The sequence below is a fragment of the Mytilus edulis genome, chromosome 4 (genome assembly GCF_963676685.1).
Source record: "Mytilus edulis chromosome 4, xbMytEdul2.2, whole genome shotgun sequence".
Lineage (NCBI taxonomy): Eukaryota > Metazoa > Mollusca > Bivalvia > Mytilida > Mytilidae > Mytilus > Mytilus edulis.
In genome coordinates, this window is record NC_092347.1 from 82513734 (window position 1) to 82572584 (window position 58851).

The 58851-nt window shown below is 32.2% G+C and overlaps 2 protein-coding genes across 2 annotated transcripts; both read left to right on the forward strand.

The window, feature by feature from the left end:
• Window positions 1-1585: 1585 nt before the first annotated feature.
• On the forward strand, window positions 1586-23206 carry LOC139520748 (neuronal acetylcholine receptor subunit beta-3-like). Its single transcript, XM_071313670.1, has 7 exons — window positions 1586-1763; window positions 3898-4034; window positions 12912-12956; window positions 13287-13396; window positions 16653-17182; window positions 20491-20684; window positions 22785-23206. The coding sequence occupies exons 1-7, from the start codon at window positions 1706-1708 to the stop codon at window positions 23091-23093; spliced, it is 1383 nt and encodes a 460-aa protein (XP_071169771.1). The 5' UTR covers window positions 1586-1705; the 3' UTR covers window positions 23094-23206.
• Window positions 23207-31050: 7844 nt separating this feature from the next.
• Window positions 31051-54695, forward strand: LOC139520749 (neuronal acetylcholine receptor subunit alpha-9-like). The gene is made up of 7 exons (XM_071313671.1): window positions 31051-31492; window positions 45217-45356; window positions 47861-47905; window positions 50163-50269; window positions 51172-51707; window positions 52442-52644; window positions 54133-54695. The coding sequence occupies exons 1-7, from the start codon at window positions 31450-31452 to the stop codon at window positions 54514-54516; spliced, it is 1458 nt and encodes a 485-aa protein (XP_071169772.1). The 5' UTR covers window positions 31051-31449; the 3' UTR covers window positions 54517-54695.
• The last annotated feature ends 4156 nt before the right edge of the window (window positions 54696-58851 follow it).

Sequence of the window (58851 nt, forward strand, 5' to 3'; positions counted from 1 at the left end):
TGATCATAGAGATTTTACTATTAAGTCAAAACATTATATAAGTTTACAATTCAAAAGCCTGCATTATGGCCTGGGTGCAATGCGCTTACTAGTATTCTTTGTTTCTTATTTTTTTGTCAATTCAGAATTTGATTATAGTTGTTAAGGTTCCATTGTGATTGTTTCGGTCTTTTATTTGCATTCTTGTCTACGCGCTGGACGATTTTCTTTAAATATAAAAAATAAATAAAAGAAAATTGTTGTCAAAGGTACCAGGATTATAATTTAATACGTCAGACGCGCGTTTCGTCTACATAAGACTCATTTGTGACGCTCAGATCAAAATAGTTGTAAAGCCAAACAGGTTCAAAGTTGAAGAGCATTGAGGACCCAAAATTCCAAAAAGTTGTGCCAAATAAGGCTAAGGTAATCTATTCCTGGGATAAGAGAATCCTTAGTTTTTCGAAAAATTGAATGTTTTGTAACAGAAAATTCATAAAAATGACCATATAATTGATATTCATGTCAACATCGAAGTGCTGACTACTGGGCAAAAAAATCTAAATATACACATTATAAATTTAATATTATAAGATTAAATAAATTAATCATATAATACATTGTTGTGATGGAAATCACAATTTTAGTCACAATATCATTTATTTTGTTTTATTGTAAATTTTGCCACCATATGTCCAATGAAAAACACGTAATGTCAGACACATATTTTTGAGGATACTATATGTTTTTACTATCTATTTTCATATAAAGTCAAACCATGAATCATGGCAATTTCTATCAATTATAAAATCATACCGTCTCAATAACAGCATAAAACAAAATTCAGCAAAACACTGGCTATACATATTTTATTCATTTATCAATGAAATGAGCATTATTTTTTCGAAGAATAGCAATTTTATAACTTCATTAGCTAAATATTTTTTTCATTATCCTGCTTTAGATTTTTAATAAAGACTGAGCAAAAGTTGGACTTAAGATACTAAAGGGAATTTATACGCTTTACTTGGAAATAAAGACATGGCTAAAATAGAAAGCAAATTAGACCAAACACGAAACAACATTAAACAAAACACAACATATAAAAATAAAGAATCAGCAGAAAAAACTAACGAATCTTCAACAAGAACCCCACAAAAAAATGTTCCAATATGTAGATTAGTATATTATAATCAAACAAATTTCAAATTCAATTCCTGATCAGAAATTCTGAACATCTCAGGAAACACATATTTTCCTTCCACCAATGCAACAGTTAATTGTGCGACCTAAAAGCTAAATACTAAATCTGATTACAATAAAGATCATGTATACAAGGTATATGCGTTATGTCAGTAAAGCTTAGAAATAGTATCTGTATTTAAAACAGATTGTGAAGATATTCTTACGGAAATCCAAAAGTCAATAATTCAAATTACATTACTATGAATAAGGTATCCGTTTGCACAGTGTATCATTGCCTTTTGATTTGAATGATTATTATGAATGTAAAATAATTGATAATTAATTATATAATACCAGTGCAATGTATTTACATGAACAAACCTTTATAAAATATAAATAAAGATAGTATTCAATTGATCACAGATCAAATCTATTCACTTTCAGGCCATTAGCTATTTAGGATTCCATGACGCTTTGATATAGATTGAAATGTAAATAAAATGATTGATTCACCAAAGTCTTAGTCCGCAGTCGTTTGATAATGATGGTTACGTATAAGGTGTTCCTGATGTTGGTTTTCCTGCTCCTACAATGTCAAGGTAAGGGAAACAATTATTTTATTCTTATAATTAATTGTTTATAGTTCAGTAAGTAAGATACGTATCATGAATATTCATATAATTCTTTATTTGCCATGACGGCAAGCAGGGTAAACCATACATCTTATATAATTATGGCTTTATATAACTACGCTTATATTTATTGATATAAACTCGGAATAAGAAATTAAAAAAAAACGTGATTAAAAAGAATCGGCGATGTCTCATTTTTAAATCTATCTTCATGATTTTGTGACTTTCTTATTATGCATGAAGTATGTCACTGCAATGTCGTCTAATTTTATGGGTTCAAAAATCATTGTCTTGCGATAGTTTTAGAAAGGTAGGAGATCTCCTTATTCTCCTGCTTTGCATGCATCACGCGCATTTACACTTATTCAAACTATTTCAATCGAAATTGGACACAGTCGGTAAAATTACAGATTAGGTAGAACTCCATAGTTAGTTAATAAAATTTTGATTTAGCCAAAAAAGTTTAATCATTTCCTTTTCTTGGTTTTCTTATATATTAAGCCGACTGTTTGTGTCTTGCATGTGTTTATGTATATAATCAATATCTTCCATAGATTTGATTTATAAAAATGTTCGAATGATGAAATATTTTATATTTATTTTGTATCTATGGCAACATTCTACACTTATAACATATAAAATATTGAAAGAAGGGGCATGCAAATGTCACATATTCTCCCAACATTTGGTTCAAACTAGAATTTCAATCGGCATAAGCCTGCTCTTTTTCGAAATCTACAAGGGTGTCTTTAACGTGCAAGAGATATGGCTCTCTCTTAACACGGGTCAGTCATTTATCGTCCCCTCCAGACGGTCTATCATCGTTTCCTCAAGACCATACTCGCAAATGGTGTCAAGGAAAACCGAAAATTCAGTTCCAGAAATGTTCATCCCGGAACCAACCAGGAACCTTTGTGTTAGTACGATACTTCTTATTGTGCTGCTTCATTTGTGACCCTTCAAATGTCGCTATGAAGAGTAGGAAAACATGATGTTGTATCATAATCGTTGTTTGCTTTACACCCAGCCATATTTGACGACGCACAAGATGACAATAAAACAACTTTGGTCCGTCTTAATACTAATTAATTACAAAATGTGCTCATGTTTCCGGAATGCAGTTGCAAATTTGATTCTAAAACATTTTAGTTCTTACAGACTTTTATTTTTTTCGGGTTTGGCTTTACTCTTTATACATTTTGGTTTATCATCTGTTAAAGGTTTGTACCATTTGGTTTTTTGTCTCGAGCTTCACTGGAGAGACAATAATTATCGTATGGGATGATTATACAATAAAAGGTCATTATGAACGATTTTATAACACCAGTCTCGTTGCCATGGGAAAACATCGGACAGTCAATAAACAGTCGTATATTTGTATCATGATTAATAATGCATTAATCTTATATATAAAAAAAAAGAGTTAATATTCAGTACTTGGTCTAAATGATATTAATTATTCCCACAGTAAATCTTATTAACGAGTAATTCTCTTGTATGAAATAAGCTTCTTTTTCCGAATAAAAAATATGCCTCTAGAGTCCAGAAACAACTTTTTAAATTTTAAACGTTTTCTTTAATCATCTATTGTTAGTTGTTGTTTCGTTTTTTGCAATCAAATACGACCCAACTTTCGACAATCTTACGACTTTCTATATAATAGTATTAAAAGTACTTTAAAGTAGAAATGATATGTAGCCCCCTTTTTATTAAAGAAACACGATGATGTTCAAACTTCTTTAGCCTTTACAACTATTTGATTTTAAAAGTATTTGCTATAATAATTGTACTTGTTTTTTTTTCCGTTTAATTTACATCTTTCTCTTTGCATTCTTACATCAAAGTTTTCAAAATCTGTCTATTCATAAGAGGTCTCTATTCTTAACAGTATCAGTCAAGTCTGAACTTTACTTATAAATGAACGAATCTTTAAATTTATTTCCTCCATGTATATGAAGATTTTGCATACAAAAAGAAAACAAGTAATTATTTACACAATAAACAAAATATCATACATTTTGAGATAAATACTAACAGTTCGAGTTTTGCATCGGGATACAGTATCAATCAAGTATGACCGTAACTTATGTATATTTCACAGGTTTAAAAAGCCACATGATTGATGACTTAGCAGACTCGTTGTTTATTGGTTACAAAGAGGCTGTTCGCCCACAGTGCCAAGCAAATGACACAACAACTGTTGATCTGTATATGTCCCTCAGACAAATCATAGACATTGTAAGTGACACAAATATCAATATAATAAAGTTCTGAATAATTCATCGGTCATATTAATTCAAATCAGGGGTTTGGTATGAAATGATTAATACGGAAAACAAACAGAAATTATGCCATTCACAATTACTTCATGACAATTAATTTATTTTCTCTTACGGATGTGCAAAGAGTAATGCACTTAAACAAAGCAAATCAAACATCAGCATGCATAGAGTCGAAGTGACAGTTATGGAAAATCTATTGCCTTGCGTCATATTGTACTTAACCCGCCTTAATGAATGGGTGTTTCCATGGATTAAACAATCCTAGTCAACATGTGCCTGTTTGAACTGTTTTAAGAAGTGCTATTTCAGGTGGGGAAATGAGATGTTTAACTTTATATTATTTTCAGATAATTTTACAAATTAGAAGATACTCTTTGTAGTAGTGCTCATATTAAGTCGGTGCCTATATTAGGCAGAAACGAAATGGAATATGTACCCCTGCTTTGCCAATTTTTGATATAGGGCGATAGTTCGAACCCCGACCGTTTAAAACTTAAGACTTTGAAATTGGGGTTTCCTACTTCTGCCTTTATCACGCAGCATAAGTTCTAGGAGCATTATGTTACATTGACTCCGAGCCGAACAGTCTCTGGGTAGGGTGACATGTCTTCCAGCGGACTGGTGCAAACTGGGACGTAAAAACCAGACTCAGCGACACGTTCTAATATAAAAAAAAAGGGTTAATTTTACATTAACATGTTTCGTCCTGAATATGCATTTAATTTGCCGCTAGATGTTAAGCAGCTATTCATTATCATCATCATCACCAATTTGAACATGTTTAACGTACCCACAGGGGGTTTAAAAAGTTCATAGAGGCAAAGTTTTTTAACCTTACATGCAAATGAAATGATCACAGTAGAAAACACAACGTAACCCGATATAACTTAAACTTTCATGTTAAACATGTTGAGTAAAGGGAGGGAGGGACTGTGGAAAGTCTGTCTAAACTTTGTAACTATTACACTTATAACCAAAGCTCATACGGACTAGCTTCAAAAGACATTTAGTAACTAACACACATGTGTTGGGACCATCCTCTGAGTGCAGAAATTTCTCGCTGTATTAAAGACCTATTGGTGGCCTTGTGCCGTTTTCTGCTTTTAGGAAGGGTTGTTGTCTCTTTGACATATTCCTCATTTCCTTCTCAATTTTATTATTTGGAAACAATCCACATAGTAGACTTTTACCACCTGCACATTTCAAATGAATGGGAATCAATAAATTGCGGCTACAAGATTACAACCAATTAAATGGTATATTAAAAGGATTTAGGAAAATAATCCAATAACCATGACATAGACCCATTTGATTAATGTTAATTCCAGATTGATGACTTGTTTCGACTTAATTCCCTAAATAACGAATGAAATATTCATGAAATTGTTGTAATATTATCAACCGACAAACACACCAGCAAATATTGCTTTGTTTTATGCATTAATTATTTACAAACCGTCAAGGAAAATACATAAATAATTGCTATTTTCTTTCACATTAAAACCTTTGAAGGTATAATATCACTATTATAAAGTCAATCTGTTCGAAAAATTATCCTTGTATGGTCGGTATAATATTCAACGCTAAACGAGTAATTAATCTAGTAATCAAACATTACAGTTACGATGAACTATTTATACAGATCGTATTAATAGACAAGACTAGTGTAAGATTAACTTTGTGACAAGCAAGGTGAACACTAATGCAACAGCACAAAAAGTAAACATGCAATATGAAAAAAAGCAAATGTGATATGATTGCCAGCGTGACAATATTCCAAGTTCAACGTGAATATACACAATTATACGCAACCGTACGGCCTTCAATAATGAGAAAACCAACACCACAATGTATATTGGGCTACAAATGGTCCTGACATGAAAAATGTGAACAATTCAAACGAGAAAACTAACATTCTAGTATATATAACAAAACAATTTACACAAACAAGACGACAGACAAGTACCAAAGACAACAACTAAACTTCAGGCACATGATTTGTGGTAGGTTCATAAAGAACGTAGCGGGGTATAACAATGATTGTGAGCTCAACCCTCTTCTAAAGGACAAGGTACGATAAGCACCAGAGAACGGCCCCCTAATTTCGTTCAAATTAAAAGTGACTTGCTATTAAATATAATACATTATTTTTAAAGTTTAAAACCTATATTTTTGTAAACATTAATAGATTTTTCAACTTCCGTTGATATTATTCATGCCCTGTTGCTGTAAAGACCTCAAGATTCTGGAAAAGGGCAGAAAAATGGCAGTTTCCAAACCTTTTTCTGCATTTTAAGCTATGAGCGTACCTACGACCCACGATCATATTTATACCAGGCATTCCTTGAACATAAATGTTGATGCAGTTCAAATATTTTAGTGGGTCGTAAGTACGCTCATAGTTAAAAATTCAAAAAAAGTGACAAAAAATCGTCGTTGTTTTCATTGAATCATCAAAATTTTTAACCGAACTGCGGACCGGAGATGAATTCCGGTTTTTACTAGATCCGACGACGGAAATGTATTCTTGCTACGCTATAATAATGGCTAGTTTCTTTAGGAAGAAAAATAAACATATTTGAAACAGGAAAACAGGATATTCCTTTACTCATTATTCTTGAATTTAAAGTTTTAGCAGACCGTCGAAATATGACCCAAAATTAGACGGAACTGTGATAAACTTCAGAGAAATACTGGGAACGTTATTGTGAATGAATATAATAACTGGTTCATACTCAAAAAGTGCATATACGTATTTTGTTTCATAATTGACAAAATCGTCGCCCTGGAATGTTTTCATCTCCGTTGACACTTTTGTGAAAAGTGCTTTCTTTCACGTCCGCATTTCTACCAAGTATGGCATGCCAAGTTAACATTTTAGACAATCATTTCATAAAAATACAGATGGCGAAAATAAACTACAGAACTGTGAATAATAACATACATTGTTATTCATATCACATAAGTAGACACCATGTGACAATTTTAATTAGTTAATTGTGTAAGTGTAACAATAATCAAGATTAAACAAAACTATCCAACACTTTTATGATCTAAATTATGTATCTTCAGTTAATATTTATTTGGTCATGGTGTTGAATTTATTGGACTTATTATTTGTAATTGTCACCTGCCTTCTCGTTGTTCTATCTTGACGACAACGCGTGCTACTTCGTATTTCTTCTAAAATAACAGCACTACATGTATAATGAATTTAAACATATTCAAAAGAATAAAAGCTTCTTTTATTTTTTAATCAGATATTTACACGTCAAAGAAAATAAAATAAGTATTGAATATGAAAGGAATAAAACGCATCATAATTAAAGATATCTTGCTTGTAAGACGTGTGTTTCGCATACAAAAGACTCATCAGTGACGGTCGAATAAAAAATGTCAAATGACCATATTAAAAAGGCTCAAAATTCCTTTTTTTTTTTTTTTTTTTTTTTTTTTTTTTTTTTGTGAATAAAGGTTTTTTATTCCTGAATATATTATCCGTAGTTTTTGCAAACACTATACAGTTTTGTTAACAGTTAATTCATAAAAGTTACTATTTCAATAATAATTCATGTTTACACAAAGTGCTAACTTTTGGACATCATGTTGCTGCATGGGTTGTTTGTTTCATTAATTGTTATTGTGCTATACCTTAAAAGGTTACAGTCCGTTGGAAGACATATTACCCTAACTTGACACTCCGATCCAACTACTTTTTGTTCTTACCCCTTAATGCAAATTGATTGACGGAAATCAGCAAATACCATTTTTTAAGTCTTAAGTTTGACCAGGCCGGTGTCAGAACCCACGATATCAGGCGTTTTAATTCATTTATTATATTTATTAAATTGTACAATGAATTAATAAAAGGGTGCATACTGTAAGAATCCATCTTATATGAATCCGCGCTTAAACATACACATCCACCCAAAAGAAATAACTTTTGCAACATAGAGTGGGAGGCCCATATTCGCCGGGGACACAATTTCGCCGTTTTATGATTTTGAGGTATAAACACTTCAAAGGATGGCTGAAATGGAAGAAAATATGCCGATAAATTATAATTTTACTAGAACACACCCGCGAAATCGCGGTCATTCAGAGCGTAGTTTAAAGTATGTAAAGTGTTGTTGGAAGAATTTTGTAAAATATTGAATGACTGGAGAATTTCAGCAAAAGTATCATAAGTCATAGGTCATTATTTCCAAAATTCGCAATTTTTGGTTTTCTATCAATTTCAATATGAACATACATTTAGTGTGTTATGAACATTTAAGTAAGGAGCCTGTAATTCAGTGGTTGTCGTTTGTTTATGTGTTACATATTCGTTTTTCGTTCATTTTTTTGTGCATAAATAAGGCCGCTAGTTTTCTGGTTTGAATTGTTTTACATTGCCAGTTCGGGGCCTTTTAAAGCTGAGTATGTGGTATGGGCTTTGCTCGTTGTTGAAGGTCGTACGGTGACCTATAGTTGTTAATTTCTGTGTCATAGTGGTCTCTTGTGAAGAGTTGTCTCAACATGGCAATCATACCACATCTTTTTTTTTGTAATGTTGTAATCAATGAATTTTGTAAAAGATTTAATGACTGGAGAATTTTAGAAAAGGTATCAAAAGTTCACATGAATATTTTTAGCGCTTATCTAGAGTTGTCTCAACATGGCAATCATACCACATCTTCTTTTTTTGTGTAATCAATGAATTTTGTAAAAGATTTAATGACTGGAGAATTTTAGAAAAGGTATCAAAAGTTCACATGAATATTTTTAGCGCTTATCTAGAGTTGTCTCAACATGGCAATCATACCACATCTTCTTTTTTTGTGTAATCAATGATTTTTGAAAAAGATTTAATGACTGGAGAATTTTAGAAAAGGTATCAAAAGTTCACATGAATATTTTTAGCGCTTATCTGTATAATATGAACACTCATTACAGTAACTATAAAAATATAGTGTATTTACTTTCAATTCTAAGTTTACTAATCGATTCATGGTGGTCATTGCCAATTTGGTATAGTATACACACGTGAGTATACAGACTCTCTCTATTTAATAAACTCTGTGACCGCCGTAGATAGTAAATTCTAAGTTTACTAATCGATCCATGGTGGTCATTGATATGGTATACATACTCTCTCTATTTAATAAACTCTGTGACCGCCGTTGATAGTAAACTTGAAAATGATAGCAGATAGAATTCTGAAAATACACTTTATTCTTTGTATATATATGTTCAAAGTATACAGAAAAACGCAAACCGGAAGTCTAATCTGACTTAAAATTTCGTCCAATGACGGGACAATATCCGGATGCCTTTTTTCTCGTTTTTCTCCCAAAATAACTCAATCTGAATAATCATATGAATGGATGACAAATGCGACTATGCACTGTACCTATAGGACACAGAGGCGTGTTGATTAATTTATTGTGGAAAGAAGAGAAGCGACACCCAAAATGAGGTCTTCTCGTTTAATAGTATAGATAACAAATATGATTATTTTTTAAACTTTAACAAAATTACGGCACTAACTGCAAAAGACCGAAAAACGGACAACAATTTTCGGTCAATTTCCTGAATGAAAAACAGGATTTTTTTCTTAGTAATTTTTTGACTGATTGGCCTAAATTTATGTTTTTTACACCTTTGAAATGTCTGCTGTTCATCTATAATGAAATTTATTTGATAAATATTATAAAAAGCTGCATTTATTTGGTTTTAAATAGATGTGTAAAAACGGCGAATATGTGCCCCCCATTGACAAAACTTCAGGAAATTTCAAGCACCCTTTAATCTAACTTTACAGATGATTATTTTCAAACAAACATGTTTTCAAGCTTAGGAATGTTTTGCATTTGAAGTTATCTTCATATAGAAATATCAGTATACTTCAAAAACATAACTATTCTTCTTCTTTTTTGGAATTTTATTCTCATACACACTTGTCCCGGTCTACACTTATTTAGTTTTTATACATTGACTTATGATATTTGGCATACAGTGTATAGCCATGACTCAAATATCATAACAGTCTAATTTTGTTTATTTTCTTTGGTTACATCTTCTGACATCAGACTCGGACTTCTCTTGAATTGAATTTTAAATGTACGTATTGTTATGCGTTTACTTTTCTACATTGGCTAGAGGTATAGGGGAAGGGTTGATATCTCATAAACATGTTTAACCCCGCCGCATTTTCGCGCCTGTCCCAAGTCAGGAGCCTCTGGTCTTTGTTAGTCTTGTATTATTTTAATTTTAGTTTCTTGTGTACAATTTGGAAATTAGGTATGGAGTCCATCATCACTGAACTAGTATATATTTGTTTAAGGGCCAGCTGAAGGACGACTCCGGGTGCGGGAATTTCTCGTTACATTGAAGACCTGTTGGTGACCTTCTGCTGTTGTTTTTTCTATGGTCGGGTTGTTGTCTCTTTGATACATTCCCCATTTCCATTCTCAATTTTAATATCATTATGACATTTACCGTTGATCTCAAGGTCCAATTAATTGACCTTTAACTTTCATGGTTAAATGATTGTCCAACCCTTAAACCATATATGTTCTTACAGGCTATGCCAGTTTCTTTACTGCACAATAGGCTTAATTTCTTAGGTCAATTAATGCCTCGTTAATAACTCCAAAAATGATGTATACACCCCCTTTTTTTGCCTTGATAAGTCGTTTCTAATTCACCATAGGTTTTGTACCCATGCAGAGGACACATTCCAACCCCTACATCATATTAAATCGTAATTGCCTGGATTAGACATTTTATTCCACACAATGTCTGTAAGTGGTACAAGTCACGTCTCTTTCGTTCCATTTACTGTTAAGTATCTTTAAAAGCTGTCCAAACTCATCTCAAATTATTAAATCCTATATATTCTTGTTTTCATGAAAAGACTTTCACATTGAAACAAAGATTTTGTAGTGGTCTACAATTTAAAAAAATGTTTGATGTTGCTTAGCAAGATGTGGGATTCTATACTCGATATAGGATTCGTCCAAAAAATAATGATAATCTAGATGTTTATATTATAGTGTAACACCGTATTAGGAAGTATATTCTTAAAAAATAACTAAGCTCATACTTATGAAAATATAAAGAACCTATTATTGCATGGTTGATATGCACTTGTTATGTAACTTAGTTGTTGATCAGCGTGTAGTGACCTACAATTGAACTAAGTTTTCATTTCTAACTAAACATGTTCACAAACAGACAATCTGCATTGCGTTCAATTTAATTTGTTCAATAAAATGACTTATTGATTTGTAGTTGGCTTTAATTCAAACATGTTTAGCTGTTGCTAAACAACACTTGTGTTGCTATGCTCATTACGGAATTTATAAAGAATAAAAAAAGATGTATATGAAAAAATATTGGAATGAAACACCAAATGGAAAGAAAAATCTTCAAACAACAGCTTAATTCATACTTTAGAGTGGCAAGAACCAATTTTTTAACCGTTGCTAGGCAACATTTCTGTTGCCAAGGTTGTTTTAAGCATATAATAAACAAAATCAAAGGGTATTTTCATTTGTGACTTCAAGTTCTTCTTGGACAAACAATATCATGTGCAAATATTTAAATTTTTACTGATAAAGCAATTAATATGTGATAATTTTCATTCTTAATAAAAACCGTTGCTAGGCAACCTTCCTTTCACCGGAACACAATAAAATCATTATTTTTTCAAGTGTCTACACTAAGACCATCATTGATATCAATTTAAACTTATTTGGAGAGGGGGCCAAAAATAGCCCTTATCATACCTTGTCAACACAAGAAATAACTATAAAACTCATTAGCATTTGATTTAGCTCAAAAGGTTTTTGTGAGACACAAAAACAATAATGTAAACAATAAAACAGTAGACACAAAGAACTGAAATAAGAGTACTCACAGTTACTGAGAAATAGTTCAAAGCCAAGTATAACTCATAAATAAACATGTTTTCCTAGACTAAAGAAGTTCATTCTTTAAGTATAATCGTTATGGATGTTTTAACCATCTATTTCTATTCAGAAGTAGAACCCTTATGCAAAGATCAGCCCATTTGCAATTACCGACTAAATTCACACTCATTCTTTTTACAAATAAAAAATAGCACCTGGGTACGGCATTCTTCTGTATCCTTAGTTGGGAAGAACATTTCCCTAGCAGTAGATCACCTACGGACTTATTGAAAGATTTAGTGTAACGGTTATTATAAGTGGAGATTGTGTTACATTATACATCGGATTTCTCCCTCTCCCTAATACAGACGTTACTGCGTATTTATATACATCCTGCACAATCTATCAATGCACCCAGTACTTGAAGGTCATATCATCTTGGTTTTTTCTCACTCTCTATAAATATAAGAAGATGTGCTATTAGTGCCAATGGGACAAATCTCCATGCAGTGTTAACTTTTTCACATCTGTATACTGCCTAACTAGTACATGTATTGTTATTAAACCGACACAAAGAACCAGTTTTATTCGGTATTCATCATTGCTTATAGACATACTTTTATTCCCCCTCCGCCCCACTTTTCATTATACATGTATTTCAATATGTCGGATTTCTATATAATCTAGACCACAAGATGTGGGTGGGATTAATGTTCTACAATGTTTTGTTACATGTGACTTTAATTGTACCACTGGGGTGTACAAATTAATAAAAAGCCAGTTATCAAGACCGAGTAAATGACAATATATTGTTTCAATATTTGCAACAGAAAAACAGGACTATAGTATTGGTAGCAAAGTCAACAGTTAGAATTGAGCATCAAATATTGACAAAAATAATGTATCAGTATTAAATACACCATTTATATATTTTTTAGGATGAACCTCAACAAATTATCAAACTGAACGTTTGGATACGAATGGTATGTACTTATATATTGTAATGATAGAAGCGGACAAAAACCACAACGAATATGTAAAAATAGAGGGTCCAAATAACTATGAATACTAGAATCACCTCATATATTGAAATAAACGAAATTAGCTTGTATCATATGATTCAGAAGTAACATCCATATCTCCTAAAATTATACTCTTCTTTCAAATACAAATGAACTAAATACATGCAAACATGTCAATTAAATTTTGAATACATATTTGACCACATTGTGTAATATTGTACTTATTGCGTATCAGACAAAAGTATAAGAAAAAAATAACTAAATACATAAATTGTTTTATTTTGTGTACAGAAATGGTCAGATTGTAGACTTGATTGGTATGCTCCTAACTTCGGGAATATAACTGGATTCGTGGTACCGTATAATACTGTATGGGTGCCCGACATTACCCTGTACGATAAGTGAGTATACAATTCCCTCTTATTTATGATATCCGTGCACTTGCATACACGCAATGCAGAGTTTGTGTACTGCTGAGGCATAAACACATACAAATCATAAATCATACATGTTGTTCATTAGTAAAACCCCTCTTTTATTTCAGAATTGAATGCTACTTTTATATTATATTGTTCGAACCACAGTTTTCTGTCTGTCTAACTGTCTTTGGCGCAAAAAAAATCTTATCTCTGTTCCCTTTTAATACACAATCCTGATAGGAAAGACTGGTGCAATTAAGTTGAGTCTGTTAAGTTAACTCTGTAGACTGTTTTAATTGGAGTATTTATTCGTGCAAACAAATTGAGTAGGATGAAACTTGATTACGTGATTGAAAATGCAATCTTATACTGAATCATTAATTACACCAGGGACACTAAGGTTATTTTATAAATTAAGTTTCTTTTATTTGTAAATGAAAAAAAAAAAATACTTCCTTATTCAGTGAATAAAAAATTCTTATCAAATTTATCATTACATTAAGTTATATTACTGATAACTGGCGTAGATTTTAGAATTACTATATATACCAAGGGAAATATTTGTTGTTATAATGTTTTTTGAGAAAATGTCGTATAACATTTACAAAATTACATTATCTCCGCTGAGTATAGATTCGACCAAAAAACTCAGCGTGAATGTATAAAAAAGGACATTAATTAAAATTATATCAGTCACGTTATGTCATTAAAACAGATAAAGTTACTGAGGTTGGACATTTTACACTTGTTTTATTTCCTGATTTTTTTCCAGAGTGTCAAATATGTTTTTTATTCAGATAAAACCTTAGATTTTTCACAAGTTTGTTATATAGGAAGTCTGTTCATTGCGAAAATTAATTATACTACAAAATATAAAACATTTCATCTATGTCTATAGAGATGCATCCTACATTAAAGATTATAAAAGTAATCGCTTTGATATAAACTTTATGCATCGTAATAAATCCGTTCCATAATTAACCCAGTTTGAGATGTTTTTCTTTTTTTTTTTTTAGATATAACTATTCGACTTTTGGAACAAATGCTTCCGATTTCTATGGCAAAATTTTGACATATAATTAGAATATTCACTTAAAATGGTTTCAAAATAATGCATCTGACATTCGTAATCAAAATGACGTTTACCAGCTTTTATGTACTCAAATATTTTCATAATTTTAGATATGGTACAGGTACTAAAGATTACAATGTACCGTAACCATTAGACCGCGCAAGTATATATACCGACCGTGCAAGGGCTGTATAGCCAGTCAAGGTCGTTTGAAAAAACTCCCATCGTCGACAGGACCAATGACATAGTACTTCCTCGTCATTTTACTCATCACATCACAAGTAAATTGCTACTAAATGTAGCAGTCCCGTTTTCCTTCCATAAAAATATCCTCGTTAAATGTCGCTTTCGCGCGTCAAAATTCGCGGAAATATCAAGGAATATTAATAAAAGAATTTTTATACATATTTTCGTATACTAATTCAATAAATTTCATAGTGGTATGCAGTATTTTGTATATAATTTTAAAGGTAAAATACATTTCTTGCATCTACAACAAATCATTTTGATTCTTCAAAACATTTTGGTTTATTATCGATCTGAACAGACTAATACTTGCGACATCGAAACAGAAACTACTGGTTTATCAGCAACATTTTTACACTTATGAAGTTTCGTAAAAGTCGTTTGATTTCACTTTTGGTATTTCCAACATTTAATATAATATCGCAATATACCTATTATCGAAATAATTATTATTGGTGCATTCTAAAAGATCGAAGGCTTTGCTTTTATTATATAATTGTTCTAGAAGAAATGCGTTGCTCATCTTATTGGAATCAAAATGGACAATGGACCGCTGATAATGGAAGTGATGAATATGTAAAATGCAGAGGTGTCAAATAATTTCATTTCAATGCAAATCCAAAATTTAGAAAAATCTATTAGAAATAGTTATGTAAAATAACCAAATGTATATACGTTATAAATGATGCACCAAGAAATATGATGAAAAACATGACTAGAACTATCAATTCCACAGAGAAGTAAAAGAATGGAAGTACACCCAAATGAAATACTGTCACAGATATCTATTATATTATAATGCATTGATGTTTAGTTTTTATTTCTGACCCCTTCATTTCTCTGTCGGTATTTGAAATAGAGAAATTGTTGAATAATTCCCAGATCTCTATAATTTTATTTTGTCTATTTCAAAATCTGATTCTCCTGTACATATGATAAATAAAATTGAGAATGTATATGTTTTCTTTTGTATTTGGCAGTGACGCATCAATTTTTAAAGTCAACGTAGGACACCGTTTAAGAGTCGAAATAGTTATTTTTCATTACAAAATTATAAAGCATCAATATTTTCTACTTAAACAAATATAAACGCATATTTATTGATTAAAAAAATTGTCGAAAAACGACAGACAATTTTGTGTATAACATCCGGCAAAAAGTGCTGAACTTTGAAAACGGAGATAAAATCAGATATTTAACAAAAGTTGCAATTTTATCTGAATTTATGGGTCAATCTATAGTAATTACCATTGACTTCAGATAAACGGATTGTAAAGATAAGGCTAATGTATGATAAAGCCATGGTGTTAATTCATTTAACTTTTTAAATACAAAACTGACCTTCATTTAAACTTACTTATACATTTACAGGACATTGATTAGTCTTTCAATTATTAAAATGTTTGTGACAAAGTTTAACTTGACTAGACAGATCGTACGCTGCTACTAACCATACGTGCATGACATGACGTATGGAACAGATTAATTTGAGGGAATGTTAAAAAAAATCTTATTTCGTGGTCAGTGTTTCAAAAAACTAGGTTAAAAGATAAACCTTTTTAATCCAACGAAATCCTCTGTCAAAATCTGGTTCAAACTCCCCAAAAGAGATAAATTTATCAATAATCACACATGTTCAGTAGCCCTGACAATTTATTTCTCGACCTATATCTTACCCACTTTCTTAACAAGCAAACAGTCATTTTATTTTTAGAGATTTTTCTCCCTACGAAGAGTAGAGATGTAATAATATGCAATTATTTCCATATAATGTTTCTGTAAAAACCTCAATTATTTACAGTTAATTCACGGGACTAAAAGTTTTGAAAGCCCCCCTCCCCAACACCATTTTTGTAAATACAAACAGAGCGGAAATGTATATTATATTCTTATGTTCATGTATATCTTGCTACATTTCAGCGCTGATCCAGTTTTATCCGGCCTAAAAGATTATAGAGCCAACTTGAACCAGGAAGGAGAACTTAAATACAATTTCCCATCTCTCATCACCAGTGTTTGTGCTTTAGATATCCGATATTTTCCATTTGATTTTCAAGTTTGTTCGTTAACACTTGGTTCATGGGCTTATAATGGCTGGGAAATTAACGTTACCCATTCGTCTGACAAAATAGAATTACAATCGTACATAGAAAATAGTGAATGGAGTCTTCTAGATGCGTTCATCACTCGCATCGAGCCACTTTACGACGGGGTACCTTTTCCGACTGTAAAGTTCCATCTAAAACTAAAGCGGAAACCCTTATTTTACATAGTGAATGTGGTTTTCCCTTGTTTGTTGATTACCTTTGTAGCAGTATTAGGGTTTCTACTGCCACCAGATTCTGGAGAGAAAATCAGTTTACAAGTGACTGTGCTATTGTCGCTTGCTGTCTTCCAATTAGTTATACTAGATATGATCCCAGCATCTGGAGATTCATTTCCATTCATAAGTAAGTAAAACAACAAAACCATTTATTTCGTTAAACAATGATTTATGATTTGATACGTTCTCCTTTTCTAAACTAAACATATCAAGTATATCTGTTCAGGTTTTGAGGCATATGTTGGAATCAGTCACATAATGTTTTATAATCAATAGTTTTTACCAGATCTTTTCATCAGTTACTGTAAACCATTTTTGATCTGAACTGCTCTTAATAGACTGAACAATACATTATTTAGTCACGTTTTTCGGTCAATGATCCGATTTTTCCTCTACGGCGAATGCCGTACTGTTCAGACTATTTGCCTGTTGGTAATTAAGATGTTTAAATATTACAGTAGTTATTATTTACCTATATAGAATTAATTGCATAACAGTGTGGTCGACAGTAAAACGTTTGTAGGTTGTAACTTGTTTGTCAACGGCTATGATTTTATGCTCACCCAGTCTGTCAGAGGCCTTCCAGTGGGGATTGAAATATTCACTTGTTACACATTCCGATACATAAAATGAAACTTTCTTTTTACAAAGCTTGAAAGGAATTTGTTTTAAATATTTATTATAATCATCACATGCAACCGTGTCATTTATAAGAATAATAATGTTCAGAGACGATATTATTTAATAATAATAAAAAAATAGGTTTATCCATTGTAAAAAAAACTATTAAGTTGATGGGGTTAATTCACAAAATATCTCATTGATTAAGAGCACAACTACTTCTACGGTGTGATCATTTAAGAATGGCCTACTATTTATTCAATGCGTATACATGTGGGTTTTGTTTGTGAAGAGTTCTGGATAATTAAAAAATCATTTGATTTCTTTGTTTAATACCATAAAACGATTCATTCTTTCAGATATTTGTCACTTTGCCTTATCTTCAAGTCCAACACAATTTCTCACGTTTCTTACAAAACTTATATTCTTGTGATGTATTCTTTTGAAAAAAAATGTATAGATATAGATAGATATAGGAAGATGTGGTATGAGTGCCAATGAGACAACTCTCCTCCCAAGTAATAATTCATAAAAGTAAACCATTATAGGTCAAGGTACGACCTGCAACACGGAGCCTTGGCCCACACCGAACAGCAAGTTATAGAGGGCCCAAAACTACTAGTGTAAAACCATTCAAACGGGAAAACCAACGAGAAACGAAAAACACATATGAACTACATAAGCAGACGACATCATGCATTGTAACTTTTAAAGCCAATTAAGTAAAAAAAATAATCTGAAAGAACGTGCGATATCATATTAGGAAAATTGATGGTCAAACCATAACAAAAAATCAAGTAAAGAATTTTAAGTATTCAACCTTTATAGCTTGCTGTTCGGTGTGAGCCAAGACTCCGTGTTGAAGGCCATTTTTATTTATTTTCAAATTACAAAGGTTATTCCTGATTAGTATTTTTAATTATTTTATTTAGGCGTTTAGAACCTTTGGTGACCTCACAGTTTAAATTTCTATGATAAGTACGTCGTGAGCAGTGGGCATTACAGACGAACGTTCACCTAATTTTCCCCAGTCAATGAATGGCCATAGCTACACTGTTATGAATTTCATTCTAGAATGGATGTCATAGTGTTGCATGAAAAGGTACTGAATAGTACTGAATTTACTGCAAGCAAAAATGTTCATAATTACTAATTGCTTCTCTTTTTTGGAAATACTAGACATTAGAAGCATCAAACATTTTAGAATCATCAAATTATTTCTTGAAGTTTGAATTAAATTACATAAAATAATTACCTTAAAGTAAAAAAAAACAAACCTTTTTATTTCTTAACACCGGCTTAATAAGGACATTCATTTTAATATGGCATCAACTTATAAACACAGTTACAATACAACAACTTGACCATCAAATTTGAGATTGAAAAAGTCTCCTTATTTTTTACTCTGGTTAATCATAGTTTTAAATACTCACTGTCCCTTTAATGTATAAGCCAGGCTTAACTAAAAAGCCATCAATTACCCCTAGATGACAATACCTGAATATATGAATGGCACATTTTGTAGTTGACAATTTGACTTATATATCTAATGCATTCTACTAGTATGTGATATCATCATGATTATTGCCACATGTAACCCCTATTATAAATTGAGTTCACAATATTTTTCGTGTTTCTCAATTTTTTTCTTCTTTGTATTGTTGTAAAATACTGTTTGTTGTATTTTGTTACTTCTAGTCTGAATCTTATAAAATTGAGAAGATGCGATATAATTGTTAATTTGACAACTATCCACCGGAGATAAATGATATGGTAGTAAGCAATTAAAGGGCATCGTACAGCCTTCAACCACGAATAAAACCCCATACCGTATAATCGATTTGAAAGATCCTACATTAAAAATTTTAAAAAATTAAACAAGAAAACTAATGACCTTATGTATAACAAACATAGCACCCATACTGATCTACAGGCTCTTGATTTTGGCCAGGTACATAAAGAATATGCTGAGCTAGAAGTATGTGTTTGTGTTTGCATATACCTTTCCTAATTCGTGACAGTGGTATACCAGCACAACATAAGAAAAAATTGTAAAAACCAGTTGCAATTGACCTATTTCAAAAATTAGTAGGAGGCACAAAACACAATTACACAGAAACAAAATTCACAAAAACACCGAAATAAGAATACTCGCAGTTTTTCAAATCTAGTTAAAAGCAGATAACGTTTAAATAATAAATCATATTTTCGGAGACTAAAATATCAATCAGTAAACATCTACCTGATTTAGCGTAACTTCGTCACAGACCGCGTAACACATAGCATGGTCTGATATTCCTTGACGTGATTTATTTATTGGCCAATTTGTGAAAACCGTAAGTCATGTAACTCATATAACAAAAAAATAAAAAGACGAATGAAATCTGTGTAGTTCGTAATATAAAAAACTGTGTTTGATTTTTCGGTTTAACAATGTTTGTATTTGATATCCAGAATACGATGGGAGACTTAACGACTATGTGGTTATTTACATTTGGGAAATACTTGCTTCTTTGTCAATATTTATCATGTACTCTAAACCTTTCCTTAATTGCAACACATTATGCACATAATACAAATTATCAATACCAAAAGGTAATTTTCACACATACAACAGCAGCAAAGTTATTCATTTGATCCTGAATACGTTGTTTGTCGAGTAACTTTTTGCTGGTCGACATTTATATCAGAATTCATTAAATTATTTTCCAGGTCACATATTAATTCGTATGAATAGTGTTTGCACTGTACAATGAACAACATTAAACAAGGGTAATGGTACATAACAATTTTACTCAATGATTTATTTTTCAGGTCTGTATTTTACATTTTCAATGCTGATTGTTGCCTTTTCCTGTTTATTGACGGTAGTTGTACTGAGAGTGCATTTTAAAGGCAAATATGGCGTCCATCTAAGTGAGCGTATCAGAAGATATTTTCTTATACCATTGACAAGGCTGACTTTCATTGACCTCAAGAAGTATTCCCTGCATCCAACGAATTCAATCGTAAGTTATTACCTGACTATGTTATTTTGTTTACAGATGCTTGTATGATAGAAACATAGGTGCTCTTTCGTACTAGTTAAAAATAAGTATCATTAAATTCAGAATGACAACAGGAAATGTCTCAGAGACATAATTCCGACTAAATAACAGAAAGCATCACAGCCAATCACAATGGATCTCAACAAGAAAATGACACAACCGGAGTTGGACTTAAATTTTGCCTTAATAAAAATGTATACTTGTCCAACCCATCCACCCCACATACACACTTTTTATACCTCTCGCCAATATAATATAAACAAACACACAACAATACTCATAGTAAAGATTCAGTTTAAAAGAACTCAGAGTCAGGTGTTAGAATAGGTAAACGAAGAAACTAAGCAAAATAACAAATATAAACATACAGGTCTTATCAATAGATATAAAAAAGAGGCGAATCATACCATAGACACATTCTAACTAATTTACTCATAAGTTGAAAATAAACTGACAACATCATGACTAAAAACTAGGAAAAAAAGACAAACAGAGAAACAATAGTACTCAAAGCACAACATCGAAATCTAAAGACTGAGTAACACGAATCCCTCCAAAAACTAAGGGTGATCTCAGGTGCTCAAGTGATAAGTGTTAGCAGATCCTGCTCCACATTTGTCCTGTTGTTAGTACAAACCTGGTAATAAGTCTATTTTTGATGTACAAAATGGTCAATGTAACTCGATATCTATAGTACAAGCCAATATCTCCATGATGATTGATGTGTTAACATCAACTCACTAAATGGAATAAGCCGTCGACAAAATGGTAGACGTTGATTACAAGGGAACTAAAGTTTCGTGTTACGAATGGCAAACCAAGTACGATTCTGGATATTCATTTAGTTTGTGTTTTTCAAAAAATTAAACTAAACTTTATAAATTTAATGCATCGGAAAAACTGTTCTAGATTAACCTATATCAGGAGGTCAATATTTAAAAAAACCGATTAGACTTAAGGGGTTGTAGGTTTAATTGATTATAAAATGTATGCTCGTCTGGCGTATATACAAAATTTAGTCCTGGTATCTATGATGAGTTTATTTGCTTTCCAGATTACTAGAATTTGGGGTTTGTGATAATCTACCTTTGTATAATGTCTGTTATTTAATCTTAACTTATATGTGTAGTGTTTTGTTGACTTTTGCGTGTCTTTTTCTATCTTTCTGTTTAGTGTTTTTCAGACTATTGTTGTTTTGTGGACTGTTGAATGTCTTTTGTACCAATTCAGGAATAGGAAAGTTGCTATCCATTCGTTTGATGAGTTTCAGCTTTTTTGATTTTTAAGGGCTCTCCGTTTGAAATTTTACATGGGGTTTGGTAGTTTGTGTTATTTTACTTTGCTCCTATCATTCTGTGTAGTATTTTCTGGAATGTTGATTGTCTTTCCATATCCTTTCTTGATTTCTTTTTGAGACTTGTTGGTTTTCTTTCCATTACTTTCTGTGAAATGTTCTGTGGACTTTTCTTGTCGTTCCCGTTTTGTATACTGTTACTCTTCTCTTCTGTTTGTCAAGATGTTTCTGTCCTTCAATTTCCGTTCTGTTTCCTTCTTTGTATCATCACACTCAATTGTTTTTTTATTTTGTGGGTAAAATAATACGTGTATGGTCTTGTTGAAGTATTGTTAGTTGGAATATTTATCTTACAAACTGTAAAATGCTGACGATTTTGATTTTGATGTATTTGATAATGTTTGTATTGTGAATCTTTTTCTTAATCTTCTAAAGACAGTTCAATAGTTAATAGTACAACAGTAAGTAAAAGTGTCTATAATCAAATTCGATGCACCATGTATTGTATTCGTTATTTCTTACGTACACCCAAATTCAAAACTTGGAAAACAATAAACAAATAAAATAACCAATAGATGTCATTAAAAATTTGTAATTACCGATGTATAATAATATCTACAACACCGAAATAGATTGATGGTGTACAATGAATAATACAAGAGTTTAATAGTCATAATAATGAGAGTATTCAGGTACGAATTAATACGTCTGTTCTTAAATAGGTTGTCTTTAAATACCTACAGTGAATCAATATCCTATTATTCTAGGATACCAAAGATTATGTCAAGGACCAACTGTATCAGGAACGACATAACTCGGTCAGCTCAGACGAGCAACAGACAGAAGATTATAGTTTGTATCAAGATAAACAAGTGCTGGGCTATCTTGAGAGCATATTGAGCAACATAAAAAGAATAAATGAATTTGTTAATGGTAGTTATGAACAACATGAGGTTGAGAAATGGTGGAATGTCTTCTCGATGGCGTTTGATAGACTCTTCTTAGTCATTTACCTGTTGTGTACTATTGCAGTGGCTTTAATTCTTACGGCACCCTCAATGCATCAAGAAAACTAAATCTCAGAACCAATTTTTAAATGTTGAATGAAATAGATTTACATGAAGAGAATGTTCACTAATCGAACCTTGGACGATTTACTTTTATAAAATAAAAAAGCCATATTCACTTACTTTGTGTATATGTGTTTGTTGTAGTGTAATGTGGATGATAAGTGGAAAGTTTTTGCCGGCGTTTGAATATGTTATTCTACCTCAACTTAGTTTAAAAATCCCTCAGGCAAAATTGACATTTGATCAATTTGTCTTTTGTCATGCTGTTAACTTCCTATACTTTTGATTTAGAGCATGTTAAACGTAGTAAAGGGTATGATACCGAGACCCTTTACAGATACATGTTTTAACGGAAATAAAATTAACTTTTGGAATTTCCAGGCAGATCCAAACTAAAGAAACCTATTACACTTGCTAATGTAATTATTAAATGCTTAATGTTTTGCATTTTAGAATGAAAAGCTAGAAAAATCTTTTATGGTAGAAAACGCTTTTTTTTGGTCGTCTTTTCCCACCTTTCAAATGAGCATTGAAAGTATGAGATTTAGGTAATTAGACCTTTGGGTATGTGAAAGTGGCAACATTTTATAGTTATTTCTAAATGTTTATATTATTGATGAATGGATAGAGTGATTTAGTTGGATAGCTACAGGGACAACGAATACAAATGTGTGAATCAAAGGTGTCACCAAGAACATAAGTAACGTATTTGGCATGATAATAAATAATAAGATGTTGATTGATTGTGGTAAAACTGGCAATAGGACAACTATTCACTATAGACCAAAGGACATATGATGCAATGAACTACGAGTCAATGCACGACTTTTGATAATGAACAGAACTTATACTGAAATGTAAGCTATAAATGGCCATGGGACAAAACAACAGGTAACTATTGAAAAGTGAAACCGGGATGATTTATGCCAAAGAACAATAATACTTTATAAATTCTGCGCGTCCAAATTACTTTCTCGATTAACCGTAAACCGGAATGGTCGAAAGTAAAAAAATCAGAGTGAAGAACGTATACAAAAATTGAAACAAAGAACCACCCAAAATGATCAGAAACAAAAAGCTTGAGGGAGTTAAGTCGACCTCAGTTTCGTGTTGAAGCTACTACATATCTAAATCAACAGAAAATTTAAGAAATATATGCTATAAATCATCTCATTGGCAAAGCAGTGACTTCTTGTCAGAAATGATATCTACACAGTGCTAAAAAAAAAAAAATAGTACTTTCTAAAGGAATAGGTCCAGTAACAGCCCTTTTTGACCCCAAAATATAGCAGTTTTACAAAATTGTTAGAATGTAAATTTTAAGTTATTTATTGGAAAGTAGAAAGCTTCTGCTACATAAATATGGGCTGTTTTTGACAAAACAATGCACATAAATCGGGTACTAGCATCATTTAGTCATGCTAAATTACTGAAATCTTCACAATTTTAGCCTTTCAGTTAAATTTTAGACGGTTTCCGTCTTAAGGATGTCTGCTGCTCTAACTTAAAATAACAAGGATTTCATGTGGTTGCTTAAAATGAAAACAACTTTGATATTTAAACAAAATAAAGTAAGAAAATCATTAGTCTCGTGTGTAGTTTTCAAAATACGAGACATTTAGAAAATGGCGGGAAAAGGGTTTTCTTCAGACTTTACTATTTGTTAACATTGGAATTGTTTTTTACCCTTTAAACCAAGAAAAAATAACAAGGATTTCATGCCGCCGGATCACTAAATCTTAAATGATCTATTGAACAGATTTATGAAGACAAAAGTGGGGTGTCGTGTAAAAAAAAATTTAATACATTTGGATGGATAAAACCTGAGAAAATCGAAAATATGACAAGAATTCAAAAACATGACCAGCAGACATCCTTAAATGAAAGTGGCCGAATTTGTGTTCATTCTAAATATTGAAATGTAGGTTGTATTTGATGATAATACATAACATATATTAAGGTTTAGGATGAACACAGATGCGGCCACTTTCATTTGTGACAAAAGTGACATTTTTTGGCATATTTGATAGATTTTTCATATTTCAGCTTGAATCGGAGCGTTTTTAATGAGTAAACCAGTTAAAATCTTTCACATAAACTAATTGAATCAACTGAAATAGACACTTAAGTGTTTAAAAAGTGTCCAAAATCTTTTGTCAGATGAATCTGAAATTAGAGGTCAAAATCGGCCCTTATCCTTTGGTTCGGGACTCTCTTTTTTTTTTATTATCAGAAACACTATTAACTGGAAAATTGCCAAACGGATGTTGAAATACTTGAGGAGCTATATAACTACACAACATCTCAATAAAAAGGTAAAATAAGAAAGACAAAAAATATCAAGAAGACAGCCAAACAGAATAAGTTTAAGAAAGAAAACTATGACAAAAACACGATGAAAAGACTACAATTATAGACAAAACACCTAAAAATGACTAAAGACTGCACAACACATACCAAACTCATTGTCACTATCCTAAGTCCATGTGCATCTTCAAAAATGCACACTTCGCAACATTTTAGACTTCATGACAAGAACCCCGATTTTGTTGATTGTATTCCTGATCCTTTTTTTTCTGTTAACATTTCATTTCTATCAATGTTTAGTTTTTCTCTTAGAACACAACTAACATTAATAGGGATAAATAATTGATATTGTAGGACAATCACTCTTATAAAGGGTCACGAATTATGAAAATTTGACATAAGAAGAGCTGATGAAACTAAACAGGGCCATAAGTATAACCAAATCTAGACAAGGAATCAGAGTTTTGCGTGTAAAAGATACATTCCTTAACTTGAATATTTTAAAAATGTTATAACGGCAAATTTTGATATAGCAATATTCGTATTTTCATGCCTGTTCTCTTTTTGGAGTTCTCTTTGAAACAGTTAACCAGCAAAGTAATCAACACAATGGAAATAATAAAAGCAAAATTCTTCATTTGAGGGCAATTGCTCCTATCAGAATCATAGGACAGTTTTGACGAAAACGGACTGATGGAAATCTCAACAATATAAACATTTTTGCCCCGTCAGATTTTATCTCTTCGAACCTGTTTTCAAGATAATAGACCAAAAGAAGTTTTATCCTTATGTTCATATTTTAGTAATGTCGGCCATGCAAGCTGGTAAGAGGGCCTCTTACATATTTTTTAAGAAAAAACACCGATGATGAGTGTAGCCAATTATCACTTTTGTTAAAGTTTTAGTTAAAGCGGACTAGATTTGGTGACAATGTTTACATTTTTTCGTGGTCATTTGTGACACAGAAAGTTAAAAAACAATAATGATAAAAACGTTCAAGAGGATTGCCTTTATACTTACTATTAAAACTCCTGGTTCATTATTATAAAAAAAAACTGTAATAATAAGAATAAGATAACTCTTCACACGAGACCTTCTTTTTTAACATTAACATTCCATAAAACAAATCATGAAGGGATACACAAGCCCTTGAATATCATATAAGCTAAATAGAAAAAAATTAAGGTGGTACCTAACACTACAGGGAGATAACTCTGTAAAGTCAGCTAAACGTTTTAATTACGTTGTGTTGTAAAAGGAATATTAAACTTCTCAATGATCAAAATTGGTGTTTGTCAAATTGCTATATAACCAGTGTATTTTTTTCTGACAAAACGGTTGGTTCAAAAAAATTTTAATTTTTATATTTTAATAAAGTCTCAAAGTAAATACTTTGACAAAATTTTATGAAAATTAAACGAGCCAAATTAATCTTAGTGAAAGTGTTGGGTACCACCTTAATATCTTCCTTTAATTTGCATAAATTACCTAGATGTAAGTCAAAACATGAAACGTTTTGTTATTTAAGCAACAATAAATGGAACGAAGCCATTAACTAGGATTGATAACAGTTAAGGAATAGATATGATGCACAAGTAGCAAACTTGGGAAAAGTCGTATAGGAAAAATGAAATTTAGCATGATGGCAAAATTTTGCAAATATCCACCAAATTTCAAATAAATTGAAAATAAGCAACTACAGACAACCGCGATACCTTCAATAGTGAGATAACCCAGTACCGTACATTCTGCTTTAAAAGGCCCCGACATAAAATAAAATGAAATAATGTATTTCATTTAAGAAAACTAACAGCCTAATGTATAACATAACAATTTACGAAAAACAAATCTCACATACAGGAACCAACGACTATCACTGAATCACAAGCTCCTGACTTGAGACGCACGCAAAAAGAATATGGCGGGATAAAACATATTTGAAGGCAACAACCCACACCTTACATGGAGTTTTGTAATGGAAAAACATGAGAACATTCAATAAGAATCCGTTGAAAAGGACTTCACTCATAAGAGAATTAACACATACCTCACATCAAAAATGACACACAGTACAGATCTAGATTGTTTGCAGTTACTGACAGAAAGTTAAAAGTCAATAACAACTGACAGAGATACCATTCAGTACACATCCAACAGCCAACTGATTTAGTGAAAAGACGGATTGTAAATGTGTATAAGTGTATAACAATAATTTAAGTGTTGTTGTAATTTATTTCTGATCACAAAATTAATATTAATATCATAAAAAATAATATGCAAAGTTCTTTTTTTCACAATATTAAAATTTTACGGACGCCTTCACGAGTTGGCTGACCGTTATGGAATAACCGTTTCACAGATGATATCGGATATGTTTCTTATGTCGTTATTTCAATACCCTCCCCTTTTCACGAATGTGACCTACCGAATTAGGCTATTTGCCGGACTTGTGGTAATATAAACATACGACGGGTGCCACATGTGGAGCAGGATCTGCTTACCTTTCCGGAGCACCTGGTATCACCCCCGGTTTTTAGTGGGGTTTGTGTTGCTTAGTCTTTAGTTTTTTATGTTGTGTCTTCTGTACTATTATTTGTCTGTTTGTCTTTTTATTTTTAGCCATGGCGTTGTCAGTTTTTTGTCCAATCTATGTGGTCCTCTGGTATCTTTTGTCCCTTCTTGGTAAACTTTTAGAGTAATTTTATTCAAATAATTGTTTACCTGGATCTTATCGAAATTTTATAAAAGCTGAACTATTTTTTCAAATGATATATTTGATCAAGTTTATTTCGTTTTATCCTTGTTATAGTGCATCTTCTTATTTAAAGTTCTGGTATTGCCAACCCAGATTTATTAACAGTGATATAAACTTCCTAGATATTGGCAAATCATTTAAGTCTTCCTCGTCAAACTTGTGTTTCCACAAGACTAAATGATCGCTGCTTGCTCTTCGATTGGGTTGACATCGATTCGCTATCGAAAAAAAGACTAAATATGTTTTGTGCTGTTTTTATTATACAGATTTGTATTTGCCATTTGTAAAATATCCTTAATTGTACGACGTCAATTTTACCAGATCTATCATTGAGGTAAGTAGGATTAAGTGTGTATCGTTTTGTGTTAATTCCATCGATAAATCTGCGATAACAAAATAAAGGCAACAGAAGTATACCGCTGTTCAAAGTAATAAATCGATTGAGAGAAAACAAATCCGGGTTAAAAATTATAACCAAGGGAAACAAATCAACTATAAGAGGAAAACAACGAAACAACCGAAACACTAGAGTGCAACAAAAAACCAAAGACAATGCAACACACACATAAACGAACTATAAGATAACAACTGCCATTTCCCAACTTGATACAGGACATTTTAAGAAAAAAATGGTATGTTGAACCTGGTTTTGTGGATAGCCAAAACTCGCGCTTTTATAGCAATGTAAATATACCACTAAAATGACAACATTACATGACATGAATACGGTAAAAATAAATGCAAGAACATTCAGAACAGAGAAATACACAAAATAAACAAATGGTACATTTCGACATGCTTACCACAGAATAAAAACGAACACGTTAAACCACCCAGGACAGCACACAAGAACCACGAACTGTCCGTCACAATGAATATATCAACGCTACAAAAGTGACGTCACAGGTAAATTTCTAAAAATTAGATATATGTCAAGATTAGGTTTGAAATTATGTTATTTGATATATTTTTTAACAATTACAAGAATACTTACAGAGAATTGTGTCAGCAAAAACCAACATAATCCCATTAAATGTTCCTTTATTTCGTCATTTGTTACATATAGTTATATCTTAAAATGTTTCATTAAGGGAATTTGGTTTTAAGGGCAGATCGTTTGAAGATGTATGAAATTATTTAGAACTTTCTACGGTACATGTAGAAATATACCAATTTCATGAGAATAAAATTAAGCATTATACAACTGCAAAAATCTGTTGAAATTGAATAATGTATTTCCGTCTCGGGTAGATTTGTGTATTTTCCGCTGAAAACACAAGCATATTAAAATAATTAAAAAAATGAAAACATGATAAGAGGATATAACGGAACTGACTATCAATGAAATAAAGGTAAGTCTAGGGACTATAACAATTAATAAAACAATTCACAAACCAAGGAATTTTTCTCCAATGAAATGTATTAGAAAATAGTAGAAACACCCAAAAAGGAACTATACATAAAACCATTCAAAAAATATCTTGCAGTCACATTGTTTGCTGGTCCTGTTTCTAGGGTGTCCAAACTCGTCCCGACATTGATCATCATTTTTTTTTAAACTGACGAAAAGGAGCTTTTGAAGTATCTCCTCAACGCAAATAGATTACAACTGACACCTGAATAGTATTTGTTCGTTGCTATTCAATTACCGGATACATTGATTATCATTCGATAATGTCTTTTCTATGTCTTTTATTGTCCAAATAAATAAACCGTTCCATTAATTAAAAACAAATTTCACATCTGACACATTTAGATAGATATCAATCTTTTGGAATGATTTTTAATTATTATATCATAATTTCCCTCATACAGTCATAATCAGAGTTGTTATGGATTCATGTGAACAAAACCGTGTAGCTATGGCCATTCTCCATCATCAATAATATTATAAGTTAAACAAAAAATTAATCAAATTAAGTTTTAATTGAGAATATTAAATGATTATGGTAAAAAAAAACTATATGCAAATATTTAAGAATACTTCAAATGATTTTCAATTTTATCTATGAATAAATGACATATATTTATTTCGTTTATTATTCTATTTGCAAATAAAAGCAACATTAGAATACCGCTGTTCGAAATTCATAAATCGATTGAGAAAAAAAAAATCTGGGTTTCAAACTAAAACTTAAGCAACATTAGAATACCGCTGTTCGAAATTCATAAATCGATTGAGAAAAAAAACAAATCTGGGTTTCAAACTAAAACTTAAGGAAAAATGCATTAAATGTAATGTATTATACTGTAATTATATGTTATAGTTGAAAACATCAAATAAAAGAGAACTACGACACAACAGAAACACAATAAGAATTTTTGTTTAAAATATTAAAGAAAGTACCAAATCAAGGGAAGAAATTTTCAACAAAAATGCGAATGCATGATGTGAAAAAGCTAATTTAATTATTCTAATTTACGGGTTATATTTTAAGTCTTCCACACGAAATGCATTGGATATTTCAATGATGAAGAATTAGCTGTTGGATATACGTTAACCAAACTACAAACAAGCACCACAAATTAAACCCCCCAAATATTTAAAGGTCAACATACGTATGGCTTTCAATAAAAAAACTCGTGCATATCATTCATATTAATATATATATAAGTAAACTTTATGAAATAGGAATCAAAGATGGGGACCGTCTCCCTCATGCATTTCATTGTTATCATTAAATAAAATCACATTAAATATGTTTCAGAAATCAAAATCTTTAATAATTCTTGGGGGATATTGTAAACTTATTTTCCATTCTCATATATCACGCTAATGGGACACATTATGGTCTGATTAAATTATCAATAACAGTTAACGGCTATGATATACCACAACATCAGTTTAAATATTTGATAACTAATCTGGTTGGTTCTGTAAAATTCTGAAATCGACATTTTATTGGTGTTTACATTATCATTAATTAACAAGCGACTCTGTATTATCCTGTATAAACAACTGTAGAATAATAAGGAATCGGTTAATAACTTATTTTCGAAGCAATATTAAGTGTTTTTTTTTAAAGAAACAGACAAGATGTTCAATATTTGAACTGACATAAAAAAGTGCATTTGTATTGACTGGACGTGTATGTAACAATCTTATTATTGATAAGTATTTATATTATGTATACGGAATTAAATGGAATTTAAAGGAGGGTAATCGATAGAATTAACAAGACTAAGAGGATTTCCACTTGACAGCCATCCAAAGTATTTGTTGAGATTCATTTGTTAATTATTAACTTGATTAAACTGGAATCACTATTCCTGAGAATTTGATTAAAGAGAACACTGGAAATGAAATCATTAATACTCTACCATGTCTTACTATTGACCAAAGGTAAGTATCTTATTTATATATATATATATGCTTAACATAAATGCATGATTGTTGCAATTGTAAAAATAATACTATAACATACAATTACAGTAAAATACATTACATTTAATGCATATATAATAACAACCCTGAAACATCAAAGTGTTTAGAATCTCAAACGTGAAATATAATAATTTGGTATATGTTTTATACCCACACATATTTATTACTTGTACCACGACGGATTGAAACATATTACATGTGGAGCAGAATCTGCCTACCCTTCTGGAACACCTGACATAAACCCCAAATTTGGTTTTTCTCAATCTTTAGTTTTCTATGTTGTCTTTGTGCACAGTGTTTATCTGATGTACCTTTTTATTTTGATAGCCATTTATTTTCGATTTATGAGTTTGAATTTACATCTGGTATCTTTCGTCTTTCTGAAACTAGCTTCACATATTTAGATATACATGTATATGCACTGCTGTTCATGAAACACGTGCTTCAAAGTGACAAAATAATAAGCATATACCTTCATTCTTACATGTGTATTCTTGTGATTGTACATACACAAGAAATGAGTTTCATGGTGACTGGCCCTATTGCTTTTCTTAAATAAACAAAAAAAAATGATTGCAAGTTTTTATACAGCAACTGAGTGTATCAGATGTCACTGTCATAAATAACTAAAGTATAACAACAGGACATCGAATATGAAGTTTCATTAATGAATAGATATAGGAAGATGTGGTGTGAGTCCCAATGAGACAACTCTCGATCCAAATAACAATTTAAAAAAGTAAATCATTATAGGTCAATGTACGGCCTTTAACACGGAGCCTTGGCTCACACCGAACAACAAGCTATAAAGAGCCCCAACATTACTAATGTGAAACCATTCAAACAGGAAAACCAACGGTATAATCTATATAAAAAAAAAACGAGAAACACATATAAATAAAATAACATAAACAAACGACAACTACTGTACATCAGATTCCTGACTTAGGACATTTGCAAGTAAATAAATGCAAGTAAAAAAAATCCATCTTGCATAAATACCCACAAAGCTTTTTTAATTTGTGATCTTTACGTTTATATTTCTAACTATTTTGTATTATGAAAATGGGTCATACTCTTGATACAACCTTGAACTTCAATCGTTATTCAATTTTTCCATGAAAACATTCATTTTGTAGGTTTATGTATAATTTTGAAACAGGAAATTTAACATCTGTACTCTCATTTCATCTGATTTAAACTTTACGATACAATGTACAAATGCAAATTATACTTTTATAAATTTCATGCGTCCTTAGCACCTGGTACAGTAACATTGGAATCCTCATAGGTTATTGTCTTATCTGTAACTTCACAGTTGTATAATCATTATTGACGACAACGTTTACAGACATCTAACCAAAATATCCAATGGCATTGCTAACATTGACTGGTTGTTGCTTGCCTAATGTCCAGTGGCAATTATTTCATGAAAATGGAAAATAAGAAACTATCAAAAATCAATACATTAGGTACACTGTTTGTTCTGCAGGGGTAGACGTCAAGGATCAAGGGCGGAAAAGTTAACTGCCACTGGAAAACAATTATACTAGATAGGAACCGAAATTCGGACAATCGCAACAGCCCACTTTTGGACCTCTAAAAGAGTTGTTGCCAGGGTTATTAATCAGGCAGATAGTTACTTTTCCTTTCTGCAAGCAATATGATATAACGTTCCCTTCTGATCTGAAGTTATTGTGAACGTTTAAATCAAGTACACGCAAAGAGTTCCGAACTTTGGCAAGGGTTTTACTGCTGGTCTGAAGAGGACAATACGCGATTGCTTTGTTTTGAACAAGCCAATGTTTATTTGAATATTCTGTTACTATCATAACTTAAAAACCATTTTACGAAACATGACATTGTCTTTTCATACCTGTTATACAGAGGTGTTTGTCAAATTTACTTAATCGTATATATCAATTGAGCAACATTTTATCAAAACACGACAAATAATAATTACATATAGTTTTCTGGCCATGTTTCATCATGAGGTGTTTACACCTGTTTGTTTATAATATATTTAGTTTAACGTCTCCAATGAACAGATTTTGTGATAGTGGATCTATGATTTTTTTTATTGTTGTCATTGTATTGTTTTTTTCTTCTTTCATGATTCGTTGATTTCTTCTAACTTTGTGGACACCTTTTCGTTATCCGTTAAATCACATCAGCTTTTCTATAAACAAATCAAAATTGTATACTTTTCGACGAGTGTCATGGAAAGATAATACATATTCCGAATATAAAATAAAGCGTAAAGATATGTACCTGTAACGTGTTTTGTTTGCATGGATATGACAATGTCAGCCAAAACAATACTATTCTTTATAAAATCATTTAACTACTTTCCGTATGAAAATCATTATAATTTAATAATAACCAGGTAAGAAGATTATAGTTTGTAGCATCATGAAGAGTATCTTTGTTGTACGCAAATTGTTTCTATATCTGCAGAAAAGAAAACGATTCCACTTTTTAACGGCTGGCAGCACGAATATCCCTGTAAACACTTTTTGAACTACTGAAAGTTTTATTTGATCTACTCAGTCCTCTTTTAGACTTAACAATTGAATCATCGTAGGGATATTTTCTAATTTCTAATAGTTGCATAATTGCTAATAATTTCATATGTATGAAAGGAATAATTTGAATCTAGCAAATACGACAATAATATTGTTTCTTTTTGTACCAACAGATCATCGTACAAACTTTAGTTAGTTTTTTAGATGCATAAATGCATGACTTTATTCATTTGAATTATCAGTCACTGGAGCATGATGTTCCATTTAGTTAGTAATACGCGCTTTTCTTGAAGTGTTCTATGAATAGTAAACCAACCATTACATAGCTGACAATATAAACTGTGTATCTGCTTTGTATTACTTTTGTCTGCAAGATAAAAATTAGGGTCATTCATGCGGCAATGACATGAACAATGTTTAAAGAAGAATAAGAACGTTTTCCACACGCTTTTGTGCGTTGGTCTTTTTCTAGTTTAAAGGTTCCATTTTTTTGTTTTACTCGTTTGGAATTCATATCTCGACCTGAAAATTTATTTTTTCTAAGCGAATGTTTGTGGTTAAATAAAATTGTCATAAAAGAAACAAAGATTATCTTGCTGCGTATAAATTGCTTCCAAAGTAAATATTTTCTTTTTTGTTGTTGCATTTGACAAATATTCGTTTTGCTAAAATCAAGAAATTATACAAACGAGTCGGTTGGGGTAGGGATGGGCTGGATCAGACATTGGAGCGCAAAATGACTTATCGAGGTTAAATTAAACACTAAGTCACATGCACTACATTGTTACGACTGTCTTTGAAAAGAAATTACGTATATATAAATTTTCAGGACAAAGTGTCTTTGGTAAAAATATTTATTAAGGAATTCAGATTTTAACTCCCTCAGACAAAGTTGATTCTTAGCAGCAAAAAGTAAAATCATTAAAATACTAAACTCCGTGGAAAATTCAAAACGGAATGTCCCTAATCAAGTGACAAAAACAATAGTTCAAACACATCAAACATGGATAACAACTCACATATACCTGATTTGGTACAGGCACTGATTAACAGGCTCCTACTGATCGCAAATACTTTAACAGCACAAGTTTTATCAATCCTGATTTTTAATTTTCAATTTAGATTAGTATGACCTTGAGATCAATTTCAAGGTTATAAACCAAGGATATCAAATCAAAAGACCATAGATCTTAATTATATTTGGTTTATGAGTTATATTACCAAACGCGTATTTTTAAATACAAGAGGGGAGAAAACTCCCTTTTACGTTCAACGTACCCATGCAATCGAAAATTAAGTAAAAAGAATTTGTCGATATCTTTTGATATCTTGTCGATACAGTTTTTGGATATAAGTGAAAATATGCCAAAATCAAAATTTAGAAGATGAACTTGACCTTTGACCTAATTTTCATTTTTTTGGACCAAGGACCTCTAATCAAAAGATCCTAGGCCTTTATCACTTATGGTTTACAAGATAGAAATGCATATCACTTATATCAAATGCAAAAGGGGAAATAACTCTCATATGGAGTGTTCATATCGCTTTGGTCAAAATACAACAAATCATGCGAAAGATATAAGGAGCAATTTTATAAAATAAATTTGTCGTAATCTTTTACGATTGCAAAGGAGTAGTGGACACAAGGAAAACAGTGTTTGGGGATATTACTCCTACAAAGAAAAGTATTCGAATACGCAGGGCAAATTTCAAAGGCGCATAAACTGTTCGATATCATATACCAAATATCTAAGCGACATATTGCGAAACAAATATTTATCGCAAGAACAAACTTAGGCGGAAGAAAGAAAGAAGAAAAAAATAATCAGAAGTAAAACAATAGGTCTTTCCACAGAAAAGTGGAAAGACCTAATAAGTAATCTGGTCACAGTTTTAGTTTGATCAAGCAAAGATTTGATTCCTGTAAATGAAAATCTAAGATAAAGAAAATCACGAGAGGTGCATTTAGTGTTTCAGGGACTACCAACACGTTTATTTTTCTTTTAGGTGTAAAATCTGTTTTCCGTAGACATGATTTTAAATGGTTCTTGATAGTAACCCTTATTAATTTCCTTAAAAATTATTTCTTCCTGATCTGTGAAAACATAACAACATTTTGTCCAAACAAGGCAGATTTTCTACAGCGACTATATAGCAAAACAGCAAAAAAACCTTGACCGTGTTCATTTATTTGTCCTTATCAAAGATCTCATCCAAAAAAGGAATTGTTAATCTGGCTTTGGGGGAAAACGACTTTATTATTGGCATCAAACGTTTGTGTTGTCAAAACAATTCGTTGTCCAGGACAATATTTTATAAGTCAATTTAATTTTCACGAAATCAAATACCCATATTAAAAATAACAAGATTAGGTCAAGATCAAATGAAAACTTTCCATTCGTATCTATTTACTTAGACCACCACTTTGTGTACTCATCAATTTATAATTTTCAATATGTTTAATTTTTGTAATGAGATTGAAGTAATTAATTAATCATAACAGTTTCCTTGGTCAAGCTCTGGTAACGCCTACCAATTAATGTCAAAGTCGATTATTTTTAATGAATTTTTACTACATCGTTTGTATAATAATCATGACATTTATTTGTTTAGCCGGTCGATTCATATCCCACGCTTCCAATATTCTCTGCATTTTTGTAAAATGTTTGCTGGGAAATTAGGCATGTTTGATATATGACTGGTCAGAGTGATATTGCCTGTCATAAGGTTCAGAGACATGCAAACAAGATACGAACTTCTCTTTGAAAATATGTCACTGTTCTCTAGGGAGAACACTGTAATCACAATTTGAAAGGATCCCACTGGGAAATATTAATAGAGTTTTCATTACGCTCTAGAAGCACGCATATGTAAATTCTGATTTTTATAACACCTGCTTTATATTTTTTAAAACTTTGTCTCCATCTTGTCATTGCCTACCATAAGGTTCAGAGATGTGCAAACAGGATATGAATTTATCTTGAAACAATGTCAGAGTTCTTTAGGAAAGAAAATTAAAACCACCAAAAAAAATCAACTCTGATGAAAATTTAAAACGAAAAGTACCTTATCAAATGGCAAAATCAAAAGCTAAAAAACGAATGGATAACTGTCATATTCCTGACTTAGCACAGACATTTTCTCATGTATGAAACGCTGGATTAAACCTGGGTTTATAGCTAGCTAGACCTCTCACTTGTATGCCAGTCGCTTAAATTTCTACTGCATTTCTATTGCATGTGAACAAAACAAAAATACACAGCAGGCAAAAATTGCAAAATAGGGGTACAGCAGTCATCAACATCTTGCTATAATCTTCATTACTGTAAATATAATTGATCAAACTGGGAAACATCAATAGAGTTTTTACTATTAAAAACGGATGGGACAAGATCATTTTACCCTAAAACCACGTATATGTTTTCATTATTATTTCAACTTACTATGCTTACTTATATAACACACATGTAGAAATACTATCATCAACTAGTAAATCGATGTAATATTTAAATTTTTGGTAAATCTGTTAAAAATAGTATAAAGCTCATCATCACCCGAGTGAATACAGCAACTTAAGCCAATATTAGGAAGAGAAATGAACCCAAGTGACATGATTTCAGTATTACCAAACACTTTTCCCACCAGAATAAACAACATTTGGTAAACAATCGTAAAATAGTGATAACATAGGTCTGAACGCCCTGCCCTAATGAAACTCTTTATATATAAGGTTTAGTAGGTTATTGTTTGTCTCTTGTTTTATTTTTGTATAGCTGAAATAAGTCATTGTAAATCATGCATTTTTGGTATCTGAACATTCCCCTTTATTACAAATCTTCAGTTTCATATTTGAATATTCCCTAACCACATCGTTAGCAGCATTCGGTAAGGTTAAAGCCCTCCCTCTTCCATAAATCATTAATTTCAATCATGATCGCTTGATTGATATTTCAATGTACATTGTTCTGAACACAAGCATTTAAGTTTAGTTGTGTCCATAATTGACCGCAAGAGGTCAACTCAAGAGCATAGAAGTAACTTTAGAGAATATTAAAGTAAAGCAAAATGGATATTTTAAACGCCTTCTCAGCTATTTATGGAAACACGACCATACTGTATCCAGGTCTGCGTCGCACGGTGCTGATTAAGCATACAGCCTTCGGCACGATGAAAATTATAACAATTAAAAATTTAAAATGAAATGCATAATTATGGTAGTTTTTACGATGTTTACAAAGATATCCGAACTAAATAGTTGCGTTATTTATCTATATACGCTGACGCTAGACATAAAAAACAAAAAAGAACGATTTGTTCACTGCTTTATTGTTGTTTTTATTTTTTTCACAAGAAATTCATAGTAATTATTTGAGCTACTGAGTACACACACTGGCGTAAATAACAAATTTAATCCTGGTATCTATGATGAGTTTATTTACAATCACGGGGTTTATGCCACTGCTGGTTGAGTTTTAATTCCACGAGGGTATCACCAGCACACTAGTCAGCACTGCTGTGATGACATGATTAATCAATGATATTGTCATATCTATAAATTAACTGTTTCAATAGTTATCAAAGGTACCAAGCTATAATTTAATACGCCAGACGCGCGTTTCGTCTACATTAGACTCAACAGTGACGCTCAGATCAAAATAGTTATAAAACCAAAAAGTTCAAAGTTGAAGAGCATGGAGGACCCAAAGTTTCAAAAATTTGTGCCATATACGGCTTAGGTAATCAATGCCTGGGATAAGAAAATCCTTAGTTTTTCGAAACATTCAAAGTTTTGTAAACAGGAAATTTATAAGAATGACAGTATAATTAATATTTAAATCAACACCGAAGTGTTGACTACTGGGCTTGTGATACCCTCGGGGACCAAACGTCCACCAGCAGTGGTATCAACCCAGCTGTATAAATAGTTATCGAAGGTACCAGAATTATAATTTATTACACCAGACGCGCGTTTGGTGTAATAAAATTATATTTATTGTGTCTGTTTATTTAACGCATCAATGTAAAAATATCGGAAATTGATGAGACTGTCATTACAAAAGTGAGAGGGTTAGCGCTATAGAACCAGGTTTAATCCACCATTTTCTACATTTGAAAATGCCTGTACCAAGTCAGGAATATGACAGTTCTTGTCCATTCGTTTTTGATGCGTTTTGTTATTTGATTTTGCCATGTGATTATGGACTTTCCCAATTGATCTTCCTCTAAGTTCAGTATTTTTGTGATTTTACTTTTTTCGTCTACATAAGACTCATCAGTGACGCTTCGATCAAAATAGTTATTAAACCAAAAACTAGCAGAGTTGAAGAGCATTGAGGACCAAAAGTTCCCAAAAATTTTGCCAAATAAGGCTAAGGTAATTCATGCCCGAGAGAAGAACATCCTTAGTTGTTCGAAAAGTTCAAAATTTTGAATTTTTGAAAAAATAAGGCTTTTTTTACCTCAGAAATAGATTATCTTAGCTGTATTTAGCAAAACATTTTGGGATTTTGGTCCTCCAACTTTGTACTTTATTTGGCCTTTTTAAACTTTTTTGGATTAGACCGTCATTGGTGAGTCTTTTGTAGACGAAACGCGCGTCTGTCGTAAATAAAACAAATAATCCTGGTATCTATGATGAGTTTATTTACACCCACTGGGTCGATGCCACTGCTAATGGAGTTTTAATTCCACGAGGGTATCACCAGCCCAATAGTCAGCACTTCAGTTCTGTGCTGACATGAATTATCATTGATATGGTCATATTTATAAATAAACTGTTTTCAAAAGGCTTTTCTACCTCAGTAAAAGATTATCTTAGTTGAATTGGGCAAATTTTTAGGAATTCTGGTCATCAATACTCTTCAACTTTGTACTTTACTGTGTTATGATGATTCTTTTGTAGACGAAACTCGCGTCTGGCGTAAATAGAAAAATTAACCCTGGTATTTATGATGAGTTTATTTACACTATCATGTATACCACTAAATGGAAACATGGGATTTCTTAAACTTAAGCAAGAACTATTTATATCAATTCCAAATTCGAGCGCCAAATTTCGTTTTGTATGCGATCCCTTGTGCTCAATTTAAATTATGTCGATAGGAAACTTTTTAAATTACGAATCTATGTAGAATTGTTTCGCAAAGATAGAATGAGTCGAGTGGTTCCTACAGCACGCCGTAAGCCCAGTCTCACTAGACCACGATCGTACCACGCTCACCGCGATCTAAAATAAATTCAGATCGTGGTGAGGTCACGGTATGAACGGCATGAAATGTAAATTTTCGATGCTTTCACGATGCTACTACGTCCTCATTACGCTTCTACAACGATCCCGCTACGATTATACCACGTTCTCACCGCGCTTATTCTGCGACCTCACTACGCCCATCAAGATCTTCCTACGCTCATCAAGTTCTCACTTCGACCATACCACGAGTTATCCGATTGCAACACGATCTTACTACGCTTCTACTGCGGTTATAGCACGTTCTTTCCACGATTATACTACGTCCATACCGCGATTATACTACGTTCTCAGCAATAACGTCAACATCGTGTTCCATATCAATACAGTTCCATTCCTTCTTTTTCTGATTGATACGTTGATTTCTCGGAAACAATACAGTCATGCAACCAAGATCTACTAGAACACGTGGGCGTGCTGGTAGGGGTTGATGTAGAGGCAGAGGGAGCTCTGATAGAAACGAATCCTGATCAAGCAGAGATGTCGGACCGACCAAGCCAACCTAAATTACAACCTATTGTTGGTCGATAAAGCTTATATGACGATAGTTTAGTGAACGATAGCAGAGATGACACAGATGTGTAAATGGATATAGGAAAATGTGGTATGAGTGCCAATTAGACAACTCTCGATCCAAGTAACAGTTTATAAAAGTAAACCATCACAGGCTACGGTACGGCCTTCAACATGGAGCCTTGGCTCACACCGAACAACAAGCTATAAAGGGCCCCAAAATTACAAGTGTAAAACCATTCAAACGGGAAAACCAACGGTCTCAAACGAGAAGCATGGTTGAGCCGTTAGAGAAAATGAACAAGAAGTCCTAATTACATACAGACAAGCAAAATCTGGAGAGATTTAATATATTTTATGTAAAAATGACAATGAAAATGATGGTTGTAGTATGAACGTAATCAGGTCGTAAGAAGAGAGTGATGAGGACGACAAGGACGTGTTAGAATCGTACTATGTTCGTGAACAGCGTGGTATGGTCGTAGTGGAAGCGTAGTTGGGTCGCGGTGAGAACGTGATGGTCGTTCTGGGGTAGTAATAACGTCGCTGTGAGATCGTAGCGCAGTCTATCAGAATAGAATCACGCTTTCGCTACGCTCTCGTTACGATGGTACATCGACCTTTGCGATCTTACTACGATCTTAGCGCGCTCTCACTACGCTTCTACTACCTGATTTCGCCACGACCGCACCACGATTGTTTTGAACATGTTCACAGTTGGCCACGCTCATCACGATCTTGAAGACCTCACCACGACGGTGATACGACCATACTGCGATCTACACGATCGTTCTACGATCATCAAAATTTGCATTTTTTTTACAGATCGTAGTGCGATCGTGGTCTAGTGGGACTGTGGTATTAAGCCCCAGTCACACTATACCACGATCGAACCACGATTACCACGATCTAAAATAAATTTAGATCGTGGTGAGGTCGCGGTATGAGCGGCATGACAATATAAATTTTCGTTGCTTTCACGATGCTACTACGTCCTCTCTACGCTTCTACAAAGATCCCGCTACGATTATACCACGTTCTCACCGCGCTTATTCTGCGACCTCACTACGCTTATCAAGATCTTTTTACGCTCTTCACGTTCTCACTACGACCATACCACGAGTTATCCGATTGCAACACGATCTTACTGCGATTATAACACGTTCTTACCACGATTATACTACGTTCATAGCGCGATCTTACTACGTTCTCAGCAATAACGTCAACATCGTGTTCCATATCAATACAGTTCAATTCCTTTTATTTCTGATTAAATCGTAGATTTCTCGGAAACAATACAGTCATGCCACCAAAATCTACCAGAACACGTGGGCATGGCGGTAGGAGTTGATGTAGAGGCAAAGGGAGCAAAGTAACGAATCCTGATCAAGCAGAGATGTCGGACCGACCAATCCAACCTAAATTACAACCTAATGCTGGTCCATAAAGCTCAATGACGATATTTTAGTGAACGATAGCAGATATGACATAGATGTATCAATATATATAGAAAGATGTGGTATGAGTACCAATGAGACAACTCTCCATCAAAGTAACAATTTATAAAAGTAAACCATTATAGGCCAAGGTACGGCCTTCAACACGGAGCCTTGGCTCACATCAATCAGCACGTTATAAAGGACCCAAAATATTACTAGTGTTAAACCATTAAAACGGGAAAACCAACGGTCTAATCTATATAAAAACGAGAAGCATGGTTGAGCCGTTAGAGCAAATGGATAATTACATTCAAACAAACAAAATCTAGGTAGCTTTTTTTATATATTTTATGTGAAAATGACAATGAGAATGATGGTCGTAGTGTGAACGTAGTCAGGTCGTAGTGTGAACGTAGTCAGGTCGTAAGAAGAGCGTGATGAGGACGGCAAGGGCGTGCTAGAATCGTACTATGGTCGTGAACAGCGTGGTATAGTCGTAGTGGAAGCGTAGTTGGGTCGCAGTGAGAACGTGATGGTCGTAGTGAGGTCGTGATAACGTCGTTGTGTGATCGTAGCGCAGTCTCTCCGAATAGAATCACGCTTTCGCTACGCTCTCGCTACGATTGTACAGCGACCTTTGTGATCTTACTACGATCTTAGTGCGCTCTCACTACGCTTCTACTACGACCTGATTTCGCCACGACCACACCACGATTGTTTTGAACATGTTCAAAGTTGGCCACGATCTTCACGATCCTGAAGACCTCACCACGACCGTGATACGACCTTACTGCGATCTACACGATCGCACTACGATCATCAAAATTTGCATTTTTTTCACAGATCGTAGTGCGATCGTGGCCTAGTGGGACTGGGGTATTAGCAAAAAAAGGTAAATCAAAATTAAAAAAATAAACGTCTAAATGTGAAAAAAATACCATTAAAACCCCTAACATGTATCAATTAAAAACTTGATGAAAGTACTCAAAACTCACAACTTCTTCCGTGTCTGTACGATTATCAGGTTAACATATATATCATTGTATGGACACCTGTCTATTGCAGAAGATTTAATGGTGCCCTCTGGATAATCTGCGTTAGTGTTACCATTTAACTCATACCTAAATTCCTTATTGACGTGTTTTTGAATTGTTACTATGCTTTTACCTATATTGGTTTACTTTTACAAATTTTGACTTTGATAGAGAGTTGTCACATTGACACTCATACCATATTATATGTATATGACAATATAAGTTAAACTGTCATGATTTTCATTTGCATCCATTAAACAAACAAATAAACATGACTTATTGTGCACAAAACTCTCTATGACACTGTTATATACGGAAATCTGATAAAACACTGAATATACATGAATGGTTGATATGAAGCATCACTAACAAACACTCATCCTGTTCCGTTCCTCAATATCTGATTCAAAGGGACAAAAATACAATAAGAATATCGGTTATAGCTTGTAGCTCGTTATCAGGCAAACATTTGTTTGTCAGTTTTGCAAAATAATAATTACTGGTAAAAGCCTTTTAAAGGTATAATTTCAAACATTCTAAAAAGGAAATCGTTTTTTTTTAAAGAACAAAAAAGTGATCGAATGTTTCGATCTTTTCCTGACGAAGACGTATATAACAATAGCTGTCAACATTTTAAAGCTTTATATAACGCAATCTGTCAAGGTAACAGATTTAGTATTTGTTTTTGTTAATTGGAATAAAATCGACTTCATAATTTGTGTCAAAATAAAGATCGTTGATGCAATCGTTTTGATCAAATGATAATACGCTTAGGTTTAGGATTTCGCTAAACATGTTAGAGACGTGTTGGGTCATGTAGTAATATAATTTGAGGTTTCGACTACATCTTTTGGGAACTTTTAGAACATTCAGGGGAAATAATGCATGCCATACATAAATGTTACCACTCAATTTGCTGAAATTGGTTCTTTGGTAATGCTGCAAAAGTGCAGCGTGTCAATTTTGTATAAAAGTTATCGACTACAATTCCAATGGATCATATGTTTAAGTGCATCGTTTCCAAATGTTTGATACTTTTACATTATTAATAGTATTATATCCATTTCTTAAATTGTTCATTTGCAAATTTATGAATTATAAAGAAACTAAGACTTCAACTCCCTCCGGAGAAAAAAAACACCAGATGGATTTTGCTATTTTTAAAGGTCCTTTTATCGCTCTTATACATAATTGGCTCTAAGATATTCGGCTATAAGCTTTTCTGAATGATGTAGGTCCAGAAAAACGCTTCAGAAACATGATAATTCTTTGGCTTTTCTCCATTTTTCAACTGGTGTGGTTTATCTATTATATAGTCATTTTATAAAATTTACTGTTTGCAAAAGTGTCGTAGTTATCCTCTTATATTTGGTGCGTTTCCTTCATTTTTAGTTTGTTACCCGGATTTGTTTTTTTTTCGTAATCGATTTGTGAATTTCGAACAGCGGTATGCTACTTTTGCTTTATTTAACAGATTTTTAAAGTAATTTGCTGATTCCTTTTTTTACTTTAGATAACGTTTAAGACAACATTGATACTTAAAATCGTAAAGAGATATACCTTTTTTTATACACTGGCAATTTTCCTTGAACAATAGAAACGTATAAAGTAATTGCCTTAACCAATGTATTTCTTTTTTTATATTAAATTGGATTTTCTTCATTCTATTATATACTTTTCTTTAGTTGTATAGATATATGATTAAAATAAGGCAAGTATGCTTATCAACACGTTTTCTGAAATTATTTTATTCATATTTTGTTTATCTTTGCTGCTTTAGAACTGTCTATCTCATTTTTTTATAAATATATCAAGGTTCAAAGATACAATGTAGAAATAAAAAATAAAAATATTTTGGTAAAACAGGTGTATAATTTCCATACAAAGCTACGTGTAATGTTTGAGAAATTTGTTCTTTTTTCAGTATTTTGCGCCGACGTTAACATCACTGGTTTAATGGACACATTGTTTGAAAATTACCATAAAGATGTCCGACCATTATGTGATAGTGGGTCTGCAGTAAAAGTGAAAGTTGGAATGGCTCTTCGACAAGTCATCGATCTTGTAAGTAAACGTCTCGTGTATTTTGTATCAACATTTCAAAATTATCAATTCAAAAATGCAGAAATTACATTCTTTTGACATGATCTTGAGGACTTGAAAATAGAACATAAAACATATAGTTTTCCATGATTGGAACGCCTGTAAAGATTTGTTGATTTATCATGTTAATTTTAGATCAGCAGAGGTACAATTCAATCACTTTAGGAATAATCTCACACATACCTTAGAACGGAGAACACAATAAACAAAACTACAAGAAACGTGCTTATAATTACATGTACCACTACTGGCCCTGAATGTAAACCTCGTTTCGTATTGGTCAACTTATTCTGTAAATTGTTAGATATTAAAAGTACTTCCATGTAGAGAGACTAAGTGATTTGTTTAAGTAAATGACCTTAAGTTTTGATAAAATGACCTTATACATTGTTCATAAGTGACTAATGTTTTACCATCAATATGCTTGAACAATTATAGTGGAAATGTAAAATTCTGCCACAGCTCAATTTGTATCAATTGTACATTCAGGTTATAAAAGAAAATTGAAAAGAGAAAAAATTAAAAACAACACGTTTAATAACTCTATGCGTCCGAGGCGCTTTGTCATAAATTTTATTAGTGATTATTAATGAATAGTAGATTAACTGCAAAATGACAAACGGAACCAACTAGAACGATTTTTACAGCAAAAGAGAGATGACGCCTTTGCTTATTTACTAGCTATTGATCATCATACTTAGAAAGATGAACGACTGAAATAAACACTACAAAGTTGTACAGTGACCATCACAAGTTGATTAACCGAAACGATGTGTCGTTGTCTCAACTCACAAGCGTCCTGTTATTTTTAATTGAATAGAAATTTGTCAGTCTTGTATGTTTTTAATTTTAATTGTGGTTCATCTATATGAGTTTGAGTTTGATTTGACATCCACTTCCACTGAACTAGTAAACATTTTTTTTGTATTAAGGAAACTGATAAAGCCAGCTTCCGGGTGTAGGGTTTTTCTATTTCTAGTGGGATAATTGCCTCGATGACACATTCTAGTTTCCTTTCCCAATTTTATTCATGAGAGGAAAAGAACAACAAAAAAACATATTTTAGTTATACTGTGAGCTTTTTTATCAAGATTTGGTCTATTTCATTTGAACTACTTCAACACTTGCTATTCAAAATGTGTTGAATATTGTAGTACAATTATAGACTATCTCCGACAAAGACTTGCTGAATGTCATTTGAGTGATAACAACTTCTTTGAATACAAAGAAATAGTATTTGTTTAAAGCAAATATTATCATAGAAAAAGAGCTTTTGAAGTTAAAGAATCAAGTGTATACAATATTTTCCCTTAACTGGGAGATAAATTCAATACTCCAACTTTTCGATCTTTCATTTTTTTTATTGTTCGATCAATATCTTGAAACTATAAAATGGATAGTATTACCAAAAACAACATTCAAAAAGTGCTTAAAATGATTAAATCAATTAATTTTTGTAATTAAATCACACTTAATTATGAAAAAATAAATTAGATTGATTGATAGATCTATAGATAAAATTCAGTAGTTTGAAATATGTGTCAAAGTCACAATGACTGGACAGTGGTATTCTTTTTCAAACTGGAGGTTTATTTAGAATAGTACTGCTTTAATGTATAAAACTATATTAGTTAAATCGTGTTTAAATACTGCAGTAAAAATAACCCATTATAAGTATAGTAATTATACCTTCTATTCAAGTATTAAAGTAGTATTTTGACATCTCTTTGCCATATGTGGAGCAGGATCTGCTTACCTCTCCAGAGCACCTTAGATCACCCTCAGTTCTGCGGAGTTCGTGTTGCTTTGTCTTTGGTTTTCTATGTTGTGCCTTCTGAACTAGTATTTGTCTATTGTTTTTTTTTAGTTTTAGCCATGGCGTTGTCAGTTTATTTTCTATCTATGAGTTTGACTCTCCCTCTGGTATGTTTCTTCCCTCTTTTTTTTTAATTATTATGATGTTTTGCAAAAAAGGGCTATTTAGTACATGGGGTGTTGATGCTGTAAAATGAATTTAGTTGTTACATGTAAAAGGATTAGAATTTATAAAAAAAAAATGATTATGAACTTTAAAATTCACAAAGCAAATAAAATAAAGTTCACTTAATTATTAATTAATTATTTGTTTAAAGTACAAATCTTCAATTATGTCAAACAATTCTTGATATTCAAGATATGACTCGTAATCGAAGGAGTTAATTACTTCAAAGTTTCCCTGTGTAATAATTAATGCTAAAATAATGACTTCCTTCCAAACATCAGAAAAATAGGAAAGTAATTGCCATATCAGAACCCATTCAATACCCAAGGTCTTATTTGTTCCTGAGCAAATAGTAGTTTGGTCCCTCAATTCGCATGTATATTACATTATTTGATTAAAATTCTTGTTTTTTTTGTTTTTTATTCTGGATTTCTTTGGTCACTTTGAATAAAAAAACTAAACACAGTGTACATTTTTTTTTCAGAATGAACCACGTCAAATTTTGGAAATCAATGCTTGGATAAGATTGGTAAGTTAGTTTGATACTTTATAGACTTATTTTTTAATATTTACACATATTATTGGAGTGAAAATGTTCAAAGTAAAAACATAGAAAACTGACGAAAGTACTATTAAATCGTCATATTAACCAGACTTGAAATTATCAACAAACTGATCTTAGGTTTCATCAATCCTTGTATTATTTGTATTAAAGTAAGGCATCATTAAAGGTAAACTTATCTCCAGATTGACTTGATCTACCGAATTAGACTTGTTTACGAGTGTGTACTAACATGAGAACCACGAGGGTGCATGATCTATTTAACCTTTCGAAGTACCTCAGATCATCAAGTTTTTGTTGGTTTCGTGTTGCTTACTCTTTAGTTATCTTTTTAGTGTTTTGTTTACTATTGTTTGTGTTTGTGTCTTTTTCTTTATATCATGGCGATGTCACTTTACTTCGATTTATAAGTTTGAATGTTCCTCTGGTATCCTTCACTCCTTTTTTGTAACAATATTGTGTCCTCTCGGTGAAGTTGCATTGCATATATGTTTACATATAAAGTCATTTTCATCATTCGCATTCGATGATGGTATATTGACTGTACGAAAAGGGGAACACGATCGGAGCAGATAAAAGTAACCAATTAATTACACGAGGTCGACTGTATGTAAGTTTTATCAATTTTATAACCGTTGCCTGCCATAATTTTCAATTGACTGTTCCGTCCTTTCAGTGATAATTCTAGAAATGACTAAACGCCTTTGCGAAAGACGTTAATTTTTAATTAAAACTTTAAGACCAATTTTAGAACACAGTATTTCAAGGTCCGTGTTAAAATGTCATTAGTTAATATAGTAAGTATACCTTCTATTCAAGTATTAAAGTAGTGTTTTGACATCTCTTTGCCACACGTGGAGTAGGATCTGCTTACCCCTCCGAATCACCTTAGATCACCCCAGTTTTGCAGGGTTCATGTTGCTTTGTCTTTGGTTTTCTGTGTTGTGCCTTCTGAACTATCATTTGTCTATTGGTCTTTTTATTTTTAGTCATGGCATTGTCAGTTTATTTTCTATCTATGAGTTTGACTCTCCCTCTGGTATTTTTCGTCCCTCTTTTTTTTTTTAATTATTATGATTTTTTCCAAAAACATGGGCTATTTAGTACATGGGGTGTTGATGCTAAAAAATGAATTTAATTGTTACATGTAAAAGTATTAGAGCAAATATAAAAAAAATGATTATGGACTTTAAAATTCACAAAGCAAACAAGTTTGCCCTTGTCTGGCTATGTTTGCATGTATAAGGTTTGATGATCGGCGTCACAATCTTAATGAGAAGTCTATTGCTAAAAAAACATCATTTTAACTTCCTGACAAATAAAATAAAGTTCACGTAATTATTAATTAATTATTTGTTTTAAGTACAAATCTTCAATTATGTCAAACAATTCTTGATATTCTAGATATGACTCGTAATCGAAGGAGTTAATTACTTCAAAGTTTCTCTGTGTAATATTTTATGCTAAATTATTGACTTCCTTCCCAACATCAGAAAAAAATATGGAAAGTAAGTGCCATATCAGAACCCATTTAATACCCAAGGTCTTATTTGTTCCGTGCACATTGTAGTTTCGTCCCTCAATTCGCATGTATATTAAGTTATTTGATTAAAATTGTTGTTTTGTTTGGTTTTTTTCTGGATTTCTTTTACGGAGATCACCCCTCGTTTTTTGGGGGTTTGTGTTGTTTATTCTTTAGTTTTCTATGTTGTGTCATGTGTGCTGTTTTTTTGGTTGTCTTTTTCATTTTTAGCCATGGCGTTGTCAGTTTGTTTTAGATTTATGAGTTTGACTGTCCCTTTGGTATCTTTCGTCCCTCTCTTTAATAAAATGCACTTAGTTTTGTTCAAGTTATACGGCACTCATTTTGACTCTTAAACAAGCGACAGGTTTAGCTAGTTTTAAAACCACGTTGTGTCCACTATTTTCTATATAAGGAAATTCTTGTACCAATACAGGAATATGACAGTTGTTATTCATTCGTTTGATGTGTTTGAGATTTGCCATTAGATAAGAACTTTATGTTTCGAGTTTTGTTGGAATTGTGTTTTAATTATTTATTTCATGAAACATGTTCAAACATTTACATAATTACCTTTTTTCGAATTGTTATAATTTTTCTAAATAACTATAATTTTGTTATCAAATTATCACGTTATGTGTAAAGTGACAATAGAGATAAATGATTAAAAATCAGATTTTAATTTTTAATTTTTGGTTTTAGCGTTGGCACGATTGTGATTTGAAATGGAATTCTACTGAATTTGGAACAGACAAAATAATAATTCCTGTAAACCGGATATGGGTTCCTGATATAACATTATACGATAAGTATGTTAAGTAAAAGCTACATGTAATAACCGCTGTTCTAAACTGTGTTCAATCACTGTAATCTTTTGGTAAACAATTGTGGTGAATAATCGAGTTCACAGCAATAATTACCGGTTTGTTCATGTAATTTTAGAAACAAGTTACATTAAAATTAAATTAAATTGACAATGAAATTTTCATCAAATATCCTCCTTCTCAAAAGAGGGGAAAATACTTTGAACAGAGCAATTAAGGTAAATTGTGGTGTAATTATGGCTATTATTATCAATTAAAAATTATATTTGACTCTGTGTTTCCTTCCTTTCTGAAAAGACATGGATGGAGTCAAAAAAATTACCAGCCCATTTTTAAGTGTTTAAAGAAAGATCGTAAATGCAACTGAAGAAATAAGCGTTATTTAATATTTTGCATTTGCATATATTCCGAAAGTTACACAGGAGTTAAAACATTCAGTACTATAGACAACCATGTAAACTGATTGCAATTCATACCCTCTGTACATATTATTAGGTATGCTGCAATTCAAATGAACTGAAGTTAATAACACATGTTCTTATAAATACCTCGATTAATTCAGTAATACACAGAGCCAAGGGAAACTGATATAAATAGTTTAAAAATGAACAGACCTTTTGGTGGTATGAAATACTTTGTAACTCTTAACAATACCAACAGATACTATTTTTTCATGTTGACAGAAACTTAGAAATTAAGAGGACCATCATATAGACTGACCAGTTAATATAATCAAAGGATTCATTTATAAAATCTTGTAGTTCAAATTTTCTCGATAATGATCTCTAACACCATACTAATGTAAATCAGTTTTCAACATATTTTATCGGTATAGCTTACCATACAATATAATTATATAAATTTATCTTTTATTGGATTCCTCTTAGTGTCGGGGACCAGTTAGCTGGTTTGAAGGATTACAGACCAGTTGTAACGAGTAATGGTGACATATCGTACAATTTTCCAACCGTCATTACAAGCATGTGTCCTGTTGATGTCACCTTCTTTCCTTTTGATACTCAAAGTTGCCTGCTGAAATTTGGATCATGGGCTTATCATGGATTTGAAGTAGATATTATTAATTTGTCAGATACAGGTGACACAAGTTCCTTTGTTCCGAGTGTAGAGTGGGCTGTTGTTGGCATACCTTCCATTCGAAATGTTATACTATATGGATGTTGTCCAGAACCATACCCGGATGTGACATTCTATGTTGTTTTAGACCGAAAGCCATTGTTTTACATGATGAGCTTAATATTTCCTTGCATGCTAATAACAGCAGTCGCGTGTCTTGGATTCATGCTTCCACCTGATTCTGGCGAGAAAGTATCATTAGAAATAACCGTTCTCCTGTCTTTGGCAGTGTTTCTTCTTGTCGTGTCTGAAACAATGCCTCCTTCGTCAGAAAATTTCCCTTATATTGGTGAGTCTACAATACTCTTATATGCTAAAATATTCTAAATCTTATCATTCATCCTTTAAGAAAAACAAACAAGAAGATCCCGCATGGTTGATAAATAAAATAGTCATAAGTCAGTTGTTGTCATATGCGCAGTCTTTTAATACTTGTTTTTTCTCAATTGTTTTATCATAAATAACGCCGTTGGTGTATCACCTGAATTGTGTCACATTTTTCATGCTGAGGCCTTATATGCGGTATGGTTCTTCTCATACATGTGGTATGCGTCTAGTTGCTGATGGCACGTAAACATCCAATATTAAGTCACTATTTGTTATGATGTATTCAACGATCAGTGCAAGTAAATTTTTCAACGTATGATATATTTAGTTTGTGTTTAAAAGTAAAATCAGAAAAATACTGAACCTCGATGAAAATTCAAAAAGGAAAGTCCATTATCAAATAGCATTCATATGCTCAAACACATCAAACAAATGGATAACAACTGTCATATAACTGACTTGGTAAAGGCAAATTCTTGTGTAGAAAATGGTGGATTGAACCTGTATTTATAGCTATCTAAACCTCACACTTGTATGACAGTGGCATCAAAATTTCAAACACTTTCCATCTTTCGCCACTTTTTTTTTAATTTGCACAATATAGATGAAAGTGATGATCTCGGTTCAGTCGTTCTCTGTGTAGTAATTGTATTACTAATATCTACATAATGATTTGACGTTGATTTTGTTTTGCAGGTATATATTTTGCTTGTTCCATGCTCTTAGTATCGTTTTCCTGCCTGATGACAGTTATTGTGCTTAGCATGCATTACAAAGGAATACACGGACGAGAGATGCCACAGATAGTTAAGACTATCTTCTTTGATTATATTGCTAAATTCGTTTGTATGACAACAGTTCGCCGCCGTGCTAGAAGATGTTCTATTCACCCCGTCTCGGTTTGTATAAATGTTCATTTGTTATTGGGAAGCACGACTATTTATTATCAAATCTTGAAAAGAAGTAGTTATTACCAATGAATCGTTTGAAACTGAAACTGACAACGCAAAGATAAAAAAAAACGCAACAGACGACAAACATTTCAACAAATATAAATAGTAAAGTAAAGAATAAACAAAACTAACCCAACAAAAAATATTAGGTGACAACATGTGCTTAGGAAGGGTAATCAAATCATGTTGCTCGGAATAAATGCAAGTAAAGGCGAGTTTAGGGGCCAGCTGAAGTACGTCTCCGGGTGCGATAATTTCTCGCTACATTGAAGACCTGTTGGTGACCTTCTGCTGTTGTTTTTTTTTATGGTCGGGTTGTTGTCTCTTTGGCACATTCCCCATTTCCATTCTCAATTTTAAAGTCTTATAAATGTATTTATCGCTATTTTATCAAATTTTCATTTGATCTTACTGACTAATTATTTCCTTTCTCTAATTCTTCGTCAATTTATCCCTTTCTGCACCCATTGTATACAAAATTTTTAGTCAACGTGTGGTTCGTTTGATCTCAGTACTTCATTGGTTAAAATACGATTATGACATCGAATTTTCTTGCTTTCCTCTGAAATTCCTATTGTGGCTGCATGAAAAAGTCGACCATGCCTGATGACGTCACATAGAAAGAACACATCTTTTTGCAGATCATTCGAAAAGAAGGAATAAGTTTGCCTGCATAATGTTAGAAAATCATTAGAGAAACAGATTCCGTCACCAAATCTCGTATAATACGATATTTATCCACTCTCGACAGTTAAATTTTAAATATTTAAAACGCTCGGGCAAGCCTCGCGTTTTAAATTTAAAATTTAACTGTCTCGAGTGGATAAATATCGTATTACACTCGATGCAGTGGTAGAATCTATATTTCTCAGCACAGTAGCATGATATGAAAAATTATCGCTAGAAACTAAGAGTGCACGTGCCCGTTGTCAAAGAAACTAACAACGTCGTCATATGTAAAATAGCGATAATCTACAAATATCGAAATGAGTTGCGATATTGTCATTTATTATATATTTATGATGAGTTTCACTTATAATCTTTGCGATCGAAAGACATTTAAAAGCCAAAGCTATATTACATATTAAATGTGTTTTATTTTATATTTTGAATATCTAATTGTAAGATGAAAAAGAAGACACAATACGTTTGAAAATAATTTTGCTTTCGTATTGATATTCTAAACCAATTGTTAAATGAAGTACTTTTAGGGAAATAAATTATTTTAATATGAAATGCATGAAATTAACCACGCACATATAACCGGATAAATACGCATTATGTCAAAGAAACAACGTTTCAGTGAAGGTTCTTTACTTTGGCAGTTGCTGAGACCTTTTTAAGGATAAAATTAGGAGCTAATGTATTTCATTTTACAACAACATAAAAAAAGACCATGGCAACGACGTACACATATATACATTTTATTTTCAGCCGCTGTATCAAACTGGACCTGTTTTCACCTACAGTAACGATGCATTTCTTCATAACGGAACACCTAAAACAGAAACCAATGGTAAGGTGGATCCAAATGGTCTTGTAACCACTATGGTTGAAGAACTTAATCCTGAAAATGCACATAGAATGGACGATAATTACAATGAATCAGCTAGCAGTGACATTATTATAACACTACAAAAACAATTACAAGTCATTAAAAATATTGAGAAGAACTTACAAGAAAAGAAAAGAATAGACAGCATAATTGAGGAATGGCAACTTCTTGCGATTGTTTTGGACAGAGTGTTTCTCTTATTTTTCTTTTTATTTATGACTGTTTCAACATTAGGAATTATACTGCGATCTGCACAAGTCTAAAGAATTGAAGTTTAAAATGTTACATGTTTACAACAAAACAATCAACTTTAAATTAAGAAACAAATGGTCTAATAATGGCATTATGTGATATCATTATCATCCAAATGAATGTTTTATTTATGCGTTGTGTCATATTAATGAATATTAGTTGTTCAATGTAGTAAATAACAAATAATTAATGCCTTAATGACTGGGTGAGGTAATGTCGTTGACATCATTTTATAGTGCTATTTGTACTTATTACAATTCTTTAGTACGCAATAGGGATTGGCGCGTCATCAATTTGTTTGTTGAAGACGTTTATTACAATTTGCAATATTTGATGATTTATAGTTTGGTTTTTGGCGCTGTTGGTAAATTTCCACTTAAAATTGATTTGCAAATTGTTTTTCTAAACTGTATATATATATATATTTTTATAACAACATTTTCGTTTAATAACACCTTATATCAGTACCGTTGTGCAAATCTTTAGACTGATTTAATTTTTTCCTTATCTGCATAGTATCGCCTATTCTAGACGATCCGGTACATAGTAAATTTGCTGGTTGGTCCTTTTTATAGACTTTTATATATATATATATATATATACAACTCGTCTAAACATCAACCCAACAATGTTAGATCTGTATATATATATAAACGAGTCTCAATTGAAAACTACGTTCAAACCTATGATTGCGTTGGATAAAAACCGCAATTTTTATACGTGTGCATGTCAAACAAATTTCGTTGTAGAAGGGTCTAAATACAGCACAAACAACATTTTCCAAAAGATAAAAAAGATGAAAAAGTATATTTAAACAAAACGCATTTGACTAATAGGTCGAACAACTGATGTTCTTAAACTCTGCTGACTACCATTGGCGATTGCCAAATAAAATTGATAACGAGATGTAACAAAATGGGTCTTAATATAAATTTAATACTAAACAGAAAACGATAAACTTGTGGCCAAGATGTTATGCCACAAACACAAGGTGTCAATATTTTTTTGTACACCATATCTAGATTTCGACAATATATATCTCTTCAGTGATGTTAGGGATCGAAACGGTATTTGGAAAGCCATATAATTTACCCTCAATTTCAGATAGACTCTTGAATTGTAAGAGTCAAAGTAGAATGAACGAATCATATAAACCGGAGGGAAAATATGATACAAGCCCAAACGAAAAAATATAAACGAGTCTAAATTGAAAACTACGTTCAAACCTAGCTATGATTGCGTTGGATAAAAACCGCAATTTTTTATACATGTGCATGTAAAACAAATTTCGTTGTAGAAGAGTCTAAATACAGCACAAATAGCATTTTCCAAAAGACCAAAAAAGTGAAAAAGTATATTTAAACAAAACGCATTTGACTAACAGTTCGAACAACTGATGTTCTTAACCCCTGCTGACTGCCATTGGCGATTGCCAAATAAAATTGATCACGAGATGTAACAAAATGGATCTTAATATAAATTTAATACTAAACAGAAAACGATAAACTTTTGGCCAAGATGTTATGCCACAAACACAAGGTGTCAATATTTTTTTGTACACCAGATCTAGATTTCGACAATATATGTCTCTTCAGTGATGTTCGGGATCGAAACGGTATTTGGAAGGCCATATAATTTACCCTCAATTTCAGATATACTCTTGAATTTTAATATATATTTATATACAACTCGTCTAAAAATCAACCCAACAATGTAAGATCTGTAAATTTTCTCTCGCAAATTTTTTTGTTCTTCCCTCGCCGGGATTCGAACCGATGCTACTGAGATATCGTGACACCAAATCGCCTGCACTGTAGCCGTCCCGCTAGACCACACAACCACCTGGGCTTCATAAAAATGGCCGGCTGTTACCTTTCCCCGTCAGTTTTAATCTTGCGTCGCACTACAGTACATGATAATTAAGGCATGGAGATGTTATTTTTACAGATCAGCTAAATTATCTATAGTAAAGGATCCTACAAATTAATGTGAGATACAGTCACAGAAAATAATTATATTTATAAGTACGTCTGAGCCAGTGACAACTCTACAACAGATTCATCCATCGGATCACCAGCAGTGATGGTGATACCTGGCTGTGTACATTATGTATATACAACTCGTCTAAACATCAACCCAACAATGTTAGATCTGTAAATTTGCTTTCGCAAATGTTTTTATATATATATATAAATATATATGTTTATTTTTTAACGATCATTTTACAGAGTCAAAGAATTATGTGTTGAAAATTAAAACTAAGATTATATTTTTTTACAAGTGTTTACTTCACCACTGTGATTTAATTGATCGTATAGTGGCCATTTTTTTAACTCACTAGATATCACATTTTTAATACCAATCTGATATCCTTTTTTCAAGTCACTGCTAATTGAAGTGTCTTTTGAAATCATTTGAGGGCTGATTAAAACGGAACAAGAAATTTAAATGTGTTGATGGCCTATTATGGACAGGAATGTACGTTTTAAAGAAACGCTTTACAATGATAATTGTATTTCACGTTATTACATACCTTTTCATCAATTTTCTATCTTGAAACAATGGACTTAAGATTCAGAGTCAAATATGGTCTTAACCGAATTGACTTCTTTGCGCTGGCAATAACTCAGGTTTTGTCTGTCTCTAAGAGTAAACTCACCTTTCATTTATGGCAGCACGTTGTTAATCGTCAGGACTTTTTTGTGTTGATAATCAAAGCTGTATATATGTTTTTTATTAACGTAATAATTTTGTACATACTATGAGCATTCATTAAACATGTTTAAATTAGTAAAAATACAAAACTAGATTGTCGGTTTTTTTTTTAAATTCAAGATTCAAAATTTTCGTTAGAATGATAGTAAATTAATCACAAAAAAAATCTTTCTCTCTTTCTCTCTCGGAATTTCATATATAATGGTATCCATGAGGTGTGAATGAAAACAGAGCTATTCAATATCGTATCGTCTAAATATATAAAAAAAGAAGATGTGGTATGATTGCCAATGAGACAACCGTCCACAAGAGACCAAAATGACACAGAAATTAACAACTATAGGTCACCGTACGGCCTTCAACAATGAGCAAAACCTATACCGCATAGTCAGTTATAAAAGGCCCCGAAATAACAATGTAAAAAATTTAAACGAGAAAACTAACGGCCTTATTTTTATAAAAAAAAAATGAACGAACCGACAACCACCGAATTACAGGCTCCTGACTTGGGACAGGCACATACATACATAATGTGGCGGGGTTAAACATGTTAGTGGCATCCCAACCCTCCCCTAACCTGGGACAGTGGTATAACAGTACAACATAAAAACGAACTATAAAAATCAGTTGAAAAAGGCTTAACTCATCAGATGGACAAAAATGCAAGTGGACGTGGCCGGGTACTTGTACATCCCGACAACAAAAAGACACAAGGCACAGATCTGAGAGTACTCGCAGTTATCTGACAGTTAGTTCAAAGCCACTAACAACTAACTAAAAAAAATCATGCATCAAAGACTAAAATATTTTTTTTATATTGTTTAAAGTAATATGGGAACTATTTGATATATAGTTCTGCCTATTGCCGAAAGTTGACCTGTATACATATGGGGTATTAAATTTAAAAGGAATGTTATTAGAAAATTCACATGAGGGCACATATCCTTCCCACATTAACAAGTAATAACGTGTTTGTGTTTTATATAATATAATACATTCTATACACATCACTGGGTATTACATTGTTCTCAATATGTACTAGTAGTTATACTAGGTACCTCACCATGATAAACTCTCTTTTACCATCTTTCGGTAGGTAAGTACTATAATCACATTTTCAAATCCCATATTTCAAATAATCTTTCATTTAGATATAGAATAACTATACATTGTCAACCAATATAAAATTCAGGTGTATAAGGCTTAGAAACAGATTCAACGCAAGGATTTCAGGGCATATCTATCCTTTTTCGAGCCGTGTATAAAAAAATGTATATTTTAAGACTAAGTATAGTTGTTTTTTTTAATACTGCAAATCTTTCAAATTTTTCAAATAAAAAGGCATGGTGAAAAGCATTAATTTTGAAATTGAAGCGTACGAATTAATGGTTTTGCAAACACCTGTATTCTTTATTGCCGTCATAAATAACACTTTTTGGAAACACATTATCGACCCCCCCCCCCCCCCCCCCCCTCATTATCAACGTCAAAAACAAAGCGCTATACGATCACTTACTTTATATCATAAATTATAAGTGCAAGGTCGATACAATTTGATTGCGCACAAAGCGCAGTACCAGTATAAAATTTATTCAATAGATAAAGTCATTTTTTTCTTTTTCATTTGATCA

Coding starts and splice junctions, on each gene's coding strand:
- LOC139520748 (XM_071313670.1), top strand. CDS start 1,706: ATGATGGTTACGTATAAGGTGTTCCTGATGTTGGTTTTCCTGCTCCTA. Junction 4,035..12,911: donor TCAGACAAATCATAGACATT/GTAAGTGACACA, acceptor TATATTTTTTAG/GATGAACCTCAACAAATTAT. Junction 17,183..20,490: donor AGATTCATTTCCATTCATAA/GTAAGTAAAACA, acceptor TTTATTTTTCAG/GTCTGTATTTTACATTTTCA.
- LOC139520749 (XM_071313671.1), top strand. CDS start 31,450: ATGAAATCATTAATACTCTACCATGTCTTACTATTGACCAAAG. Junction 45,357..47,860: donor TTCGACAAGTCATCGATCTT/GTAAGTAAACGT, acceptor TTTTTTTTTCAG/AATGAACCACGTCAAATTTT. Junction 51,708..52,441: donor AGAAAATTTCCCTTATATTG/GTGAGTCTACAA, acceptor TTTGTTTTGCAG/GTATATATTTTGCTTGTTCC.